This window comes from Pinus tabuliformis, chromosome 1_2 (assembly GCF_031772625.1).
Source record: "Pinus tabuliformis cultivar Carrire ecotype Pingquan chromosome 1_2, CPIR1, whole genome shotgun sequence".
Lineage (NCBI taxonomy): Eukaryota > Viridiplantae > Streptophyta > Pinopsida > Pinales > Pinaceae > Pinus > Pinus tabuliformis.
Window position 1 is genome coordinate 103,591,912 of NC_142298.1, and position 72,089 is coordinate 103,664,000.

At 35.1% G+C, this 72,089-nt stretch overlaps 1 protein-coding gene and 2 pseudogenes across 1 annotated transcript; all 3 read right to left on the reverse strand.

Moving 5' to 3' along the window:
• Positions 1-21,760: 21,760 nt before the first annotated feature.
• Positions 21,761-22,695, reverse strand: LOC149204704 (uncharacterized). Its single transcript, XM_089397188.1, has 3 exons — positions 22,498-22,695; positions 22,271-22,398; positions 21,761-21,992 (listed from the first exon to the last, which is right to left on the reverse strand). Exons 1-3 carry the CDS (start codon positions 22,693-22,695, stop codon positions 21,761-21,763), a joined length of 558 nt encoding a protein of 185 aa, XP_089253314.1.
• A 2,379-nt stretch (positions 22,696-25,074) lies between these two features.
• Positions 25,075-25,941, reverse strand: LOC149204705 (epoxide hydrolase 2-like; annotated as a pseudogene).
• Positions 25,942-27,558: 1,617 nt separating this feature from the next.
• LOC149204706 (glutathione S-transferase U15 pseudogene) lies at positions 27,559-28,351 on the reverse strand (annotated as a pseudogene).
• Positions 28,352-72,089: the final 43,738 nt, after the last annotated feature.

The following is a 72,089-nucleotide window of genomic DNA, read 5'->3' on the forward strand; positions in this document are numbered from 1 at the left end:
TGAACATCTTTTAACAAATATAACACTTCAATTGGAAGACTATATCCAGGAATACTGAAACTATGATCGAAGACACAAAAGAATGATCAAACAAAACACATGCCAACTTATAAGACAAAACACATCATAGACTCTTTAGATCATGATGTTGAAGGCAGATGGAAATCAGTGCAGAAGGCCACCCTAAATGGTCATGATCGAAGCCAAGAAGCAGAAAAACCCATTCATAGATACAATGATAACGTGCACACTAGGAGCTATGACAGTCCAATGATCTGACAGGTTCAAAGCATGGGAAAATAAACCCTAAGGAAGCCATAAATAACTTCACAATAAAATATAAAATATAAAAGCCTGCATGTCGCCTTCTTCATTACCAAGAATTGACCAGCATACATCGATAATCAACAAATTACAAGGACTCACCATGCAATGTAAAGTAGTCCACAACTAAAGGATCAGTGGAAACAAATTAGCTACCTGTATGCCTTTCATCAAGTTTCCTTCAATAGGCATCATTCCAGGCATAGATGTTCCAGGCCAAGTAGCTGCCACTGGTCCAAAATACCTGCTGAACAAATCCTTGTTTCAGCTCAGAAAATGATTGCTTATTACAAGCAACAACAAAACAACATGATCAACATAACAGGGTAGAGAGATTTTCATACCCAAGAGCAGATAAGGCTCCAGGCCACCCTGCTACAGCCATGGATATGGGTGAAGGTCCAACAACTCCATTGGTGGAGCAACTGACAAAACATGAAGCTGAAATGGCAAGAAATGGAACATCTGATGGAACCCGGCAGTTAGAAATATGATGATGTATATTAGTATGAAAACTTGAGCATGACAAATGGAAGAGGTTTTTTAGATGGAAAACAAGCAAGAAAAAAAATCCATAAATTGGATTTTCAGATTAATCTCTTGTCACTAAAAGCAAGTTCACTAACCAGGTTTCTCTTGTTTCTACATTCTTGAATCAGTCTTGGTGATTACCTCCTGCTTCTGTGGCAATAATTTGCTTGAATCATTATCGTTTCCTCATATACTGTCTACCTGACTTTCTTCCTTAATGTTTTCCACCTTTATATGTCTTTCAACAACACTTCCCTCTATGAGGTCTCCCTTACAAGAGCTCTTCTCCCCTTCTTTGTACTTTGAACTTTCTTCCCTTTTCTCCTGATCTCTTACTTTATCTACTGATATAGATTTGCCTTCAAATGCACTACTCACTCCCATCTGTTACAATCACAAAGCAAAATTTACACGAAATACTTTAGCAATGACATGCATTCTTACCTAAGTGGCTGCAATAAACTTTTATACACTAATATACTTCATCCTTGTTATAGGCAATTTATCCCATATTTCAAAAAACTACTACATAACATGGGATGCAGAAAGTGAAGCACTCTTACAGTTCCTTCTGCTGGCAATTCAGTAGTGGCTCTTTTTGCCGCAACAACGGTACTGTCAATCTCTAAAATGTTAGCTTCTTTCTCTGGAGGTACCTGAACAAAAACCCATCATATAGTTATTTAGACCACCTCCCTATCTATCGGGAAAATCAGAAATTAAAAGTTGATTGAATTGACAAAAAAACATACCATCAGGTCTATCTCCATTTTCTCTAAAGAAGTAGTCTTAGCATCCACAATTGAAGGAGAGCTATCCAAACAGAAATCCAACAAAGCAGCTTAAGGAACTGGAGGAAAAAAAAAAATCCTAACTATAGGAAATTGCATGCATGTGCATCTGTGTTCTGAAAGACTTACATCATTGGAGATGAAAATTTCCCTATTGAATTTTGAGATGCTACTTTCCTATCTATTTCTTTATGTTGAATTTTTTCTTTTTAGGTGATTTTATTTTATATGTAATCTTCAATCTTTTATTGAAAGTAAATATTTTGAAATTTATCATTGATGTCTTATTTTCTTACAATCAAATACTTTCATTTTTTGGAAAGCAAATATTTTAGAATTTCTCATTGTTGCTTTATTTTCTTACAATCAAATACTTTCATTTCCTTCTAAAGCTACTTTAGAATTCATCCTCGTTGGATGCTCTACTGTAGTGGACTATCATCCCCATTCAACTTTCAACTCCACTGATAATCTAAGAAAGTTTCATCTATCCTACTTTTAATATCTGTAGCCAGGTAATGGAGGATCTATCAAATTTCTTGCCAATTATCATGACTCCATCCTCAATGGATATTTCACTCTGTCCTACAACATTTTAACCCTTAATATCCCTAATATCCATACCCAGGCAATGGAGGATCCATCAAATTTCGGGCTAATTATCATGACTCCATGCCTAATGAATATTTCACTCTGTCCTACAACATTTTAAATGGATCCATCAGATTTCTTGCTAATTATCATTACTCCATGCCCAATGGATATTTCACTTTGTCTTACAACATTTTAATTCTTATCGTACATAATATCTAGCCATTATACTGATTAAATAGCGAGTTATTGAGGTGACACAGGGTGACTGAGTTATGAGAGATAACTCTCTCTAAGCTGGAAAGGTCCACTTCCAATCTAAAAACTAATTCAATGTTACCTTGGGATTTTCCTTTACACAGCCCGGTAAAATTCCCAGTGATAACATGTACTTTAAACCATTAATAATAAATTCTACTAATTACCACAATCAAAATGATGTACTTTAAACCATTAATGTCAATGTAAGTACAAATTCTATTAATTACCACCATTAAAATGACCTAATAACAAATAGTGGGAATATTGGGTGGAACCCACTTGTTATAATTCTATTAACTCCACCCATTTAAAAATTCAATCACCATTATTGATACTCATTGTTAGATTCACTGGAATGTAACTTATGGTTAAAAAATCTGCAAGTTACAACCTAATATGAATATTCACCATCAATCTCAACTCACTCTGACCCTTCAATATATCAAAAGTGTAAGTTGACTTTAAGTTCTATGTATGTTACGATATGGTATGAATATAGACCTTCAATCATGGATCATGAGAGCTGTCAGATCCAGTGAAAGTGTAACTTGCTTTTAAACTTTACTTAATTTCTGATGTCTTATGGAATTTGGATATTTCTTCACCTTTCACCATTGGATTATTAGATCAAGAGCTTTGGGTTAATGTGCTCACATCTTCTATTCCAATATGGAATAACAACCATCAGATTTATTTCAATTTTCACTATTTGATCCATTAGATTAGCAATTCATTGTTATGAAGTGTTTAGTATAACTTTCGATATGATATTATGGAAATTGATTGCAACTTTTTCATCGCTATTGGAACTATCAGATCGACTCGTTTGTCATAAAATGACCTCTATTTTACATTATAACGTATGATTTTAGTTATATACACAGTTCATTTCTAAGATTGTAAAAGATGGATTATTGGAAATAGTGAGCCAAAGCAATAAGTCATCTCTGAAGAGATTTCTCACCTTTGGATAAGGTTGTAGGCCACCCTACTAGAGCCATGGATATGGGTGAAGGTCCAACAGCTCCATTGGTGGAGCAACTGACAGCACATCAAGCTGAAACAGCGAGAGATGGAATATCTTATGCAACCCGGAAGTTAGAAATATGATGATGTATATTAGTATGAAAATGTGACCATGACTAATGGAAGAGATTTTTTAGATGGAAAACAAGCAAGAAGACAAAATCCATAAATTGAATTTTCAGATTAATCTCTTGTCACTAAAAGAGCAAGTTCACTAACCAGGTTTCTCTTGTTTCTGCATTCTTGAATGAGTCTTGGTGATTACCACCTGCTTCTGTGCCACTAATTTGCTTGAATCATTATCGTTTCTTGGTATACTGTTTACCTGACTTTCTTCCTTAATGTTTTCCACCTTTATATGTCTTTCAACAACACTTCCCTCTATGAGGTCTCCCATACAAGAGCTCTTCTCCCCTTCTTTGTACTCTGAACTATCTTCCCTTTTCTCTTGATCTCTTACTTTATCTACTGATATAGATTTGCCTTCAAATGCACTGCTGACTCCCATCTGTTACAATCACAAAGCAGAATTTACACGAAATACTTCACCAATGACATGCATTCTTACCTAAGTGTCTGAAATAAAATTTTATACACTAATATACTTCATCCTTGTTATAGGCAATTTATCCCATATTTCAAAAAACTACTACACAACGTTGGATGCAGAAAGTGAAGCACTCTTATAGTTCCTTCTGCTGGAAATTCAGTAGTGGCTCTGTCTACCACAACAACGGTACTGTCAATCTCTGAAATGTTAGCTTCTTTCTATGGAGGCACATGAACAAAAACCCATCATATAGTTATTTAGATCTCCTCCCTATATATCAGGAAAAACAGAAATTAAAAGTCGATTGAATTGACAAAAAAACTTACCATCAGGTCTATCTCCATTTTCTCTAAAGAAGTAGTCTTAGCATCCACGATTGGAGGAGAGCTATCTAGACGGAAATCCAACAAAGAAGCTTAAGGAACTGGAGAAAAAAAAAAAAAATCCTAACTATAGGAAATTGCATGCATGTGCATCTATAACCAACTCACAGGCCCTCCGCATAGTAAAAATATGGCCTAGCATTGACAAATGCTAGCTCCCATATATAGAAACAAAGCAAAACAACTAAAGAAATAACTAAAAACTTGCATAACAAAACCACCACACCATAATGCAAATCAACCAAAAGCAAGTAAGCCAAATTCACAAAATTAAGGAAGAAATATTAACAGGTGATAATAAGAGCACATCAACCACTTTAACTTGGGTACAATACCATGTTAGCAATGATTATCTAATCACACTAAATATCCATTAAAAGATTGAAAATATATTTATATAATGTTACATCATACGTAATCCATTAAGAAGTTGAAAAGATATTAGTGTAATAGATTAGTTAATACCTTTAACGTCATATTATTTTTATATTAATTTATTTACGAGTAAGGAAAATAAAAGTATAAAATTATTATTATAAACCTATATATATATATATATATATATATATATATATATATATATATATGATTTATATTAATTATCAATATAAATATAATTATTAGTTTTATGTTTTTTATTTTATTAGTTTTATTTTGATTAAGAAAAATGTTAAATATAACAACATTTTTTCATACTAGGATGTTTATATGGGAGTTAAGTATATTTCTCATCCTCAAATATAAAATATTCACATATTTAACTTTTACACATCTCACATTTAAAAAATCTAATACCTACAAATCTACTCCATACTAAATTAAATAATTAAATTAAATTATATATATTATAAAAATAACATTTAAATATTTTTTTTGGGGGTTATAATCAAATATATATTATATATTAAATAAAATCACATTAAAAATCCACATTCACATAAATTTTAAATTTTAAAAATCCATATTCACATATAATATAATATTGGGATGTTCCATATTAATAATGTAATTATTAATTAAATTTATTTTAATTAAATTAAGAATAATATAATTAGTTTTAAATTAGATTAAAATATTTATATTTTTGATACCTTTAAATTTAATAGACCAAAGATATTTAAAAGAAAATAATCCCTTTATAGTCTTTAAATTCAAAGTTAAGGTTCATTTAAGAAACATGTTTTTGATACAAACCACAAAATATCCAACCATTTTATTTATCTCATCGTCAACCAGCCAAACATCCTTGGCACTTACATGTTCAGGGTAGCGGGCCTATCTTCCTTGCAAATTCAATGCTATCACCTGAAATTTCTGCTAATCCATACCTGTAAGTGAACACGATGTCCAGCAAGTTTCTTGAGGGAAAGGGCACACCATTAAGAACATTGTCTTTGATATGAAATATGCGATTCAAATTCCCAAATAAGCGAATGACTTTTTGAGAATATCTATTTAGAAATGGAATAAACAAACTAAACAAAATATGAAGTAACTGATTACTTGAGTGGGAGGGAGAATTGTGGATAACGTTTAGCACAGAAATCCTCCATTTCTCGCAGAGTGAGAGGTGGAGAAGGACGTATATATTGACCTCTCGCAGAGGGATGCTCCATCAAGAATATGTGAGCATTACAAGCATCCTTAGTGTGGACTAATAAAATGGAACCCATGATATCATGAAGCTCCCTTAACCATTCAAAATGTTCAGCATTGCCTGAGAGATGTGAACATTAATATAAGAATAGAAAAAATGGGCATTTTTCTGTTAATGGCAGATCTCAAAATTATGCTCTTACCCATTAGATGCTGAGAATCAAAATGTTCAACATTGATACAGAGATGCGACTTTAATATAATACTAGATGAAATAAACATTTTTATATTGATTTTAGATTTCATGTATCTTATTGATATGAAACAAAACTATGCTTATACCCATGAGATACAGAGAATCCATAATCAACCTAAACTCAAAGAAATAAAACAATCCATAAGAGAAACACCAAGCCATGAAAATTTACAAAAATAAGATCAAATATCTAATGAACGCATACCATAAGTGTGATGAATGGCAACACTTGTTCAATGCTGGCCAGAAGTGTGGGTGAAAGAAAAGGTCTTGCAACTATAGTTGGAGCTATCGTCACTACTTCAATACCATGATCCTCTGACCCATATTGAAGAGCTGCTTGCTCTACTAATGTTTTTGCTACATAATACATCTTAAAATAAAGTGATTCGTTACTCCTTATTGTTTTGACAAGATAAAAATGTAAATTACATTTTTCTAAATATCAAGAGATTTGCATTTCAAAGTAATTTCAAAATAATGGTTGAGAAGCTCATTTTACAATCGAGTCAAAATAATGATTGTGTTGGGTAAGAGATTGTGTTAAGAAGCTCATTTTACAGTGGAATATGAAAATTATTTGGGATTTCATCACATTTTAAAACCAGTCTACATTTATCTAATTCTAAATCTATTATGAGCATACAACTTTACAACTCATAAATTTGATCCTTTGCACCCTAACCCTAATAAATCCAGATTGATTAGATTTATCTAATTCTAAATCTATTATGAGCATGCAACTTTACAACTCATAAATTTGATCTTCTGGACCCTAACCCTAATAAATCTAGATTGATTATATTTGAAGTTAAAATAAACTTACGGATCTTTTGATACAAATCTTTGAAGTGAGTAGTAACAGCGAACTTACCCAGAAAATAGGCTTTTCACGTCTCGTGATATCGATTGGGGTCCAGCAAGATTCATCGAGGCAGTGCCTGAATTCGCCATCATCATTAAGTGGCAAGGCTGCAGTTATGGATGATGTGTAAATTACACGCCTCACAGACTTTGCCTAATTGCAAGTCCTCAAAATATCAAGAGTACCATTCACCTCAGCTTCGATAACATTCGTCTGTGTCTGAAGAAAAAGTACATTAAAAGGGAAAATTTATATCCCAAAAAGGGGTCAAAATCGAGTAATAAATTCGTTGTTTCCGGAAGTTGTGCATTCGGGTGGTTGTTAAAAAATACTTGTGCTTCAATGGCGAAATCCATTGTAGTTACCAAATGAAAAATGTACTCACAACCCTCAAAGGCAGCATGGAAGCTTCCCTCTTGGCCGGGCTCGGCTTTGAAGAGTTTGAGACTCTCTTTTGCTCCCGGCAGGCACACAATATGGCGAGTTTTGCTATCATTTCCTACAGCATGTGAAAGATGGTTGATGGTTCGTATGGACCGTCGCGCCTAGCATTGCTCAATTCAAATCAACGGTTAATGATTACCCGATCGTCTAACAACCAAATCGAATGGCACATATTTTGACACGACAACAGTTTGGAGAGTTCATTTCAGAGGGAAACACCTTACGGCGTAAATATGTAAATAAATAAATATGCTAGGCAATAAATATGTAAAGTAAAACTGAAAATAGAGCCGCGTGACGAGACACATCAAAAGGATGGATGGGAGGCTAAATTTTTATAAACAATTCATACTCCAATTTTTATTCTGTGTAAATATAGAAACAGTGTGAAACAATTATCCACAATTATTTTCTCTAAATATCTGAATGGCAAAGGAAAAAAATATCACCTAGAAATTCCAAACTTATTATAGATTGATTAATGGAACATTCGAAATAAGAAACTACACCTTGTTATCAATATATCAAAATATGATTTCAAATCTCATGCATTTCTCTCCTATCAGTTTTCATCACATTCATAGAATCAAAGGATCCATGAATTGTGTAAGAACAAATCTAAATGCCATAGTTTAACTAGCTAAGGAATTGTCTGGATTGTTATGGAAATTTAGGTTATATTTAGAAAATATGTGGTAAAGATTTTTGTAAATCCAAGTTATAGTTGTTAAATTTCAAAATTTTAAGTGTCCGAGATGTTTTTGATGGTGCTGAATCTATTTCTACTATCAAAAATAAAATTCAAAAACTGCATCTACAAGATTTTTTGAAATTATTTTGCCCAGATTCTGACCACTTTTGGCCATCCAAACAATTCCTCTGCATCCAATTCAAATGGACAAAGGCACAACAAGGCTATTTAAACAAAAGGATCAACAATTCTCGTAACAATGTAATAAAATCAGTTTTTCTTCAAAGAATGTAATAAAGTCAGTTTTTCTTCAAAGCAATTTACACGTCTCTACCATGTGGGTGTCCACTTGGCACAAGTGCCATATTAGTATGGGCACATACTTTAACTTTCAGCTTTCTTGGTATCGTGGTTACTTTAACTTTCAGTTTCTTTAGTATATTGTTTGTAAGACTTGAATGTAGATAGAAAAAATAATTACCATTATTTCCAAATATCTGAAATAAATCTAGTTAAAAAATAAATTAAACTTTTTTATTTGTAAACTTGGTAAGACTACCCATTGAGCTACCCAAAAAAACATGAAATAGATTAAACTTAGTCCATCATATACCATTATAATTTTTCAAAAACTATTTTATTAATTAAAAAATCAAATTAAAAACTTATTATTTCACCATATTTTAATTTATAAAAAAATTTACACTTATACCGGATCACAATATATCAAATTTAATATAAATCTTATGAGTAATTGCACTTACCTGTCTTGTTTTCTCCCCATTCATTTAAATATCTCTATATCTTAATTTTAAATTTTAAATAATTTATCAATTTCTTGTATTCTTACCTGTCTTGTTTTCTCCCCATTCATTTAAATATGTCCATATCTTAATTTTAAATTTAAAATAATTTATCAATTTCTTGTATTTTAAATTTATGATATCTCATTTCATCTTAAGTAAAGTGCGTCAAATTAGAGTTGAGAACCCGGACAAATCTATTCCTTGAGGCTATTTTGACGGTGACTCCGAGCAAGCTAACCAGAGTAGAGGGGGTTGTCCTATTTCTTACTAAGGGTTCTAGTTTCCACGTCGAGATGGGTTTTGGGAGGGGTACCAACTACTCAGTTGAACTTTGGTTATTTTTTTATAATGGATGTGACTGGATTTAAGTATATGGCAACTTTTTGCTAGATTCAAGTATATGGCAACTCTTTGCTTACTATCAATTGGGTCAATAACAGTCATCAATGTCAAAACGTTTTTGCCCATGCCTGTGCTTCAATATATTCTCAGAATAAAGAGATCTTTTACTCTTCTTTTTTTTTTTCTTCTTCCTTTCTTTCTGTTCTTTGCTTACTATCAATTGGGTCAATAACAGTCATCAATGTCAAAACTTTTTGCCCATGTGTGCTTCAATATATTCTGAGGATAAAGAGATTTTTTTTTGGCTCACATCTCTATAGGGAAAGGAACCAGACAAAGAATTCCCTTTCTAAATAGAGTTTGCTCATGGTCCCTTACTCATCAAAGAAGGTCTTACCAAATTTTCCACAGACCTTTCATGGACGAGACAGAACAGGTTCCCGCAGGTAAATGATAATAAACACCTCTGGATATGATCTACTTTTCACTTTCGCACAAATTTTGTCCGTCGGAAACTTTATGTTTTGCTGTTATTCCTTAACTGTTGCATGGTTTTTTGTCAGTTTATTTTTGTTACTTAGAGATCTAGAATCTCGCTAGTTTTAAAATCATGAATTTGTCATATTCAGGCATTTTAGAGACTTAATGATGCCAGATGTCTGCAGGTTTTTTCTGGGCTTTCAAGTCTCAAGAATACACCGTTGAAGTGTTTATAAACCGAATGTAACTTTGATCCTGAGGAATGAAATTAAGGCCTTTATTTTTCCTTTAACTACCAAGAAACAAACATCAAGGCAAATAGGGACCTTCCTTCTCTCCGTACGCAAGCTATATCGTAGACGTGAGAGGACCACGACTCCAGTGTATATGTTGCTGTGAAGCTGTCGACCTTAGGAGACAACGCTTTTGCCGACAGATAGATGCCCAACCTGCAATGTCTAATCGCAGCCCCGCAGTGGCAGATCTATGGGTACCATGCGCAGCAGATGCCCAACCTGCAATGTCTAATCGCAGCCCCGGAGTGGCAGATCTATGGGTACCATGCGCAGCAGTAAGCTCTCTGATCGCTTTCCTTGCGATCTCCTTATTTCATGTGCCCTTAAGAACAATGTGCTACTCTAATATCTTACTTAGTTTGGGAAGTCAAAGTCATACTTATTTTGGGAAGTCAAAGTCATACTTGCTGAGTTTAGAGATTATTTTACAGTTGAGTATAGGGATGTATAAGTTTGTCTGTCAATATCTTTTTAAAATAAAAATAAATATCAAAATTTTTATGTTTGAAATTTTTAATTATTTATTTATATATATATTATTTAACATCATTTAAATTAAAAATAACAGTGTATTTTACACTCGATAAAAGATTTACAAATTTAATCTTTAAAATAGATCTAGATCTATGCTGATTAACGAGATCTTACTTATTTGGTCATATTTGTTAACTAATTATTGAAACATTGCATTCCATCCCATTTAAAAAATTGTAAAGATAGTTATCATTATTATTTTAAATTTTGTATTGATTTTTTATTTACGTATTTTGCCGTATTCATACAATTTATTCACGGATATGCATATATCAATTCACGGGAGGATCTAGCCTGGTGGATTTAAAAAAAAAAATTAAATGAATGGACATGATTTCACGGAAGCGGATCTAGCCTTGGGGAATTTTTTTTTAATTAATATGTTTTTAAAATAATAAAATAATTCATAACCCTAAATACTTATGAAGCTAGATAGCCCACCGATTCTTGACTAATACAAATTCACCTGAAACATAACTCCAATATTCAAAGGAACAAATAACAATATTATTGCAATGACCCGCACGGCAGATTTATCGCCCACCAATTCATGCACGAATACGAATTCACCTGATACATTCTAACTCACTAAATTTAACACAACAGCTATTATCTAAATATTATTTTAGGCATTCTAACTCACTCAATTTAATATTACAACTATTATCTAAATATTATTACGTCGTAAGTTGTTAATCTATGAAATGAACTTAGCTTTTGTACACATGTCATCACTGTATCCATTAGATTATTTGTTAGACGATCAGATGATTTTCAATCGTTTGATTAAAAGTAGTTTTAATAATCAGTTAAAGTAGTTTCAGTAATCGGTTAGATGAGTTGTTTATTTTTATTGACTTACTCTAAAAAACGATCCTATGTTCACCTAAAAACAAAAATGTTACCCTGCTTCCTTCTTTTGGGATCTATCAATCACACTTACAATGCGTTGACTTTATACTTTAGATATTTCGAGATTGTTTCTGTAAATGTGTTAGAAAACCTGCACAGATGAATCTAGCTAGTAAAGGTTGAACACATAGCTTTGCAGAGCAAAAACACTAAAACAAAATTGAACACTTACAATGCGTTGACTTTATACTTTAGATATTTCGAGATTGTTTCTGTAAATGTGTTAGAAAACCTGCACAGATGAATCTAGCTAGTAAAGGTTGAACACATAGCTTTGCAGAGCAAAAACACTAAAACAAAATTGAAAGAACAAAAGAATGATTCATTAGAAAATAGGTTACAATGCTCATGATATAGCATCACTGGGTGAAGATCCCAAGGTAATGCACCATAGTGGTGATCAATGAGGAGACTCAACACCTACAACATGTTCTGGAGAGAACTAGCTAGTTGCGGAGTGAAAGAATGAGCAAATCAAGGAGTAAATCATGCAGAAGAACTAACCAATTGTAGAGTTAAAGAAGGAGCAAATTAGGGAGTAAATCATGTAGAAGATCTAACCAGTTGCAGAGTTAAAAAAGGAGCAAATCAAGGAGTAAATCATGCAGAAGGAATCTTGCATGTAGTCCCATGCTCTAACTAAGAGTCTGCATGTAGGTGTGTAGTAGTTCCAACACCCCCCCTGAACACCACTATGGGGAAAATAGAAAATGGGCCTTGGAAACTAAGGCCAAAGGTCACCCAAAATACAGTGCAACTTGTACTAAAATTGAGGAAAGAGGGAAAACCTCATGGGACCCCCCCCCCTCAAAATACAATGTAATCAAAAGAAAAGAGGAAGAGAAGACAGTTAGTAAGGCACTGTGTCCTTCACTCCAAGACGATCGCGTAGAGAGCGAAACTTCTGCTCAGTGAATGTCTTGGTGAAGATGTCTGTAGTCTGTTCTGCTGAAGGACAGAACTGCAAATCAATGACCCGATCATGTACTAAGTCTCTGATGTAGTGCATATGGATCTCTATGTGATTCGTCTGTTGCTGCTGTACTGGATCCCTGCAAAATTTGAGAGTGCTCTGGTTGTCACACCAGATGACAATGGGCTTGTGGAACTGGATGCCCAACTCAGTGAGGAAGTACTGTAGCCACATAGCCTGAATGGTGATGTTGACTACTCCTCTGTACTCGGCCTCAGCTGAAGAGAGAGAAATAGCAGCCTGCTTCTTGCTCGACCAACAGATAGGGCCAGATCCTAAACTGAGTGAATATCTGGAGGTGGACTTGTGATCAATGCTATCTCCCACCCAATCAGAATCTGTGAAGCTAAGGAGATTCAATGCAATGCCTGCTGCATAGTGAATCCCAAAGGTGATGTTGCCCTACACATATTGGAGGATGCGCTTGGTAGCATTCCAGTGTAGCTCATGTGGCTCCTGCATGTATCTGGAAACTACCCCTACCGCATATGACATATCTGGTCTGGAGTGGGTGAGGTACAATAAGCTCCCCACTAGCTGTCGGTAGAGAGTGTTGTCAACTAATGGAGTGTCACCTCCGTCCTCGAGGTGGACCCCAGACAGAAAAGGAGTCGGTGTTGGCTTGCAGTCAGTCATGCGAAATCTCTCGAGGAGATCCCGTGCATACTTAGTCTGGGAGAGTTTAATGCCTGTGGCATCCTGGCTGATCTCAACACCAAGAAAGAAGTGTAATGGACCCATGTCTGTCATCAAGAACCTATCATGCAAGGCCCTCTTCACTGTAGCAATGGTTGAAGCCGAGCTGCTGGTGATTAGGAGATCATCCACATACAAAACTAAGATAAGAAGAGAATCATGTGTCCTGAGCATGTAAACATTCGGACTAGACTTACATCTTTCAAAGTTTTGTGATAAGAGAAAAGAATCCATCTTCGCATACCAAGCTCTCGGGGCCTGCTTAATGCCGTAGAGAGATTTCTTCAGTCTGCAGACCAAAGATGAATCCTGAACGAAACCATGTGGGTGTTCCATGTAAATCTCCTTTGATAGGTCTCCATGAAGAAAGACATTCTTCACATCCATCTGATGTACTTCCGATCCCCGCGCAGCCGCAATGGCAAGTGTAAGGCGTATGGAATCCATCTTTGCTACTGGAGCAAAGGTCTTGTCATAATCGATGTCATGCACTTGTTGGAAGCCTTTAGCTACTAGCCTTGCTTTCCATCTGGTGATTTTCCCATTTGCAGCACTCTTGGTCCTGTAGACCCATTTGCATCGGACAAGTTTCCTTCCTGAAGAAGGGGGACTAGATCCCAGGTCTGGTTCTCAAGGAGGGAGTTATACTCCTCCTCCATGGCAGACTCCCAAGATGGATGCCCAGCAACCTCAGCATAAGACTGTGGATCAGAAGAATGAACCAAATGACAATGCCAGGATGGCGATGGTTCAGTGGCAGTGAGGGCAAGAGAAGGCTCAATAAACTCTGAGCTAGTCCTCTGCAGATCAGAATTATCCCCCACAAGACCATTTCTAGCATTTGGGTGGTCTTCTGCATATATCTCACTTAAGCTCCTTGTTCTCTGATTTATGATAGGGGAATATGATGCACTGCTGGAAGCCCGATCTGGGCTTGGATGTGGATCATCATAAGCATGCACTAGATTTGTATCTGAAGACGTTTTCTCTACATCTGCATGCTCCATCTTGGCATTTGCATACTCTGTATCTACATCTGAGTGTACTGAGTCATCATCTCGGACATGAGGTAGATACAAGGTGTCTGCATGTGGCAATTGAGGTGCATGCGAGAGAATTTCCTCAAATTTGACACTTCACTCAATGATGAGCTTGTCCGTAGAGGAAATCAGGAGTCAGTATCCCTTCACACCATCAGGGTATCCAACAAAGATGCACTCAATGCTCTGTGGATCAAGAGCTTTCCTATTTTTAGAGGGGATACTGGCCCATGCTCGGGAGTCGAAAACACGGAAGTGGGCGACCTCTGGTTTAGTGCCACTCCAAGCCTCAAAGGGGGTGTGACCCTTGACAGACCTATGAGGAGATCAGTTCTGGATGTAGTTACCACAATTAAGTGCTTTAGCCCATAGCTTATGAGGTAGTGACTTAGCATGCAACATGCAAGAAGCCATCTCTTTGAGAGATCGATTCTTTCTCTCCACAGCTCCATTCTACTGCGGAGTGTATGGAACAGTTTACTGCAACTGTATGCCAGACTGAAGGCAAAGGTTCCAAAGTGCTGTGTTAACATATTCCCCCCCATTGTCTGTACGGAGGGCTTTGATCTTTCTCTCTGACTATGTCTCAACTAGTGCTTTGAAATCTTCAAAGTGCGCAAAAACTTCAGATTTGGCCCTTAGAAGATACACCCAAGTATACCGTGAGAAATCATCAATAAACGTAAGCAGATACCTTGATTTTTTGATGGAAGGATGAGGAAAAGGCCCCATGAGATCACTATGGATTAGATCTAGAGGAGAGGATGCTCTGTGAGTCTTGCCGGTGTCAAACTTTTCTCTAGGATGTTTTCTAAGGACACACCCTTCACAAACTCCTTTGGAGAAACTGATATTTGGCAAGCCTTCCACCATCTCATGCTTGCTTAGCTGCTACATATACCTGTAATTTAAGTGACCAAACCTCTCGTGCCAAAGCCTACTACTATCATCAGCATGCATAAGCAAGAAGGAGGATTCAGATTCAATAAATTCAGAAAATGTATACAGTCTGGCTCAATTTTTTACCTCACCGGTTGCAATTTTGGAGCTGCTATGTAGGTCATATATGTTCACTGTATCTGGAGTGAATTCCACTCTCTTTCCGGTGCCGGAATGAGCGATCTGATAAACTGAAAGCAGATTTACCGAAATTTTTGGAACATGAAGCACATCTTCAAAGCTTCCGTGTAAAAGTTCCACTCTACCTTTTCCGGTGACCTCAATAGGTGAGTCATCTCCCATGAGGATGGGAGGTCCTTTGCAGTAGCCATATGATGTGATGCACTAGAATCTATAACCCTTCCATCAGGGGAAGAACTAATTGCAACTAAAGAATGAAAATTGTTACCTTTCCCGTGTGGCGGAACCTCAGTTTTCTTCTTGGAGCCTTGAGGGATGTGGTCCCCAAGGTTGTGCTTTTGAAGGATTTCCGCCATTTGGTCAATTTGTTTCTTCATGCAAGAGGATTCTAGATGGAATCCTCTTTGACAGTAGGTGCATCCGTTTCCTTTCTTCTCTTTCTCATTTCTCGAGCCAGAGGAATCATTGAAGGGCTTGGTGTACCCTTCCTTCTTTGGATGGGAATGCACTTTTCCCTTGTCTTTTTGCTGCTAATTTTTCTGATTTGAATCAGATCCGTGATTTTTATTGTGGCTGCCATCATTCACAGCAAGTGCATGCGCTTTTGGAGGTTTGATTTTCCCCATTCCAATGAGTTTATCTTGCTAAAAGGTAAGGGACTCCATGAAATATTTGAGAGAAGGCATAGTGTAGGATTTACCTGTTGCGAGCCTTACTGAATGAAATGTAGACACAAAGACGAAGTATTCCGGTTCGAGCTTTGACATAATCGAGAGAATTTGGCGACTCTCCTCCTTGGATTTGTCAATTCTACAACCCTTGAGTTGCAGCAATAGATCATTATATTTGGTGAAGAAGTCTTGAATTCTGTCATAGTTCTTTGGATCCAATGACAGCAGCTCCACTTCGAGTAGATGTCCTTTCATCTCATCCTGTTTCTCGTAGAGTTCTTCAACCTTTTTCCAAATCTCATTGGGAGTATTGCAGGCAGATAGATGAAATTGTAACTCTGGAGAGATGCACATGCATATGGATTCATGGGCCTCATCCATATAGTTGAGGTACTTGGATTTCTCTATGGCTAAAGTGGGTTCCACTTCTGCAGCCATGGTAATCCTGTACAACCCTTTTTGACAAAGGTATCGAGCCATTTGGTCCTTCCATTCGTGATAGTTGTAAGTGTTAAGATTGATGCTTTGGGAAACTCCATTTTTCTGTCGATCTTCGATCTCCAAGGTGTAATACCTACAAAATAAAGTACTCGTGCACCTTTTATCTAGCAACTTGTGGGCTCTGATACCATGTAAATGTGTTAGAAAACCTACACAAATGAATCTAGCTAGTAAAGGTTGAACACACAGCTTTGAAGAGCAAAAACACTAAAAGAAAATCGAAAGAACAAAAGAATGATTCATTAGAAAATATGTTACAATGCTCATGATATAGCATCACTGGGTGAAGATCCCAAGGTAATGCACCATAGTGGTGATCAATGAGAAGACTCAACACCTACAACAAGTTCTGGAGAGAACTAGCCAGCTGCGGAGTGAAAGAAGGAGAAAATCAAGGAGTAAATCATGCAAAAGAACTGACCAGTTACGGAGTTAAAGAAGGAGCAAATTAGGGAGTAAATCATGCAGAAGATCTAACCAGTTGCGGAGTTAAAGAAGGAGCAAATCAAGGAGTAAATCATGCAGAAGGAATCTTGCATGTAGTCCCATGCTCTAACTAAGAGTCCGCATGTAGGTGTGTAGTAGTTCCAACAGTTTCATCTCGTAGAAATCAGGAAGAATTTGTAAATTTACAAGTTGCTAACTAGCCATCAGCTTTGAAAATTTACAGGTTTTTGAGTAGCCATCCGCCTAATGTGAAGGAATTTGCAGTGGATTATTGAAATTAAACATGTGAAGAAGACAACACTCAGAAGCGAAGTTAAAATCCCTTCGTTCAAATTAAAAGTGAAAGGCATTTCATGGGGATCTTCGGAGGTACACTCAGAAGCGAAGTTAAAAGCCCTTTGTTCAAATTAAAAGTGAAAGGAATTTCATGAGGATCTTTAGAGGTATCGACTTTCGGCTCTCATTTTAATCTCCTTAGTACATTGCATTTGATTGAAATCTTGTTTTACCTGATAAGTGTGCTCTGCATTTGATTGAAATCATGTTTTACCTGATAAATGTGCTTTTACCGTTTTAGCGTGGGAAAGTTTATAGAGATAAACATGTTTTTACCTCACAAATATGGTAGCATTGAAAGCCAGCCAGTGCAGTTCATAAACCCCAGCTTGCGAACAAGAACTCTCTAGGCAGTGACAACAATAGCAAGCGGCGGTGGGAACAACAGCGAGAGGCCATAGTAACAACTACGATGTCGTAGCAACAACTACCATTTTTCTCTATAGTTATAGAGCTATTACCTAAAGCATAACCACAAGTCCTACAAACGGATGCATGTAACCTTGAAATACCCGTTAACTCTCGACAGATGCCCTTTTCCTTTTGCCTTGAACCTTGGGAAGTGTGGCCGAGGCTAGAACCATACCGTTTGAAAATAATGGTACAAGAAGGGAAAATTATCATTTCATTCCATTCCACATTTTTGTATAATCACAACTCGTTTATATCGGGAAAAATCTATCTACATGAGTTCGAATGGCAGAACAACACCGAAAATGTTATATGCAATTATGTATTTTCACATATTTTAGCTTGGCATATTAATTCTGAAATATTTGAAGATCATCTTGATATGTTTTTATGGTATACAAGGGGCTTTCAATGTCAATCCTTTGCAATATGAATTAATTCATAGTGTTGATGGCGTGATCCCAACCAACCGAGAGTTCCAATGCTGGGCATAAACAACAACCAAAACATCTTATTAATTTTCAATTTGGAGCTCTACTTTTTGGTCAAAATATTTAAACTATTATTTTTCAAAAAAAAATGGGCGTATTACAATAATAATTATTTTTAGTTTGACGTATAGAGATTAGAACCTTAAATTCATTGTTTGATAACACTATCATTCGAATTCAGCATGGACAAGGCCTTTCGATTATTCGTATTTATAAAGCTCTGATTTTTACAATATTGATATCAATCTTTCAGAAAGGTTTCTTCTAAATTTATGTCCTTCAGGATACACAAATCGATAAATTCTGAATAAGTTATAAATGATCACTTTCTGTTTTATATTTTAGTGCACATATACTTGCTACATTATTACAGGTTAAATAGTGCGAGAATTAAATTTGCACACACTACTAAACTTTCCTCGATTGGAGGAATGAAAATTAAACAATCTACGTCATATTGGGGATTCTGAATAAGTCAATGCGTTCAAACTCGTTGTTTAAATGATAAGAATTCATTGGTATGGTAAAGTTTTGGTTGTATGGGTAAAGCTCAAAATATTGTTTATCTTATAGATTTTATTATGAATTTGAGACTATAAAATACTATGGCATTATATTGAAATTAGTAGTGGTTAGGATGTCTTACTTGTTGAAAAATAGCATGTAATTTATAGTATGACTATCAGCAATTTAACACTACTGTGATCTAAAATAATAAAAAATTATTAAAAAAAGAAAAACCATAATTTATTAAAATTTACATATTTTAAATTTTTTTAATAAAGCATTAAAATTCTTGAACTACTTAGCACATCCAAAGATGCAGTAAGTGTCATTGACAGTTTTAGAAGAGAACTCTCCATTGGTGAAAATATAGAAGTGTTCATATTCCATTTACTAGCAATTTTAATTAGTAAATGTTTTTTTGGTTGGAATTTAACAATATAATTTTTGTGAAATTGTAATTTTTGATTATTTAAAATGTGTTTTCAAATGTATAAATAAATTTACCAACTTAAAATTTCTTTAAAACACTTAAATTTTGAAATTTCCACAACTTAAACTTACAAACAATTTTAAAAAATATATGAACAAACTTTAACCAAATCCAACAAAACCAAATTTCTTTAAAACACTTCAATTTTGAAATTTCCCTAACTTAAATTTACAATTTTAAAAAACATCTGAATAAACTTTAACCAAATCCAACAAAACCAAACACACCATATCCAAAATATAACATTTGGTTGACATAGAGCACATACTTTAATCAAATTTTGTTTTTTATAACATTTGTTTGACATAGAGCACATACTTTAATCAAATTTTGTTTTTTTAATTTTGAGGAGTATCTTTTAATAATTTCATATTTGTATTTTTAAATTCAAAAAAATTTATAATTAAAAGTATATGTATGCCAAGATATTTTACTATTTGTAAGAGTACATTTGGATTGTGTGAGATATTTATAGGAAGGTAAATCAACCATGGCCAACCATCTCTATTTTAGTGTTTATAATATTTATCGTAGGGTTTATATAACTTACAATATTTATTTTAGGATTTATCATAGGATTTTCTCATATGGAAATAAATCATGGTAATGTAAATCAACCATGGTAACCACCTCTATTTTAGTGTTTATAATAGTTATCATAGGGTTATATAACTTGGTTTACAATATTTATTTCAGGATTTATTATAGGATTTTCTCAATATGGAAATAAATCATAGTTGTTGTGAGAAAGAGAAAATTAGTTCATTCACTATATGACAATTGATGTAGATTTTGGGCATTATAAGGTTCTGATAGTAGTATTTGTTGGTGGGAAACCATCAAATGATCAACCACTACAGAAATTGTTTGTTGATGTGCATGATTGAAGGACTGATCAATGGAAGAGAGCCAAAAATATGTCTCCTCTCGCCAAGCTCGTTCCTGGACCTTTGGCTATGTTTTGCAGAGGTGAGTTCTTTTGGTTGGTGAGAACATCTATATGCTTATTTGAAGCCTGGTATCTTCAAGACTTTTCTAATATCAATGTTTTAATATTAATACTTTGTGCTTTACATGTTCTGCTTTGATTGATATCCACTCACAGGTGTTGATTCAGAAAGCCAAGGAGAAGTTTATTCACTTCCTGTGGAAACTGTTCTTGGACAAAATGGCTTCCTTCTGGAAAAAAATGATCTCTAGATTGGGCACAACAGACTTTAGCATCTCACTGTTGACATAATATTCCACTCTTGGAAATTTCAAAAAATAATCTTTGGTACCCATGATCACAAGGGAATGAGCTTGAAGGCTTCCTTCTGGAAAAAAATGATCTCTAGATTGGGCACAACAGACTTTAGCATCTCACTGTTGACATAATACTCCACTCCTGGAAATTTCAGAAAATAATCTTTGGTACCCATGATCACAAGGGAATGAGCTTGAATAGTGCGTTCATTGAAAAGGGTCAATCTCCCAGGATCCCTCTAAATTAAATGTTCAAAACGAAGATCAAACTTGAGTATCTGTAAGTTTATGATGGTTTATAATGAAATGAAAGCAAATGAAAAACCAAGGTTCTAATATCAACGTTCTAATATTAATACTCTGTGCCTTACATGTTCTGTTTTGATTGATATCCACTCACAGGTGCTGATTCAGAAAGCGAAGGAGAAGTTTATTCACTTCCTCTGGAAACTGTTCTTGGACAAAATGGCTTCCTTCTGGAAAAAAAATGATCTCTAGATTGGGCACAACAGACTTTAGCATCTCATTATTGACATAATAATCCCCTCCCGGAAATTTCAGAAAATAATCCTTGGTACCCATGATCACAATGGAAGGAACTTGAATAGTGCATTCATTGAAAAGGGTCAATCTCCCAGGATCCCTGTAAATTAAATTTTCAAAACGAAGATCAAACTTGAGTATCTATAAGTTTATGGTGATTTATAATGAAATGAAAGTAAATGGAAAACCAAGGTTCTAATAATGTTCTAATATTAGTACTATATGCCTTACATGTTCTTCTTTGATTGATATCCACTCACAAGCGCTGATTCAGAAAGCCAAGAAGAAGTTTATTCACTTCCTGTGGAAACTATTCCTGGACAAAATGGCTTCTTTCTGAAAAGAAATGATCTCTAGATTGGGCACAACAAACTTTAGCATCTCATTGTTGACATAACACTTCACTCCCAGAAATTTCAGAAAATAATCCTTGGTACCCATGATCACAAGGGAAGGAGCTTGAATAGTGCATCCATTGAAAAGAGTCAATCTCCGAGGATCCCTGTAAACTTGAGTATCTGTAAGTTTATGGTGATTTAAAATGAAATGAAAGAAAAGGGAAAACCAAGGTTCTAATATCAATGTTCTAATATTAATACTCTGTGCCTTACATGTTCTGCTTTGATTGATATCCACTCACAGGTGCTGATTTAGAAAGCCAAGAGAAGTTTATTCACTTCCTCCGGAAACTGTTCCTGGACAAAACGGCTTCCTTCTGGGAGAAAAATGGTCTCTACATTGGGCACAACAAACTTTAGCATCTCACTGTTGACATAATACTGCACTCCCGAAAATTTCAGAAAATAATCCTTGGTACCCATGATCAGAAGGCAAGGAGCTTGACTAGTGCGTTCATTGAAAAGGGTCAATCTCCCAGGATCCCTGTAAATTAAATGTTCAAAACGAAGATCAAATTTGAGTATCTGTAAGTTTATGGTGATTTATAATGAAATGAAAGCAAAGGGAAAACCAAGGTTCTAATATCAATGTTCTAATATTAATACTCTGTGCCTTACATGTTCTTCTTTGATTGATATCCACTCATAGGTGTTGATTCAAAAAGCCAAGGAGAAGTTTATTCACTTCCTGTGGAAACTATTCCTGGAAAAAATGGCTTCCTTCTGGAAAAAAAAATGGTCTCTAGATTGGGAACACCAGACATTAGCATCTCACTGTTGACATAATACTTCACTCCCAGAAATTTCAGAAAATAATACTTGGTACCCATGATCAGAAGGCGAGGAGCTTGACTAGTGCGTTCATTGAAAAGGGTCAATCTCCCAGAATCCTGGTAAATTAAATGTTCAAAACGAAGATCAAATTTGATTATCTGCAAGTTTATGGTGATTTATAATGAAATGAAAACAAAGGGAAAACTAATGTTTACCTTTTGCTGCAAAGGTATGAGACTTGCATAGGGAACACAACTAGATTTCTCATATAGGATTGAATACATCTGATGGTCATCCTCAGTTAACCATGGTGGCAATGTTTTGGAAGGATCATAGAGATCCATTACCTCCTTACCATCTTTTGCCACGGGCAGTTCACCACTAGAGAAAATAGTATATATATTCCTTACCATCGTTTTTACATCAAAATGCCCAAGATCTGCCAAGCCTCTCTTGGGTTCCGGTAATAATGAATCCAAAGGAGACTTTCAGAAAATTCCATGAGGGCTGCTATCATTATTTAAAGAAAAACCTGTATTATGATACAAATTTCCTTGTTCAATGCATATTTTAAGCACAGAGATGGGATAAAACATACCTGCCAATGTCTAAAACAAACTAAATACCTAGGATAGACAAAGTAAAACAGAATACCTGGTAGAAATTGTAGTAAACTCTTTGTTCATGGGCATAAATGAAAAATTATGTGCCATGCCCAGTGGGCCAGAATTTAGAAGAAAACTTCATAAAGATCTTGGAGTAGATAACCATATCCCATCTGTATATTGACAGCAGTTTCCACAGCTGTGCAGAGTAGTTCAGAGAAATAAGAAAAATATAATCTTCTTAATCTAAGAACTTATTGTAAATGCCATGATCAAAGGGCTTATAATACATACAAGCAGATCAGGTTTAAAATTGATAAGTTTGGTTTGAATAACTCCAATGCTGACATAAACAATGATAAGTTTGGTTTGATAAGTTGGTGTTGTTCCTTAAAAATTGTGTCCTCATGAGTATTTATTCTATCCATTTTTCTCTTCTTTTATCATCATTCTCTAACCCTGATGATGGATCCCATTTGGGATTTGAAACGTTGGTATAAAAATGTGCATACTGTGGATTCTCCGGTCAATGATTCGAAAAGTTGAACTGTTATCAGTCACAACCTTGATGCCTTTATCTGTATGTTGGATGTCCCTCACAACTTATCAAAAGATTTAATGACAACACATGATAATAGATCAGTAAGTAGAAATAAGTTTTTTTTGGATAGAAAGCACTAAATTTTTGGGAGACCCCAACCTAGTTGAGCTTGAGATATATATCCATTGTGTGAATCAAGGAACTCCTGAGCTATTTTATGAACTATGTGTTCGTATCCTCGACTGTCGGACACAGTATTCATCTTCCACAAATTCATCAAAATTGGGATTGGGTAACACACTATTTAAGCTCATCACTCATGGAGGTTCTACAGATCCACATCCAAATGCAATCAATTCCAGTGTACATTCTGTATTTTTTAAAATTCATGGTCGCGATGTAAAATAAATGTATATTGTTCTATATAAATAAACTAACACAACTACATGCGGTTGATATAGGCCGATTGGCTTGTATGGTAGGGATTTAATAGTTCATAGTTGGGTTGCTTGGATTGGACTTACTGCACTTTAAAAAAATAAAAATAATATGTGTGCACTTTATGCTCTGACAAATTGATTGTTAGACTTATTTGAAAGCGCAATGGATACATAAAAACAAAATTATTATCCTCCAAATGCTTTTGGTGGGTAGTAAACCTAACCAAATCTAGAGGTGCAGCCTACTTCAAGCATTCGGTGAAAACAATAACAAAGGTTAAAACAATTTTGAAAATCCAATAGATATGTCTCTGCATTTCTCTGTAAATTACACAAATGAAAGATATATCTGTAAATCTATGCTGATTGAATCAGGCATTGTGCAAATCATCATGATGAGAATTTGATATTTCGAAGTCGTAAAAGTAATAGTCGATGGCCATCTCCAAAGGCGTTACTGGCACACTGCATAACATGAAGTTGACCAGTTGACTATGGTTAGGGGCAACCTACTCTTGGTGATAAATATTATAGTTGAGATTGCTCCAGGTAGATTTGAAAGTCCTCAACTTGTATTTCTTTGGTTACCAATTCGGCTGTATAGTGCGTTCATTGAAAAGGGTCAATCTCCCAAGATCCCTGTAAATTAAATGTTCAAAATGAAGATCAACCTTGAGTATCTGTAAGTTTATGGTAATTTATAATGAAATGAAAGAAAAGGAAAAACCAAGGTTCTAATATCAATGTTCTAATATTAATACTATGTGCCTTACATGTTCTGCTTTGATTGATATCCACTCAGAGGTGTTGATCCAGAAAGCCAAGGAGAAGTTTTATTCAATTCCTCTCGAAACTGTTCTTGGGCAAAATGGCTTCCTTCTAGAAAAAAAAATGATCTCTAGATTGGGCACAACAGACTTTAGCATCTCACTGTTGACATACTACTCCACTCTCGGAAATTTCAGAAAATAATCCTTGGTACCCATGATCACAAGGAAAGGAGCTTAAATAGTGCGTTCATTGAAAAGGGTCAATCTCCGAGGATCCTAGTAAATTAAATGTTCAAAATGAAGATCAAACTTGAGTATCTGTAAGTTTATGGTGATTTATAATGAAATGAAAGCAAAGGGAAAACCAAGGTTCTAATATCAATGTTCTAATATTAATACTTTGTGCCTTACATATTCTTCTTTCATTGATATCCACTCACAGGTGCTGATTCAGAAAGCCAAGGAGAAGTTTATTCACTTCCTCTCAAAACTATTTCTGGACAAAATGGCTTCCTTCTGCAAAAAAATGATCTTTAGATTGGGCACAACAGACTTTAGCATCTCACTGTTGACATAATACTCCACTCCTAGAAATTTCAGAAAATAATCCTTGGTACCCATGATCACAAGGGAAGGAGCTTGAATAGTGCGTTCATTGAAAAGGGTCAATCTCCAAGGATCCCTGTAAATTAAATGTTCAAAACGAAGATCAAACTTGAGTCTCTGTAAGTTTATGGTGATTTATAATGAAATGAAAGAAAAGGGTAAGTTTATGGTGATTTATAATGAAATGAAAGCAAAGGGAAAACCAAGGTTTACCTTTTGCTGCAGAGGTATGGGACTTGCATAGGGAACACAAAACCATATTTCTCATACATGCTTGAATACATCTGAAGATCATCCTCAGTGAACCATGGTGGAAATGGTTTGGAAGGATCATAGAGATCCATTACCTCCTTACCATCTTCTGCCACGGGATGTTCACTACTAGAGAAAAGAGTATATATATTCCTTACCACTATTTTTACATCAAAACGCCCAAGATCTGCCAAGCCTCTCCCGGGTTCCTATAATAATGAATCCAAAGGAGACATTCAGAAAATTCCATGAGGGTTACTACCATTATTTAAAGAAGAACCTGGATTATGATACAAATTTCCTTGTTCAATGCATATTTTAAGCATAGAGAGGGGAGAAAACGTACCTGCCAATGTCTAAAATAGATGCCTTTAGGAGTTGAGTCGCATTTATCCAGTCCTCTGGGTTTCAAGTAAGGTATACCCAACATTACAATTCCTTTCACTCGATCTGGATGACACAGATCTAAATAATATGCAACAACTGCTCCAAAATCCTTCCTCACAACCAACACCTGCTTCATGAAATGTAGTTTGAACTTTGAAATATGTTGATTACGATATATAGATACTAAGTTTCCAACTACTGTTGTTTGCATAAGCATAGAGAAACCTTAATCAGGAATTTTTTGAGCACAGAGAACATGAAAGCATAACCAGCACATAACATATTAACATGAATCAAAGTTCATGAATCAAGACTTATTTTTTTAACAATTTTGATCATTTTATTTATAGATATTAGTCCTATTAGTCCTATTTTCAATCTAAAAAGGACATCCATTTTATTAATGAATAAGTGGAGTTATTCTTTCTTAATGTACTAGATGAGAAGAAGTTGTAAAAGAGTAGTTTGATATCCTAATTTTTTTGAACTTTTGAAATGGCTCAGGTGAAAACAGTTTATTGGCGAAAACATATGAAAAAACAAATTATTTCTTCTAAATTTTATATGGTTTCTAACTTATTGTCTATATTAATAGAAGCTCAAGGACGACTTTTTTCTTTGTTGAATCATACATCAAGCAAGAGATTGTGGGGGGCTGATCATGGCTATAAGGGTTTATGGACAAATATTACTTTGGTAAGTTGAAGTTCCCTGTTTGTGGCTTCATCTGCCTTTCAAAATTGGGTTCAAATTGTCCATTCCACCTAGTTTTATCCGCTTGGAGGCCTCTGCAAGCAATTTTCATCTTTTATCTTCCTTCCACATAGTACTAACTCATATGCAAAGGTGCTAGCTCAGCTGGTTATGTTATATCTACCATCATGTAGGTTTATTTTTAATCTACGGGATATTAGAGGGGCACTTCATTTTATATTTCCCATGCATTGTGGAGCCACCCATAGCTTGTTTCCTTTGTATATAGAAACTAAGTTGGTCAATCTGCCTAGATTCTTAATGACTCGGTATAAAAATAATCATATTTTCTTTCATTGTTACATATATGTAATATGACAGAATCCAGATTCTCTACACAATATCGAAGATTTAATGAATAAAGGCGTTTAACTTACTTACATTTTTCATGAGCCTCTGTATAAATTGATGTTTTAATTTTTGTTTTTTTTTTCACTTATGCAGACCTTAGTGTTTGTATTGAAATAAAAACTTAATAATCTGGAGTTGAATTGAAAAGAAATGGTGTTTTTCTAATTATTCTAAGTTTTAATTATTAAATGGTGGTGTCTAATTATTCTGATCTTTTACTATTATAAGTTTGGGAGTGTTTTTGGAAAAACAGTTGATATCCTCTGGTTAATTGATGCATCTCTTTAGCGTGTTTTTGGAATATCCTTTGGATAATTGATGTATTTCTTGAGCTCTGATGTTTGCATACGAAATCTCTAGCTTCATGTATCTCATTTGGTCTTTAATGTTTGCTTTATTAGCAATAGATTCATCATGTCAAAAAAATTGCCAACATCAACCGTATGAGGAAACACAAAAAACGTTAACCATCTTTGCATCTTATTTAGATTTTCCCATTCCCATGTCATGATTGTTCCTAAACTTATATCTTACAGAGTTTCCTTTGCAACACCTGGTGCAAATTCTAGTTTTAGCCATATGTAAGCCTCCTCCTTTCTAATTGCCAGCGGGAGACAAGTTCAAATAACTTGGCCGGATCAGGCAAAACTTCTTTCACTCCCTCCGCTTTAAAAAATTTGTGGGCCCATGTACTTAATAGAAACATTTTTTGTGTGTCTATTAAAACACTATTGGTAACCCTCTCCATCGTTCAGACTGTTACCAATAGCCTGCCCAATGCAATGTCAACCAACCCTATCTCATCTCCTCCAAAATACGCTTTTCCGGACAACGCTTCCTCCAACAAAACGAGGTTTGCCACCAATTCCTCCACCACTTTCTATTGATCCTCACCCCTGCCCATGAAAATTCCCCGAATACTTGGAGTGAACTGCAGCCACCAATAATTAATGTTAGACGCAGAAATGCGAAAAACTAATTGCATATCAAAAAATCCCAAATAGCAGATAACAAACAAATGGGTGGATTACCTTATCGTCTATGAAGGCAGCCCAGAAGCGGGCAATGGCTCGGTCATATGGATCTTTGGGCATAAAATTGCATGCGATATTTCCCCATGGCTCCTCAATGTATTGCACAATAATCATGGATTCACAAATAGGTTTCCCGTTGTGGATGAGCACCGGAATCGTCTTGTGAACAGGGTTTGATTGCAATAGCAGCTCGCTTTTATTTTGAAGATTCTCTTAAATGAATTCATAATAGACCCCTCTAAGAGCTAGTGCTATGCGAACCCGCACCACGAAGGGACTGTAAGTCCCACCTAACAGCTTTACTTGCCCATCTTCTCCACAACCCTCCATTGTTATGAAATGCTTTTTTTCAAATGTAATGCGCTTCTTTGGCATATGTATACCTATTTGTGGTATCTCTCGTGTCGTAGTCAGGCCAGACCAATTTGACTTTAACTCTTCTGACTTACGTAGTGACGTAGTTAGGCCAGACCAATTTGACCTAAAGTGTTCTGACGTATGTAGTGACGTAGTCATTCGAGACCCATTTGATAGGGCAGTTCCTATTTCAGACCCTATAGCATTATTAATGCTCCGTCCTTACACCCACCTGACAGGAGCTTGACATCACCGCGACCATTGATCATGCATCCATGCATCCATCTCTTATCTTCCCGTGAATACCCCTCACCTAGCTCCAGCGATGCTTGTTCCTACCTGCCTCCAGCACCGGTGTTCCTGCCCGCCTCCGGTTTGATGTCTTAATGAGGTTTACCAACCCACGCTTTGAGGCTCATAAAATCTACACCAACCATCCCCAATACACCAACCGAACTCAATACGTTATCGGATTCTGGACTAATCCCGGCAATTCAGACCCTGCAACCATCGAACAGGAGCACGACAGAGCAGCAGCGAACCGACGTTGGTGATCCCCTGCAGTGCTTCGAAATCGGTAACGCTCTACCCTTGCGCAATGCAAAGCCCTCTCATGCTAGACGTTCTGTAAATTAGAAGAGAAATCTGAAACCAACGGAAAAGAATAACAATATCCACATCTATATCTAATTTGAAACCAAATAGACATAACAGGGCTCTCGAATGTCTCTGCCGCTTCTCTTCCAGTGCTATTCGAACTTTTTCATTCTGTAATCGATAATAACACATGAATAAATCAAAATATACCAAAAAATTGCATCCTGATATGCTTCTGCTAATGAAATGGGTATCCCTGATCCAGGGGCCACGTAGTTTCTGTTGTTATCTCTCACAACAGGAGGACTCGCTCTCGCCCTACAGAACACAGAAAAACCACACAAGAGCTTTTTAGTTTTATTTAATCTCTTTACACCATGAATGAATGCTATAGGGTCTGAAATAGGAACTGCCGTAGCTGAACGGTATGGGAGAACATGATAGCCACAGTACTGTTACACTTCTGTACTTCAGAATTTGGTTTTGTCGGGTGTGAGATTGTGGAAGTTTTATGAGGGTGTCTGATAAATACTACTTACTACTTATAGAGCTTCGTTTTTGTGATCTCTTCAAAATTCGTAATTAGATTCACATGAGTATTTTGTCATTTGAATCGATTCAGAAATTGATTTTATACTATAATCATATTTTTGTTCTCAGATTTCTATATAATTGTCTTCTGGAAGGAGGGTTAAATTATTTGAACACAAGTGTATGTGATTATATTTTCCGTTTTCCCATTTCTTAATACGCTTTCTTCAATTCTTCAAAAATAAAAGTTGTTCACATTATGTGTCATGTTTATATTTTTATTTTGAAGGTAGATTTCATATTTATTTAGGGGTAAAAATGAGAATAATGGTTTTACTTCAATTTTATCCATGAAATCTTGGAAATATTTCAGTTTTATTTAATTATCTCAAAAAAAGAGATCATGTAATTTTAATTATCAGATGTTTTTTTTGTCTTCTTTAGGGTAATTATTCTCATGGAAATTTGGGACTTCTTAGAATCTTAATTTTCAAATTTGATAGTTCTTAACATTTCATGTTTCAGTGATATAATTTGCATAAATTAGGTATCTCAATTGTCTTTTAATAAAACACTGAATCTATTTATACACTAGAAAAATTATTTAGATAATTTAAATTCACAATTTTATTCTTCCATAAAGAGAAAAATATTAACTTTATATTAGAAAATAAAAACTAGTACATGTTATCCATATCTCTCCCATATTTGCGAAAATAAAAAGACATACTAAGCTTCCCATCCACATACACAATGTTCAGAGCTATTCCTGTAACCAGTCTAAAAAGGGCCACCGAATATAAAGAAACAAAACTTACAAATTTATTACCGTATCAAAAATCTTCTTCATAAGACGAAACTAAAAAAATAGAAAATGCAATATGGCATGGCCATTCAATAGAGGGTCCTCCTATCACCTCTAATTTTATCGATTTGAAGATCGATACACCATGTCCTTCTGCTAGATTAGAGAAAATTCCATGGCTTATATATATCACAGCAGGTAGTTTGTCTCTCACATCGATATAGGCCATGTTTTGCATTGTTTTCATTAGATTAACTCAGTTCCGATATGAACTGATTATACCCTTCTATTGATTCTTTTCTGGTGTTGGGATTATTTCCGGATCTCTGTGTAGTCATAATGGCATTAACACTGCCATGCTAGGTTGAGGTTGTTCCTAATTAAATTGTTGGCCATAGTTCTCTTAACTGGACATCCCCGATAGAATTCTACTTGGAGAGCCCAAGGATGCGAAAATTTTAAGAGTGTCACTAAATTGGGCGAGGGAGAAGTCATAAGGCTTATAAGCGAGGCTCGGCAACCGCAAGAGAATTTATGTGTTAAGTTTTTATCATCTACAGAAAAAGTTGAGTTGCAACAAATAGATATGTTTTCTGTCCACCCACTCAATTTCTTCTTAAGAAACATCGAAGTAGAGGAATAGAGGATATCACACACACCAATTACTCAACATACCTGGAGTACAGTGTGTGAGTCTCTATATGCCTTTTCAAGATACATATAATTTTTTCAATATGCATAAATATTATATCTAATTTGTAGTAATTTTTTTTACGTACAGTTATTGGTGTTCATATGGTCCACAGTCAATAAGGATAATTAGGAGTGCATCATCAGATCCAAAGACAGGATACGAGAGTTTGTTATGCCTTTATTGATTTCGAAGACTCAAGTTATGTTCAAAATGCCACAACAATATGTATAAATTTATGTTTTAATATTATTTGTTTATTATTTCTGTCTTTATGGGTATATATTTATGTTTTCAGTTTCTTATTTGTGTCTTTATGAGAATTTTGAGTGTTGTATCTAAGTCGTAAAGCTGTCATGTTAAGTGAAACACAAATTTAGTAAAAAAAAATTATAAACAATATCTTAACCATATATATCATCATCAACTAATCTAAATTATAAATTAACTATAATATCTAATCCCTCTTTTTTTATTTTCCAAGAGCCGCCCATCCTAGCGAAAGTATAATATTACTTCCAGTTTCTAAAAAGGAATGCTTGCTCGGTAAATCAGTTTAATGTGCAGGGTGTTTGAAAGAAAGTTGCAAATATGGTTGTAAGTGTTAATGTACATGGTTATAGTTGAGACCAAAGGTAAAGCGCCCCAACTTTCATCCCAACCCAACTAAATTATAATATAGGTGCAGTTGCTGAAAAGGAGTACTGTCCTAAAAAATGAGTCCTCAAAAATGAGTTTAATGACCATGGTATTGGAGGGAAGGTAGTAGATATGCCTATAAGGGTTAATGTAGTAGATATGCCTATAAGGGTATTGGAGGGAAGGTAGTAGATATGCTGTAAATATTTTGGCCTATATTTTATAAAAGTTGATAGTTATGGTAACCACAAAAAAATAGATATGAATATTGATTTTTATTTTAAAGTGTTTTTATGATGTTTTTAACAACACTATTGTTTACATATTCATTTATAAGGAAGTAAGAAAATGGAGGAAAATAGACATGAATGGGAGGTAACTATCAAAGGCACCAAGCAATTGTTCACTTGTCTTGTTGGTGCTTGTGCGGGGAACTTGAGTCGATCTAAGCTATCTGGCCTTAATCATCATCGGGCTCCCACCCACAATCTCCCACCAATTCCTCCATGCCAAAGAGGTCGAGTAAGAGACGCAAATGCTACATGGGTGGTCAAATCTACAAGTGCAATTAAAAGGCAAAATGCCAAAATACAATATGGTTTAGATGCAAGGCTATGTCGTGCACGACAACAAGCATATAAAAGATTTGTCAATGAAGAAATTCTTTCAGCTGTAAGTATTTATTAGTATTTATTTGTATATGCTTTTTTATTAATATTGTCAATGAAGAAATTCTTTCAGCTGTAAGTATTTATTAGTATTTATCTGTATATGTTTTTTATTAATATTAATTTATTGTTGTGGACTAAATTCATTGAAACTTGTTTTCACAGTCAGTTGTTACATTTGATCAGCTTAATGATACTTCAAAGCAAAGGATTTGTGAAAAAATTCAACGTTGGGATCATAGTCTACCTCGTAGATGTATGGAGACAATGAAGCACATAGACGTTGCTTTAAAAGAGAAAGTAAGGACTGAGGTTCCTGATGATGTGGGGGAAGAAGGATTAGACGGGCACAATCATATATATTAAACTTTGATGAAACTAATCAGGACAATGACAACACAGTTGAGTCCATTTTTTTGCATATATTGATATGCATAGCCTAATCAACCAAATTACCCAAGTTCAAGCCACTAACTATGACGACGCTCACCTAGATTTCAAGGTTTTCAAGGGGTTATTGGGCCAGTAAGTTTTTAATTCATATAACCTATTCCACTAAAAACATTAATATATAAATTGTTATGTTTTACCATAATGATGGGATGAGAAATGGATGTTTTGTATTATATATCGTTATCCTTGATTTGTTTTTATTATATGTGTGTGTGTGTTATTTCTTATTTATGGTGCAGGTGTTCCCTTTGGAACCATCACAACCAATGAAAACCCCTTGTCGAAATCTTAAGAAGAATGGAAATGAAATGGTTCAAATGCTAGAACCATCTTCACGTCCAATGTCACAATGCAAGGTAAGATTATATTTATTTATGCTCTTATAAATTTAGCATATTTTTACATTTAATTCTATTTGAGTCATACTTATATCTATGTATAATCTAATGTTCAGAGTAATGAATATACATCTCCTAAAACACCTTTGCACATGTATGATGGTGGACATGATACTCAGTGAAAATCACATTCTCCTCAACCATTGCGGCATTCACCTAGACTTCAAGATAAATTAAGAGAGGTAAGTTATATACTACATATCTTAGCTCATAATAACATTGACATATTTTTTTATGACTATTTAATGCATTTTCTTTTCATATTCGTTACATGTTCCCCATATTCTCATTATATATATATAGATTTTGATATTTATTGATAGCTAGTCAATGCATTGTCTTTTCATATTCGTTACATGGTCCACATATTTTCATTATATCTATGAGGATTTTGATATTTATTGATAATGTTTTAATTTCCCCAAAAAACAAAAAGATAAATGTTGATGCTATGGTTAAAAGGACCAAAATCACGCCAAAGGACTTGAAAGCACGTGGGTTCAAGTCACGCAAACAATACATAGAGCATATATGCTCAACTAGCATTGCTCTTACTAAACCCACGAGGTTTGCTACTTTGAAGGCTAAACATTCCAGCAAGTTGTGATTGGAGGAAGTTACAAGCTCAAATCTTAGAAATAAATGTTAAATTTCTGCAAATATACTCGGGAGAACAACCTTGTTATTGAATTTACATAATATATGTATTTACTTGATATAGCAAGATCAGCCTTGCAATTGGTGAAAGAAATATCCTCGCTGTCAAATCTTTGAAATCAACGTTGAATATTTGGAAATATACTCTGGTGAACAAGCTTGTCATTGAATTTTCTTAATATGTGGATTTGTTTGACCAACCTTTGTCATTGAATTTGCTTATTAGATAGATTTATTTGATATTTCAAGATCAAACATGCAATTGTTGAAAGGAAGATGTCAACTACTTTCTGTACTGTTGTGGGAGGCCATAAGATGTTGCAGGAGGTTGTTTACTGTGCCCCTCATATGTTTATAATGCTAATCTATTCAAATTTATATTGATAGAGAAACGGTTACAAGAAAAATATTTAATTAGAAGCATTATCAAATATAATTAGGAGCATTATCAAATTTACATGGGTATAGAACATAAATTGAAAAATAATAATTAAAAGTATTATTAAATATTAATTCAATAATTCAATTTTTTATTTTATTGTTGTAAAGTGAGGAATTATTAGTTGTCAAATTAATAGTGGGATAGTCATTACTTGCTGTTATTAGCAAAATACAAGGTGATTGTTTAAAAGAATATGGAAGCTAGCTAGAATTACTTGCGACTGATAACCTATTTCTTTATGTCCTAGAAAAACAAACTCTCAGCCAAACAGAAATAACTTAAAACATCCTCCTGATTTATATTAACTAATAGACTATTTATATATATTTAGAAAAAAATATAAACAATACATATATTTTACATATATTTTTTAGATTAAAAAATGCAAAATTATTTTAGAAATGAATTATTAACAAATTTATATTTAAAAAAATTATGAACAATAGAGTAACAACCTCGTGAGTTTCTAAATTATTTCATTCTTTTTCGGTTGATATAAAGTTTTAATCTTAATTTTCATATATAGGATAACATAATTTACATCCATTATTAATAGTCTAAAATCTAACGAGCATGGATTCCCTTTAACATTTGCTTCGACAAACAACAATAAATTTAAAAGTAAATAAATAAAAATTCACTATTAGCCTATATCCTCACATGCCATCTCTTAAAACTTTTGACAATAACGGTGTCTCATTGGCAAATATACCAAAGTAATTTTTACAAAAAAATATTTAAATAATCCTTACGACAACATAAATCATCCAATAATATAACTAAGTGATCATTAATTTAGTCAACCGAATCCCAGATCTGATTATTTGTAATCTTATGTGATTGTTCTCTTCTGAATTGCATTAGGACTGTAAAATAACTCTTCCCGACCTTGTAATGGGCAACAAATACATGTTCGTATTTAGGTATTTTCATCATCTTTGAAACATAAAATTAAATTATAGGTAAGTGTCCTTTCAATTTTTTTTCCCAATCTAATGACCACCTCTGTTGCTTTTCGTTCCCGTCCCACACGGACAAATACTAAAGTTTTTACAATGCTACCTTTTTCAATATTACACACTTCATTAGAACATTATACTCCAAGCTACTTGCATTTATTGTACCTCACGAAGATGTGATTGATGTAGAGAATCCAACTAAACTAGATTCCTAGCTAGTACTTATCACTGATCCTTGAACTGTTTGAGCTTGTTAAATTATCTTTAAATTATCTTTATTCTTAATTACAAAATTTAAATCATGTGGTTTAGTTAATGATGGACATAAAAATAAAAAGAATTTGCTCTCTATTTCCTTTATTAAGGTTTATCTTTTCTAGTCGCCCTTCATTCCGGGAGACACCATCTTATTTGTGTCAAATAAGATTATCATGGGTGTCATTATAATAATGTTATGTCATTTTTGATATTGTCAATCATTTCATGGGAACATTTTCTATGATGTAACACATCAATTGTGTTACTTTATTTCTAGGTATTTACGACTAGTTTTCATGGTTCATGATGTATGACTCTCACACTACCTTTACACACTCACTAAAGGTGATGTCATATATTGCTTCCACTTCTTAGAAACACCTTAGCTCTCCCCTATCTCCAATAATGACATTGTGTAATAGATATCTCTCCATATGTGCATGTATTTCTGCATTCTCTCTAGAAAAACCTCTTAATCATTTGATATCACATCATATCTCCTTGCTTTCTGTATTCTCCACCACATAGTGCAAATATATATAATCTAGTTATTATTCCAAGCCCATACTTAATGCTCTAAGAAGCAATAAGGAAGATATCATAAAATTAAAATGCTAGCAAAAACTTCTATTACATAAAAAAGATATCATGAAAGAGAAAATTTAAATATTAAATTTACAAATTTACATCTTAATTTTGTTTTTATGAAATATATAAATCTTTGGAACCCTAGTTATTAATAACCTAGAAACTTCTATTAATTATATATTTAATTAATAATATAATTAATTTAACATCTCCTAACTTCATATAAAAATTAAAATAATATTATCTAAATTAAAAAAAAAATTGTAAAAAATTATAACTAAAATTAATATTAATTTAGAAAATTCTAACAAATAATCATTAATAAACTTTTAGCCATTATTATATATATGATAATTCTTTTAAAAAAACATTAAACAAATGCGAATGGCTTTTACAATGTGGACTTAGATGAGTCCGGCCTAAACCAATGATAATGGGTCAAATGCTTTTGTGTGTGGAATACTAAATAAATAATAAAATAATGTTTTGTTTTTTTATTTATTTATAGGTTTTTAGAAAATTCGGGTTGTAAAAACATGTGATTAATGTTGAAGGCAAATTTGGTTCCATGTAATTATTATAAATAATTTACATTTAAAAGCAACAATGATTCTATATTATTGTTATAAATAATTTATATATGTGATTACTGTTTAGAGAAACATTCGTTCCGTTATTATGATAAATAACTTTCTATCCATTTAATCTGTAATTAATATTAAAAGCAGCACTCATTCCATATTGTTATAAATAATTTACATTGTGATTAATGTTTATAGCAACATTCATTCCATGTTATTATGATACATAACTTTTCATCCTAGATTCTATATTGAATTTACTTTCATAATTGAATGAAAATCCATACGATATTGTGAAATCATCTGAGGTTATGTAATTAATTTGAGAAGTTAGTTTGAGTTATTAAATATTGGTTAATATTTTTTAAGTTTTATTATAAATAATAAATTCAAAATAATACATTAATAATTGTTATAAGGTAGTTTAGTTCTGGTTATTTAGGTTATAAATTATAATTTCAGATAAATTGTATATAAAATTGTTGTGTCTAAATTAATTTAGATTATTTAATGAGTAATTTAATTAAATGTTTGATTTTTTTTAAATATTTTAAAAATAAATATTTATTTCTCAAAATTAAAAATTATAATTTGTATAGCCAATATTAAATTATTATAATTTGTATATGAGCAGTGATCATTGGCCTACAGAGATTGCTCTGAAATTTGAAGTGACTGGTCTGGAACGCACTGTTTGGGGTCGGCCTGCGAGAAGGGCTATGAAGAGGCGAAACCACCGGAGAGGAGGGGATAGTAACAGGAGGCACGACAAGATCCACAGAACTGCTAACCTTCGAACGACTTCGGCTACCTCGGCATCCCCCGGAGCGACTCCTCATACTCTGACGCACCATGCTGAGGCAGTGAGGGGAGCGCACAATGAGACCAGGGGCAATGCCCGGAGGGCTATAAAACAACACAAGGGACCTCTTCGTTCGCTCAAGACGAGCCTGAGAGTGCAGCCCAATTCGAAACTCAGGGGAAATTAAAAGCTTGCCACCAATTGCATAGACTAGCCTACCATCACGACCCTCAGCATAACAAGACCACAGACCCGTTGTAGGCCAGAACCTGGACCATGGAGGCTGAGAAAAAGTTGTGGAGAGGATAAAACAGAGCACCATGAATATAACAGCTGAAGCATCACCTTGGACGAAGCGAGCGATTAATGCAGACATTCCTCCAAATCTACCTCTCTTAAGGCTATCCAATTTGCGTCGGGTGAAATCCTGGGAAGCCACGCAGAGGTGCAGCTGGCAGTACCCAGCCTGTCCATCAGTGAATAAGCTCATTATGTTTCATTAATTTCACCCGCATCTGGGTGTTCTCCTTCCTCCTGTTGCATTTCCTTCTTCACTAGGTTGTTGTAATCCGTGAGTTGAGATTCAGATGCTAGGCTTGAAATTGATCCAACATGAAGATCCATCCTACAATCAACCCCCATATTAGCAAGTAAGTCCGAAATTTTTTTCCCTTCCCTTCGGATATGCTTTAAAGTGATCGCTCTGTTAGAGGATAGCCAGTATTCAATAAGTTCAAGCCTTTTTGCCATTCTGCAGCTGTTGCTCACTTCGCCAGAGGAGGATCCTTGCAGAATTTTTGTGACCATATTTATGATGATTTGGGAATCGCCCTAGATTATGAGTGGGAAGAAACCTTTATCTTGCGCAAGAATTAGTCCCTGCCAGAGACCTTCCAGTTCTACCGAGTTATTGGTATCCCATCCCTTTGAACCTAAGAAGGTTAAAAGAGGAGCCCCCTTGTGATCTCTGAAAATCCCTCCAAAGCTTGAATTTCCTGGGTTACCTTTCGAGGCGCCATCAAAATTTAGCTAGTACATATGCATAAGGGGAGGTAACCATTTCGCAGTTAAATGGTTCCTTAGAGGCTTTGTTCCTTTGATAAGCTGTTCTTTCTTGCGTTAGAAGTTCCAATTGGCCCACATGGATTGTTCTTGGGGGTTAGTTGGGAGATCCTCCTGATACCAGGTCTTGAGAGATATGGTTTCCTCAATATTTTGGCAGATTAATTTCCAGATATCTTCCAGCTGCATAGAGTGATCCTTAAATATTCTGTTGTTTCTCTCCTTCCATATGGCCCACATGAGAAAGCCCGGAATGAGCTTCCAAAGGAAATTTAAAATCTTGCTTTGATAAGGGTTATGATCCCAGTTGCGCACAGTGGCAATGGTGTCTCCATGAGTTCTTCCTTCCTTTTGGCAGCGGAAACTGACCTTTTCCCAGAGCTTGCGTGCAGTCTGACAGGACAGCATTAGATGCTTGATGGTTTCCTCCTCTTGTCTGCAATTAGGGCATATTGAGGGCCCATGAAAGTTCCTCTTTCTGAGATTATCCCACGTGAGAATCTTGTTATGACATAGGAGCCAGAGAAAGGTGGAGATTTTCGGCCATATGGAAGGGTCCCAGATTATGCTCCAGAGAGGATCTTTCACTGTATGTGCCTTGATAATGATATTATAGGCCTCTCTCGTAGAATAGGTACCTCTTTCTTCATATCCCCACCGAAGAATGTCCTTTTCATTAGAATGCTGAATTCTTCTTTTTGTTAATTCTGTGTCTAGAATTTGTTGGACTTGTGTCGAGCCCTGTCTTAAAATCTGATCCGCCTTGAGCCATTCTCGGTACTCTTGGGTTGGTGAATTTCTCCAGAAGTTTTTCACCTTATCATAAGATTGCATCTCCTGCTCCAGGGGTTGAGTAAGAGGGATTTGGTCCTTTAATTTGGGCATCTGCTGCCATGAATCTTCCCAAAATCTTTCAGTGTTTCCATTCTTCACTTCCCAAAAGCTGTGCTGCTGAATGAGATTCCTATGCTGCTTGGCCGAGTTCCATATAAGGGAACCCATGCTAACCTCTGATATTCTTATTAGTTCCTCCGCTGGGTAATTCCTTGCATACTTAGCCATCCACAGAGAGGCCCAAGGGGTGAGAGGCCCCATAAGCCATTTCCACCAGATTCTAGCTCCCATGATCTCATTGCTTTGACCAATACCACCCCCTTTCTTTGGTAGACAAGCAGTGTCCCAATTGACGAGAGCCCACTTTCGCTTGTGACCATTACTGCCCCAGAGAAAAGATCTTTGGAGAAGCTTGATTTTTTTGAGAACCCATTTGGGTGATGCAAGGATGGAGAAGAGGTATAGCGGCATAGCCTGAAGTACCGCTTTTATGAGGACAAGTCGACTCGCCATATTTAGAGATCTGTGAGTCCAAGACGATAGTCGCGCCTCCAAATTCTCTAAGAGGATTTTCCAAGAGGTGTACTTTAGGGCTGAGGCAGTCAGAGGAGCACCTAAATATTTGGATGGGAGGGTAGCAATGGAGAATCCTAGAATACAGGCTATAGCTGCCTAAGTTAAAGGAGTATGGAGAAAGAAGATCTGAGATTTGGATTTATTGATAGAGGCACCTGAGGCTTCCGAAAGGTCCGACAGAAGGGATTTGAGCAGTCGGGCTTCCTGGACTAAGGGATGCCCAAAAAGCATGTTGTCATCAACAAATTGCTGGTGTGTGAAGGCTGGAGAGTTATGAAAGGATAAGCCTTTCAGACAGAGGGATTGCTGAGCTGATTTAATACTTCGGCCTAATCCTTCTGCCATGATAACGAACAAGAAAGGGGATAGAGGATCTCCCTGCCTAATTCCCCGGGAAAGATGAAAAGGAGATGAGGGTATACCATTGACCAGAATAGAAAAGAAAGAGGAAGAGATGAGGCTCATGACCCATCTGACCCAGGGAGCAGCAAATCCAGAAGCAATTAGAACTTTTTTAATATACATCCAGCTTAGGCTATCAAAGGCCTTTGAGAGATCTAGTTTGAGGAGCATACCTGGCTTCTTGGAAATCTTCAGGGAATGAATTATTTCATGAGTTAAGATGATACCATCGGTGATCTGCCTACCTTCGACATATCCAGATTGCTCAGGCGAGATGATGAGAGGAAGTAGCAGTTTGAGCCTGGAGGCAATGATTTTGGAGACAATCTTATAGATTATGTTACATAGTGCGATAGGCCTGTACTTGTCAGGTGTGCTTGGCATGTCCACCTTGGGAACCAGGGCTATGAACATTGCATTCACCCCTAGAAAAAATTTAGTGTTTTTCTCTCCATCTTTAAGCCATCTGACTCTTGATTTTTTCCTCCATAACGTTTCTTCCTGCTTAGCCCTTTCTGTGAGTTGCACTTCAATAATTTTTTCCTGTTTGGATAGGTCCTCTAAGCAGCCTTCAGTAATAATCCTCTGCTGCAATTGCTTCATTTCCAGCTCGAGGGCTTCCTGAGCCTGGAAGATATTACCAAAAGAAGTGTGATTCCAGCGTTTGATCTTGCTTTTGAGGTGCTTAAGCTTTTGCTGGAATTGGAACATTTTTGAACCTGGAGGAGGGGAAAAATTGTTCCATTCTGAATTGATTAAGCCATGGAAATGCGAAAGACACATCCGAAAAGCCTCAAAGCAGAACGCTCTGCGGATCAGATTTCCAGGACGCGACCAATGGAGGGAGACGGGACAATGATCAGATCCTAAAAGAGGCAAAATGGAGGTTGCGAAGTCTCCACCAAGATGAATAGCATTGTCTGAGAGCAAGAACCTGTCCAAACGAGAAGCAATCTGCTTCTTACCTGCTCTCCTATTGTTTCAAGTAAATACACCATTATTGAAGGGTAGGTCGATGAGCCAGTTGTTCTGAAAGAATTCCTTTAGGGGTATCCCTTCCTGACTTCCTCTGCATCTTCCTCCCCCTTTTTCTTCCAGCCTAGTAATCATGTTAAAGTCTCCTCCAGAAATCCATAAAGGGTGCGACCTGTCATGGTTGATTGCAGAGAGAGTGTTAAGGATTCCGGATTTGAGCGATGCCTCCTGTGGAAAATATACATTGGTTGAGAGCCCGTGTATATTTGTTCTGATGATGTGAAAGGTTGCTTGTAGGAAATTCCTACTTGCGTGGATATTGTCTAGCTTGATTGCTCGGGAGTCCTAGACAATTTCCAGAGCTCCAAAAGTCCCATCAGCATCCACTGCAGCATTGAAGCTTCCTGGCCTTACTTTTGATGCAAATCTATCTAGTGCACTTGAGTTGCATTTGGTCTCTTGCAAGAAAAGGATTTGAGGTTTTTCCAGATACAGAAATTGTGCATATACGGAAATTGTGCATATACGGAAGACACGCGTATATCTTCCGTATATGCACAGTTTCTGTATATGTACAATTTCTGCATATTGAATTTACGCGTATACGATGCAGATACACGAAAAACGTGCATAATCAAGAGCTATGCACATACAGGAAAATTAGGGATATAGGGAAGACATGCACATGTCTTCCATATATGCCTAGTTTCCGTATATGCGTACATCTTCCGTATATGAACAGTTTTCGTATATGCACAATTTCTGTATATGGAATTTGTACACATCTTCGTTTATGTTACAGAAACTGCACATATACGGAAACTGTGAATATATGGAAGATGTGCGCATATACGGAAGATATGCGTGTGTCTTCCGTATATGTGCAGTTTCTGTATATGCGCAATTTCTGTATATGGAATTTGCGCATCTGCGATGCAAATACATGAACGACGTGCAAATACGGAAGATATGCACATACAAGAAAGTTAGGGATATACGGAAGACATGTGCATGTCTTCCATATATGCGCACATCTTCCGTATATGCACAGTTTCCGTATATGCGCAGTTTCTGTAACATAAACGAAGATACATGAATGACGTGCATATACGGAAGATATGCACATACAGGAAAGTTCATGTATCTGCATCGTATACGCGCAAATTCAATATACAGAAATTGTGCATATACAGAAACTGGGCATATACGGAAGATTTGAGCATATCTTCCGTATATGCCTAGTTTCTGTATATACACACATCTTCCGTATATGCACAGTTTTCGTATATGCGTAGTTTATGTATATGGAATTTGCGCATATACGATGTAGAAGCATAAACGAAGATGTGTACAAATTCCATGTACAGAAATTACGCATATACGGAAATGGTGCATATACGGAAGACACGTGCACATCTTCCATATATGCCCAGTTTCCGTATATGCGCACATCTTCCATATATGAACAGTTTCCGTATTGCGCAATTTATGTATATGGAATTTGCGCGTATACGATGCAGAATGACTTCCGTATATGCCCAGTTTCCGTATATGTGCACATCTTCCGTATATGCACAGTTTCCGTATATGCGCAATTTCTGTATATGGAATTTGTACACATTTTCGTTTATGCTTCTACATCGTATATGCGCAAATTCCATATACATAAATTGCGCATATACAGAAACTGTGCATATACGGAAGATGTTCGCATATATGGAAACTGGGCATATACATAAGATGTGCGCATATATGGAAACTGGGCATATACGAAAGACATGTGCATGTCTTCCGTATATCCTAACTTTCCTGTATGTGCATACATCTCGATTATGCACGTTGTTCGTGTATCTGCATCGTATACGCGCAAATTCAATATACAAAAATTGTGCATATACGGAAACTATTCATATACGGAAGATATGCGCGTGTCTTCCGTATATGCACAATTTCCGTATATGCCCAATTTCTGTATATGGAATTTGCGCATCTGCGATGCAGATACACAAATGACGTGCATATACGGAAGGTATGCACATACAGGAAAGTTAGGGATATACGGAAGACATGCACATGTCTTCTGTATATGCCCAGTTTCCGTATATGCGCACATCTTCTGTATATGCACAGTTTTCATATATGCGCAATTTCTGTATATGGAATCCGTACACATCTTTGTTTATATTACACAAACTACGCATATACGGAAATGCATATACAGAAGATATGCGCGTGTCTTCCGTATATGCACCTGTATATGCGCATATACAGCATAAACAAAGATGTGTAAAAATTCCATATACAGAAATTGTGCATATACGGAAATTGTGCATATACAGAAGATATGCGCGTGTCTTCCGTATATGCACCGTTTCCGTATATGCACAATTTCTGTATATGGAATTTTTACACATCTTTGTTTATGTTTCTACATCGTATATGCGCAAATTCCATATACATAAATTGCGCATATACGGAAACTGTGCATATACGGAAGATGTGCGCATATACGGAAGATATGCGCATGTCTTTTGTATATCCCTAACTTCCTTGTATGTGCATATCTTCCGTATATGCACGTCGTTCATGTATCTGCATCGCAGATGCGCAAATTCCATATACAAAAATTGCGCATATATGGAAACTGTGCATAAACGGAAGACATGCGCAAGTCTTTCGTATATGCCCAGTTTCTGTATATGCGCACATCTTCCATATATGCACAGTTTCCGTATATGCGCAGTTTCTATAACATAAACGAAGATATGCACAAATTTCATATACAGAAATTGCGCATATACGGAAACTGTGCATATACAGAAGATGTGCGCATATACGGAAACTAGGCATATACGGAAGACATGCGCATGTCTTCCGTATATCCCTAACTTTCCTGTATGTGTGTACCTTCCGTATATGAACGTTTTTTGTATATCTGCATCGCAAATGCGCAAATTCCATATACAGAAATTGGGCATATACAGAAATTGTGCATATACGGAAGACACACGCATATCTTCCGTATATGCAAAGTTTCCGTATATGCGTAATTTCTGTATATTGAATTTGCATGTATACGATGCAGATACATGAACGACGTGCATAATCGAGAGGTATGCACATACAGGAAAGTTAGGGATATACGGAAATCATGCGCATGTCTTCCGTATATGCCTAGTTTCCGTATATGTGTACATCTTCCGTATATGCACAGTTTCCGTATATGCGCAATTTCTGTATATGAAATTTGTACACATCTTCGTTTATGCTTCTGCATCGTATATACGCAAATTCCATCTACATAAATTGTCCATATACGGAAACTGTGCATATACGGAAGATGTGCGCATATACGGAAACTGCGCATATACGGAAACTGTGCATATATGGAAGATGTACGCATATACGATAACTGGGCATATACGGAAGACATGCGCATGTCTTCCGTATATCCATAACTTTCCTGTATGTGCATACCTATCGATTATGCACGTCGTTTGTGTATATGCATCGTATACGTGCAAATTCAATATACAGAAATTGCGCATATACGGAAACTGTTCATATACGGAAGATATGCGTGTGTCTTCCGTATATGCACAATTTCCGTATATGCCCAATTTCTGTATATAGAATTTTCGCATCTGCGATGAAGATACACGAACGACGTGCATATACGGAAGGTATGCACATACAGGAAAGTTAGGGATATACAGAAGACATGCGCATGTCTCCATATATGCCCAGTTTCCATATATGCGCACATCTTCCGTATATGCACAGTTTCCGTATATGTGCAATTTCTGTATATGGAATTTGTACACATCTTCGTTTATATTATAGAAACTGCGCATATACAGAAACTGTGCATATACGGAAGATATGCACGTGTCTTCCGTATATGCGTAATTTCTGTATATGGAATTTGTACACATCTTCGTTTATGCTTCTACATCGTATATGTGCAAATTCCATACACATAAATTGCGCATATACGGAAACTGTGCATATACGGAAGATATGCGCATGTCTTTCATATATCCCTAACTTTCCTGTATGTGCATATCTTCCGTATATGCACGTCGTTCATGTATCTGCATCGCAAATGCGCAAATTCCATATACAAAATTGCGCATATACGGAAACTGTGCATATACGGAAGACATGCGCATGTCTTCCGTATATGCCCAGTTTTTGTATATGCGCACTTCTTCCGTATATGCATAGTTTTCGTATATACGCAGTTTCTATAACATAAATGAAGATTTGTACAAATTCCATATACAGAAATTGCGCATATACGGAAACTGTGCATATACGGAAGATGTGCGCATATACGGAAACTGGGCATATACGGAAGACATGCACATGTCTTCCATATATCCCTAACTTTCCTGTATGTGCGTACCTTCCGTATACGCACGTCGTTCGTGTATTTGCATCACAGATGTGCAAATTCCATATACAGAAATTGGACATATACGGAAATTGTGCATATACGGAAGACGCGCATATCTTCCGTATATTATGCACAGTTTCCGTATATGTGCAATTTCTGTATATTGAATTTTCCCGTATACGATGCAGATACGCGAACGACGTGCATAATCGAGAGGTATGCACATACAGGAAAATTAGGGATATACGGAAGACATGCGCATGTCTTTCGTATATGCCCAGTTTCCGTATATGCGCACATCTTCCGTATATGCCCAGTTTCCATATATGTGCAATTTCTATATATGGAATTTGTACACATCTTCGTTTATGCTTATGCATCGTTTATGCGCAAATTCCATATACATAAATTGCGCATATACGGAAACTGTGCATATACGGAAGATGTGCGCATATACGGAAACTCGGCATATATGGAAGATTTGCGCATATACAGAAACTGGGCATATACAGAAGACATGCGCATGTCTTCCGTATATCCCTAACTTTCCTGTATGTGCATAACTCTTGATTATGCACGTCGTTTGTGTATCTGCATCGTATACGCGCAAATTCAATATACAAAAATTGTGTATATACGGAAACTGTTCATATACGAAAGATATGCGCGTGTTTTCTGTATATGCACAATTTCTGTATCTGCGCAATTTCTGTATATGGAATTTGCGCATCTGTGATGCAGATACACAAACGACGTGCATATACAGAAGGTATGAACATACAGGAAAGTTAGGGATATATGGAAGACATGCGCATGTCTTCTGTATATGCCCAGTTTCTGTATATGCGCACATCTTCTGTATATGCACAGTTTCCGTATATGCGCAATTTCTGTATATAGAATTTGTATACATCTTCGTTTATGCTTCTACATCGTATATGCGCAAATTCCATATACATAAATTGCGCGTATACGGAAATTGAGCATATACGGAAGATGTGCGCATATACGGAAACTGGGCATATACGGAAGATATGCGCATGTCTTCCGTATATCCCTAACTTTCTTGTATGTTTATATCTTCCGTATATGCACGTTTTTCATGTATCTGCATCGTAGATGTGCAAATTCCATATACAGAAATTGCGCATATACGGAAGACACGAGCATATCTTCCGTATATGCCCAGTGTCTGTATATGCGCACATCTTCCGTATATACACAGTTTCCGTATATGTGCAGTTTCTATAACATAAACGAAGATGTGTACAAATTCCATATACAGAGATTGCGCATATACGGAAACTATGCATATACGGAATATGTGCGCATATACGGAAACTGGGCATATACGGAAGACATGTGTATGTCTTCCGTATATCCCTAACTTTCCTGTATGTACGTACCTTCCGTATATGCACGTCGTTTGTGTATCTGCATCGCAGATGCGCAAAGTCCATATACAGAAATTGGGCATATACGGAAATTGTGCATATACGGAAGACGCGCATATCTTCCGTATATGCACAATTTCTGTATATGCGCAATTTCAGTATATTGAATTTGCGTGTATATGATGCCGATACATGAACGACGTGCATAATCGAGAGGTATGCACATACAGGAAAGTTAGGGATATACGGAAGACATGTGCATGTCTTCCGTATATGCCCAGTTTCCGTATATACGCACATCTTTCGTATATGTCCAGTTTCCATATATGCGCAATTTCTGTATATGGAATTTGTACACATCTTCGTTTATGTTACAGAAACTGTGCATATACGGAAACTGTGCATATACGGAAGATGTGCGCATATACGGAAATTGGGCATATACGGAAAATATGTGTTTCTTCCGTATATGCACAGTTTCCGTATATGCGTAATTTCTGTATATGGAATTTGCACGTCTGCGATGTAGATACATGAACGACGTGCATATACGGAAGATATGCACATATAGGAAAGTTAGGGATATACAGAAGACATGCGCATATCTTCCGCATATGCCCAATTTCCCTATATGCGCACATCTTCCGTATATGCATAGTTTCTGTATATGCGCAGTTTCTGTAACATAAACGAAGATACATGAACGATGTGCATATACGGAAGATATGCATATACAGGAAAATTAGGGATATACGGAAGACGTGCATATCTTCCGTATATGCCCAATTTCCGTATATGCGCACATCTTCCGTATATGCACAGTTTCCGTATATGCGCAGTTTTTGTAACATAAACGAAGATGTGTACAAATTCCATATACAGAAACTACGCATATACGGAAGATGTGCGCATATACGGAAATTGGGCATATACGGAAGACATGCGCATGTCTTCCGTATATTCCTAACTTTCATATATGTCCATACCTCTCGATTATGCATGTCATTCGTATATCTGCATTGCAGATGCGCAAATTCCATATACAGAAATTGCGCATATACGGAAACTGTGCATATATGCACAGTTTCTGTATATAGAATTTGCGCATCTGTGATGCAGATACACGAACGACATGCATAATCGAGAGGTATGCACATACAGAAAGTTAGGGATATACGGAAGACATGCGCACATGCGCATGTCTTCCGTATATGCCCAGTTTTCGTATATGTGCACATCTTCCGTATATGCACAGTTTCCGTATATGTACAATTTCTGTATATGGAATTTGTACACATCTTCGTTTATGTTACACAAACTGCGCATTTACGGAAACTGTGCATATACAGAAGATGTGTGCATATACGGAAATTGGGCATATACAGAAGATATGCGCGTGTCTTCCGTATATGTGTAATTTCTGTATATGCGCAAATCCCGTATACATAAATTGCGCATATACAGAAACTGGCATATACGGAAACTGTGCATATACGGAAGATATGCACGTGTCTTCCGTATATGCACCATTTCCGTATATGCGCAATTTTTGTATATGGAATTTGTACACATCTTCGTTTACGCTTCTACATCGTATATGCGCAAATTCCATATACATAAATTGCGCATATATGGAAACTGGGCATATACGGAAACTGTGCATATACGGAAAACACGCGCATATCTTCCGTATATGCACAGTTTCCGTATATGTGCACATCTTCCTTATATGCGCAGTTTCTGTATATGGTATTTGTACATATCTTCGTTTATGCTTCTGCATCGTATATGCGCAAATTCAATATACAGAAATTGCACATATATCGAAACTATGCATATACGGAAGATGTGTGCATATCTTCCGTATATCCCTAAATTTTCTGTATGTGCATATCTTTTGTATATGCACGTCATTCATGTATCTGCATTGTAGATGCGCAAATTCCATATACAGAAATTGCGCATATACAGAAACTGTGCATATACGAAAGATATGCACATACAGGAAAGTTAGGAATATACAGAAGACATGCGCATATCTTCCGTATATGCCCAATTTCTGTATATATAATTTGCACATCTACGATGCAGATACATGAACGACGTGCATATACGGAAGATATGCACATACAGGAAAGTTAGGGATATACGGAAGATATGCGCAATTTCCGTATATGCATGTCGTTTTTGTAATTTGAAATTATTTTAAAAATTTGCATTTTGAAAACCAATATCACTACTTTGAAAATCCAAATTTACACTTCAAAACAGCTACTTTAAAATTCACTATTTTTTAATTTAAATTGACAACTTTGAAATCAAAATTTATATTTTTGAAATAAAACATGACACTTAACGCTTTAGAAATCAAAATTCGCAGTTTGGAGATTTGAAATTAATGGAATTCACATTTTTTGATTCCAAATACATTTCACTTTACAACATTAACCATTTCAAAATTTAAATTTACAACTTTTAACTATAAACTTCCTTACTATTTCAATTGTAATTTTATTTTGGTAATCTTAATATTCTCTCTTCTCCAATCACACCCTTAACCCCATAAAACAAAAAAAAAATCAATAAACGTTAAAGAGGTTAAATAACAAGTACATGTTTATTAAATGGGTTGATTCTCACATGTAAACTCTATGGAATATGAACATAAACTATAAACTATAATTCATATGTAAAGAAATAAAGGAATATTCAAGGGTCAAGGATGTGAAAATATATTTAAGCTTTCATATTTTTTTCGATATATATTTTGTTTATACTTAAGAGTCGTTATTGTATGGTAGCTTATGATAAAAATATCTACGGTTACATATTTGTTAAGAGACTTGGTAAGAATATTTTTAAAGTGATATTGGATTGTAATGTGTGGTTATTGTTCTTTTATCTAATATCAAGTTTGAAATGCATATGTATTTTTAGACAGATTAATCTTGAGGTGCGAGGTATAAGTCTTAAGATTACATTTTAAACATCAAATAAGATATAAATATAAAAGTAACTTAACTTATAAACTTGATAATTTGTAAATAATAAAAGAAAAATCTGTTACAACTATTCATCAAAAGTAATGTAACATTGATAGAATATAACATCACATCCACATAAGGATTTAAAATTCAATGAAGATGTTGTCATCAACACAAGTATAAATTTATGTATTTTTATTCAAAATAGGTCCAACTATACATGTTTCTTTTTTACAAAATAGAACTTCATTTCCAACATAAATAATGGAATCTCATGCCCATAAATGACATAATGGAAAAACAACATCATGATCGATTTAAAGTATGGGTCTATAAGTCACCCTCGTCCCTCTTGGCACTCCCAGGTGGATTTCCAAATTGATATCTCTGCAAAAAATTACAATAATCAATTAGTTGTAAAAATTGAAAGGCATATAATCAATTTCATTAATTCATGATGATATTTTGATCAAATACTCATTCTCACCGTGAGGATTTGAGGCAATGGAGAAGATAGCCCTTCCTGGGTAGATGGCGAAGCACTTGGTGACGGATATAGGCATGGTTCAGGGGTGCTGGATAAAGGCATGGTGGATGTGAAATAAGGAAAAGGTAGTGGATGTGGGCGACAATACACCCCCACCAGTTGTACGATAGTGGGAATCACTGTAGGCCGGGGGATTAACCTAGGGGGGAATTGGAATGTTAAGGGTGGACGATTGAAAAAATGAGAATGGTGGATGACTGAAGGGTAGGGGTGAGCATTAGGAAGGTATTACAGAGGTGGTTATAGGCATGGAAGAATTTATGTAGGAAAAGGTTGGTGGGTGTGGGCGATGATACATCCTAATTGGTTCAACAATAGGGGGGAGCACCCTTGGGGAGGATATTGGGGTGTTAATGGCTGAAGCAGTGTTCCCAATGCTAGATCTTTTTTCAATAGCATGTTCATCAAATAAACGAATTCGACAATTTGGAATGTTGTGAGATGTGGATCCCTCAGCTGTAACAATAAAAATAGTTCATATATTCATGCAAATGTGTTGAACATGCTAATATATCACATTTAACATAAAACAATGCATAGCATGAAATTTCCATACCAATATTGGGTATAATAGAATCTTGCATTATCTCAGGCACGTGGTCCACATTTCTTTGTTTTTGAGAAGATGACAACAATTGTTCATCCATTCTTTTTTTCCTTGCATGAACTCGTCCAACCCTTTCAAATTGTAGATTATCTATCCCTGATTTTGACTTGCGACCACATCGCCTCTTTTTATTTACTGGACTCAAGAAACTATGTTTTCTCTTGGTAGTGATCTTGGATGGAGTTATAGTATTGAAAAACATTTTGTTGTATTCTTGACATGCTTTGTCTACCAAGTTTTTCAATGCATATGCCTGTTCCAAATTTGTAGGTATTATGGATCTCAATTTCTCAAGGGTTGATGAGTTAACATGTTTCATCTCATCATGTTCAGAGAATGCACTATCTTGTCGTACATTGGTCGATTCAACATTGTATGAGAAATTCTCAAAATTATCAATGCTTGTTTCATTATGATAATTCAGATTGGGAGGAGAACCAAAGCATGGCGAAGGCTCTGTTTGGAGTTCTGGGCCCAATATAGGTGTTTCATTCAAATCAAATAAAATTCTAGGCCTTTCTGTCCTGGGATCAGTGACACCACGTGCTACATTTTCGCCCAAAATAGTGTTACTCACTAACATCTCAACTTTCAATACATGTTTACAGATATTTTCATTCAGTGCCCAATTGCAATTGCAGAAGTGTAGATTAGAACCCTTATATATGACATTGTACCAAATGTCATGAGTATCCTTATTTTGGCTACGAACCCAATAGTCATTACTCTTTTCATCAGGCTCACAATCTTCATTTGGGATTTTCTTAGCTCTACACTTGGATGAATTCAACTGTTCCTGTATTTTTCTGGGTCGTACAAAACCAGCTTCTTTTAAACGGTGCATATGATTGTAATATAATACAACCTTTGTCAACAAAACATAGATTAACCAATCAACCCTTATGTGGCATGCATTGTTCTTCTCACATAGGTACCTTTCCTTGATATACCGATGGTAAGATTCAATGGCATTGTTTGTATCTTGATTTGAATGTGGAAAATTTCAGTATGCTTTTGCCCACATATCTGTAGAAAGAAATTTATTAGTTATATATTAATAAGTATACATATGACATGAAAAATAGAGTCATTAAAACCACCAATAAGAAGCTTACATATTTTGTTGTTGGCTAACCAGGTATTTCTAAAATATTCCAAAATCTTTTTTGTTCACTGAATTCTTCAAATAAGCTTTCAACTTTCTTTCTCACAAATTCATCATCTTTACGCATGTGCATGATTTCTCCTAAACCACGAAAAATGCTTATTTGGTTTTCCCTCCCTTGGACCTTGTTTCCAACATTTTTCAACCATGCACGACGAACATGCCACACACATAATAATACTTTGCACTTGATCGAAGACCTGCAATAACATAATTTTTAGTGAGATTATACATTAACAATATTTTTTATGCCTCTTGTAAAAATAATAAACACATCACCTCAATGCTTCAATTTCAGCAGTAGCATCATCTGTGATGAAGGCAAGAACATGCCAATCTGATCGCTCTTTGTTTCCAATTGCAAGTAAGGCCAACATCCATTTAGAAAGATCAGCTATAGTATTGCGTGATGATATCACCCAAGCTATTAGAACCCCATTGTGATGTTCGTCGAAAACCATTAAGGTGTAAAGTTGATACTGCATTACAAAAAATGTGCATAGTTATATTTATATAAGATACATGCATTAATATGAGGTTAAATAAATGAATCGGATTTAGGATAAATATGTACTCACCCCGTACTTATTTGTACTAAAGGTTGAATCCATTGAGATAATATTATTGTGAGAGTATTTCAGCATCATTGAACACATCCACTTTGTTTGTATGCCTATGATAAAAGGGATATTTTCAACAAGATCTTGTTTTTGGTAGAAGAAAAAACTCTCTGGGTTTTCCTTATACCAGCACTCTACACTCGTTGGATCACTTTTATATTTAGCATACTCTAGCCTTATGATATCATTGTAAATGTTACTTATATCTTTTTTTTTCATGTATGTATCTCGAGGTATCCCTGCGTATAACTCACCAGATCCATCCTTCACATCAGAGATGAACTTGTCCCATATCATTGTAACATTAAAACCTCTTTTAACGAAATGTTGGACACTAGATCGCATATCCCAACTTAAATGTGGTGCATAATTGAATCTCATGGGCCTACCGATTACATCTGTCCCATGACAAATAACATTGGATCTATAAATATGTCTACATGCAGTATATATTATTACAGCATCATCTGGTCTCATTTGAAGTCGTCGCACAAAGAAGTGACATTGGAAACCAACTTTAATACTTTCATGGTGATTGTGGTTTGTCTTTGGATCGATGATGCACTCCTAATTATCCTTGTTGACTGTGGACCATATGAAAACCAATAACTGTATGTAAAAAAAATTCTACAACTTAGATATAATATTTATGCATATTGAAAAAATTATACGTATATTGAAAAAGCATATAGAGATTCACACACTGTACTCCAGGTATGTTGAGTAATTGGTGTGCGTGATATCCTCTATTCCTCTACTTCGATATTTCTTAAGAAGAAATTGAGTGGGTGCACTTTCATTTGATTCCTCTCCACTTATGAAATCATCAAGTCGACAATATGGAATCACCGCAACTTGGTCCCCCCCAATCTCTGTCCATGTTAAGTCTTCTGCTGAAAATTGTATCATATCTTCCAAGTCTTCAACTTCCAACTCGTTAATCTTCCCCCACTTATTCATTCTTAAAAAACCTGTACAAATTGCATTGAAAATAATTTAGTTTGAGTAAATATTATGGTCTTGATCAATGCATAGCGTACTAAGCATGGAAGTCTCATTTTTAAGTAAATATTTTATACTTTTCACGTAAACCACTTTGGGATTAAGTAATATTCAGGGGATCTTAGATGACATTGTACGATAAGTAAGATATTAATAAGCTTAAATATCTCTGACAAGTTTATACTAACCATGTATGACATATGAATTCTTTCTGGAGGTGGGGCCACCATGTTCTTGTCAAGGGGCGACTTGTGATGGAAATATGTGTGGAAATGGATTTATCATGAGCTCTATTGGATGAGGTGATCTTAGAAGATTTTGATGAAGAATCGGTGCAAACAGTAGATTATGAGCACATTCCGTTGAGATGTCGCAGATGTCATGAACATGGACACCTTTTCAGAGATTGTCCACTCAGTAAAGTAGTAAGCAAGAGCAAAAATAACACAATGAAGGAAACATACAGATTTCAGAAAGTGGTGAATCGTGGAAAGGGCAGCAAAAGAGGACCAAAACAACATCAAGATGAAGGTCAAAAAATCAGTCAGAACAAATTCCAAGTGCTTGAGGAAGATGAAGAGATCTCAAAAGAAGGTCAAGCAATGAAAGGAAGTCCCGCGGACAAGGAATCTGAAGAAAACCGGGAAAAAACATAGGACATTGATTATCAGAAGGAAGCCATAATGAGTGATGCAGAACTGGAGATGGATCAGGAGATGACCCAAAATGAGATGGACCTGGAGGATCATGAACTATAAGAAATTCTTGATAAAGAAAACCTAGATCTGGAAGGGTTTTTGATACATGGAACCACAGGAGGAGTAGATTCGTTACCACAAGAAGAACTCAATAAAATACAACAGTTGTTTCTATGGAAATCACAGGCTGGCCACTAAAATACCTAGAGTCAGTCAGATGAACATCACTATTCGTTGGCGTGAGTGCAGCGGATACCATAGTTCTTTAATTAATGGAGAGCCTCTCTTCTTTTCTGGGATCCAAGTTCAGGCAAGAAAGTTGAGCAGGCATGGAAGGAATCCTTGTTTTACCGGCAACCAGAATCTTTACATTTTTGGGCCTCGTAGAGTAAAACCGCTTCCTTGGCGGTTTTTGGATGTTCGCATCGCTCTAAAGTGGGAAACGGTTTTAGCGATTTTGCAGCGATCCCATCCAACATCCTACACGTGGCAGAGAGAGGGTTTGGAAAACCACCCTCCATCGCACACTAACGTCTGGTCCACTTGTTAGGTGCGATATTATGTTGTTCCATTGGATTTATTTATGTGGATCAATGGTCAAGATTGTTCGTATCAAAGGGACTCTGCCGGGGACTGAATTGCGGGAGATCTCGCGGGCTACCGGGGGCTGGTGGCAATTTTGGGTTATTTTGAATTCGAGTCTGGATTCACTGTTATCTTCCGTGCATGTTGAGCCTTGAGGTTGGAATTGGTGCATTTTGGGAGATTCACATGTGCGAAGTTTATTCCACCATTCGGACTCGAAATCCGTTTAGTATGGTTTCTATTATTTCATCAGGTCCGTTTTTGGAATCTAAGAATATGCCTTTTTTGGCTCTGATTTGCGTCTCATCTATCAGAACTTTGCAAATGGACTGACCGGTTTAGGCTTTTGTTTGTATTTTGAAGGTCTCACAATTAAATTTGTGGGCCCGTGGCCCAGACTTGGTACCAAAGCCCTGAGTGGATAGTTGACTCTATGTCCCTCATGTCTCTTTGGGTAGTTGTATTATATGTAATTTGTTTCTTTGTTTCTAATGAATAAAAGGTACGAATCTTGCTTCAGCAAAAAAAAAGAATTTAAGTTAGTCGTCCCCATAATATCATTGCTCACCCTAGCTTACATGCTTAATATTAAACAATGAACCAACTTAACATAAGCTGATGCACCCCGCATCTTTGCTTTATTAGAAGCTTAAGTTAGAGGTTTATTTAGCCTAATAACACCCCTCTTTTTTAATTAAGTATATTATGGAGATTCCTTTACCAGATCTCAAGGTATGTGGTTATAGATGATAATGAGTCATTGAGAAAGGTAACTTTTAAGTGTAAAGGCATAGGTTGAGGCTTATCGAGTCTAATAATACCCCTCATTTTTTCGTTTTTTACATAAGTAGATTGGAGAGGTCTTCACCATGAGATGTCATGGTATTGAAAGTTGAGAGTGAATTTTTCAAAAACTAATATTAGGTTTAAGTTATTGTGAAACAATATATAAATTATTGTAGATATTCACCCGAAGTAATTTATTATAGCCTACATTGTCATTTTTGAATTTTTATTATTTAATTTATTTTTTGAATTTTAATTTTGTTTATTATTTTATTATTCAAATATTTGAAAATAATTTTAAAAAATAATAAGTAAATGGAAATATTAGTTATATGATTCAATAAAAGATGTAATTTATAAAATATGATATCAGAGAAATCTAATTAAAAAGCAGACTTATATTCTATTATATTTTATTTAATTATGAAACTTTACATACAAAAAAATGAGTATTTATTACAGAGTTTTTTTTGACATTGTATTCTAAATGGTTCTTATGTTATGCTCTTAAATCTAACTCTTAGATGCTCTACTCTACCACGAGACAATACAATGCTAGAATGATGTAACCCCCTCTTTCTAGTGACCTGGTGTTTAACATAGCTTGATAATGATTTCAGATTAGGGTTTTCACATGTCTCAACACTTCGTTAGTGTTAAATACATATAAATATTGAAACCCATAAAAGAAAAAAATGTAAGTGAATATAAAAATCATATAATTTAATACAAGATATAACTCAGGGGATATCATATAAAAGAAAACCTAATTAGAAGGTGAGGCTTATACTCTACTCTTTTTTATTTAATTATGGAAATACAAATACAAAGAAAGGGGTATTGACTATCGAGTTGCCTATGACATTGTTGTCTATATGGTTGTTGCAAATTATCTTTCTCCTTTGTTTTGATCTCAAATCCCACTCCTAGATGTTGTGCTCAACTATGTTTTAATACAATCCTAAAAAGATGGAACCCCTTCTCTTCCTAGTGACGTAGTATTTAACATAGCTTGGAAACTATTTAAGGTTTAGGGTTTTCACATTTTTCAAGCCACTATTAGTGTTACGGTTTTGGACCTTTTAGGATCTTTTTGAATGTCCACACGTGACTAACTCCACATATCTAAGTAATGGCATTGATGCAGCATCCACTTGGTACCACCGTATGAACAAGTTAGCTGAACTTGTGGGAGGCATAGCTTCTGCATATGAAATTTGATTGAGGTGATTTTCACATTGTTTGAAAGCTAGAATTGGTGTGTAAAGTGACATCAAGAGGCAGAGAGCTATGCTCACAAAGCTTTCACTCATTTCATATCCCAAAATAACTTTAGAGGGCTTTAAATTCTAAATCTCAAAATTAAGACATATCATAAAATATGTCACAAAAGATAATTCCTCCAATTTTTCTACCCAAAAAATATCAAAATAAATAACAAATTATCCAATAATTCATTTTAAATTAGTTAAAAAAAATGTTTCATTTCAATTTTTATTTGTAGAATTTATTTTAATGTATATTCAGGTGAAAGAAGAATTGGAATGTTTTGTGTAGCATTGTCTTGTTATTCTTAATATGAAAAAGTAAAGTATTTATGTATTCTTAAAATGGAATGTGGGTCACTTTTGTGGTGAGGAGAGGAATGTGTATAAAAAGAAATTACATATATAAAGAAAAATGAAAATAAAGTGTTACTTTCCCTTTAAGTTAATCTATGTGATCAATCAAACAAGGAAAATATTTTAGTTTCTTTTGCGTATGATAAAAGGTCCTATGAAGACCTATTCGTCCTTTCCACTCTATAAGTAACTGGGCCTTGCAGAGATATCTTTTGTGATGGGTACTGGGGCTACGTCCCGAAAGAACTGGTGACGCTTCCAGCAGCCAAAAAATGACGGGTACTGGGGCTACGTCCCGAAAGAACTGGTGACGCTTCCAGCAGCCAAACAATGACGAGTATTGGGGCTACATCCCGAAAGAACTGGTGACGCTTCCAGCAATGAAAAGAATCAACCAAGGTATTGAATGAGGCTTTAGTGCTTTCCACACCTCCACCTATAGGGAAAGATGCCCTAACATTTGGCCAATAGGATACCTTCGTCTCACGGAGGCAGTCGAGTCTTTAGCTTCTTGGTAATCGGTTATCAGTACCGAGCACTATATAGGTTGGGTAGCCCCATATAGGACTGCACGCATTGAGCCTAAGTCGAACCCCCTCTGAATCGGGTCTCTGTGCTACCTGGGTTGTCTTTTCTGTGGACTGATTGAAGGATTTGAAGCACCCTAAAAGACAACTTCTATGTTTCAAAATGTAACATGACCATGGCGGCTTATTGGATGCCTACCCCCAACAGTCCTAACCTAAACTATAAATTATTTTGTGGCCCATGTGGGGAAATTTAGTTTGTTCAAGTGATGCTTGCTTTTACGTGTCTTCCTTCACTTATGGTGTGAAAAATTAAGTTTAAATAAACTAAGTACAAAAGGTTTTTACACTTGATTCCCTTTGTTCAAAGTTTAGAGTAACTTAGTGTGTGTAGTGAAATGCGTGTGTAAGTGACAGAGTGAACATACAAAGTTTGTAGTCATGTGGATATTCGATGATCCTTTTCAAATTCGTCTACTTACACTAAATTATGTTTGTTCCTTACCTGAAAATAAAATAATGTGTGGTTGATGGGCCACTTACTTCCTTCCTATTACACTATGTGAATCTAAAAAGGGAGATGAAAAATTGAGTGCTTTGAGAAAGATTTCAAATGCAAGCCCAGGATCGTCTAAAAGACGCAAGGGAAGCAGGGGCTACTCTCTTTCTTTAATAACACCAGTTCCTAGTCCCAATGCTAATGAAGTAAAGATGCTTTGGTTAGTAAAAAATATGAGTGAATTATGGGCCACTTACTCCTTTGCTAATTAATCTATGTGACTTGGTAAAATAGCAAAACAAATTGAAAAAATGTGTGGATTTTGGCCACTTACTTTTCCCCTTAATTAAGCTATGTGTGAAATGTAAAATTTTTAAAGTAAAGGCTAAGTAATTGCCCTACTAATACTGATTATTAAAACAATCTGAACTATATGGAAAAAAATTGCAGAGGTGAAGGAATTTCACTAAAGGTTGCCAGTCACCCACGAAAGAAAAATTACAATGATTGTTTTTGTTCTCTGTAAACTGTGGGGTTAGGCTCTGCACAAGCGAGCGACCCATGTGTCAATCTGCAAGAAAATGATAAGTGTTAAGCCAAATTATAGATATTAGGAGTGAGAATGATTATAAGCAATATGCATTATCAATGTTCTAAATTTAAACTTATATGATTAAAGAACAACGTATTTTATAAATGATACTATACTATAAATAATTTGACTAAAATTTACAATCTCACTAAAACAAATTAGTATTGAAGAACTAAATTTATTTATACATTCAAAAATATAATTTACCCAATAAAAAATTGCATTATAAAATTTTTGAATATAATTTAATAAAAAACTTACAATCTTATAAAAAAATAAAAATCATTAAATTTTACCCAAAAAAATAAAATTAATTAATTATTATCTTCACCCACAAATATAACTATGTACATTAACCCTTATAGGCATATCTACTACCTTCCCTCTAATACCATTGTCATTAAACTCATTTTTGAGGACTCATTTCTTAGGACAGTACTCCTTTTCAGCGACTGCACCTATATTATAATTTAGTTGGGTTGGGATGAAAGTTGGGGCGCTTTACCTTTGGTATCAACTATAACCGTGTACATTAACACTTACAACCATAATTGCAACTTTCTTTCAAACACCCTGCACATTAAACAGATTTACCAAGCAAGCATTCCTTTTCAGAAACTGGAAGTAATATTATACTTTCGCTGGGATGGGCGGCTCTTGGAAAATAAAAAAGAGGGATTAGATATTATAGTTAAGTTATAATTTAGATTAGTTGATGATGAGATATATGGTTAAGATATTGTTTATATTTTTTTTTTACTAAATTTGTGTTTCACTTAACATGACAGCTTTACGACTTATATCAAACAGATATAAACACGCCCCCCAACACACACATATATATATGTATATATATATATATATATATATATATATATATATATATATATATAGAGAGAGAGAGAGAGAGAGAGAGAGAGAAAGAGAGATATAAACCAAGTGCTAAAAACAAGTGTGGCATTTACAACTAAAACAAACAAAAGAAAGATGTCTTATGTTTGTTCGAATTCCATTGCTAGTACGTTCGGTATCCTCATTTTAAAAGGTGCCATATAAAAGAAAAGGTATTTATTTAGAAGGATGACAAAATATTTTCCAATACCACTGTTGCGTTTATGAAGTGGCATCCACAAATATAGTTTCAATTACCAAACAATCAGATGAGCTACATCAGTATATTCGCTGAAAGAACAAAGTTAACAAAATAGGTGAATTCAGTAATATCCAAGCCTCTTTGTTACCTTCCCTATCTACAGTCCAGTAAGCTTAATCTATCTCAAACTGTGTTCGACAAACAATGCAATATAACTGTTTAATATTTTGATTTAATTTTAATAATCTAATTTATTATATAACTTGAGTTTTTAAAAGTATAAATAAATTTTGCACATCTAGAAATTTGCATTCATAAACTATAGCTATTAAATTCAAATTCATATTTGATTACTAAAAAATTAGACTATCTAAAACCCAATAACAAAAACAATTGAAAGTGTACATCTTATATATATTCAAATATATAAAAAATAAATAAAATTAACATCGTTTTAAATTAACGAACTATATTCACACAGTTTGAAAAACACAATTTGTCTTACTCCAAAGAAGACACGGTAGAGATGCCTAATTATAATGTTCCTATCATTGCCGAAAAACAAGGCATTTTTTATGAAGTTAAAATATAACATTCCCTCGAATTTTCATAGAAAATTGAGAATATTTCGATGATACATAATTTGAGAACTATTATTAAAGTGGCAATTTGTTAAACATAAACAAATTGCTATTTATTTGTTGATAAACAAATAAAACAAAATGTTTAAAATAAAATAAAAAATTGCAATTACTTCGTTTAAGGACAACTTGATCTACTTCGGATTCCATTTGAAGCTATAACTACAGCTAAAAAGATTGGCAATAACTTACCAACCAAATTAAATTTGGTAAACATAAACAAATTGCTATTTATTTGTCAATAAACAAATAAAACAAAATATTTAAAATCAAATAAAAAATAGCAAATACTTCATCTAAGGACAACTGGATCTACTTCGGATTCCATTTGAAGCTATAACTACAGCTAAAAAGATTGGCAATAGCATACCAACCAAATTCAATTTGGCTTAACAAGAGGGAAGGCAAGCATGTATTAGTTTAGTATTTCAAGTCACTGTGGGTTTAATAGGCGGAGGTATTGAAACTTGAATTTTATGAAGCATATTAAATTTAAAGTTTAGGTAGCCTTAGATAATTGTAGGAAGGCTTGATATTGAAGTTAACAGGTTTTTAATTAAGGTTAAAATTTCTCTGTATTTATCTCTAGAATAGAAATTTATTTAACCATAACCAAAACAGTGTCAAATTTTTTTGTAATAGTCTATCAGAAATAAATATCTCTGATTGAATTCCATAACATTATCATGATTTTGCATTATTTCTCAATCCTTGTAATTCCTATTATCTAACTTGATAATAGCTATCATGAAAATGCAGGAAATGCAATTTTTTTTACAATGTTTTCCATATAAAACTTATAGTTTTTTTGTTATAATTTTATTAATATAATTTATTTTTTTCTTACAATCTTTTTATATAATGAATTATATAAATATCATTAAACTCATCATAGAATTTAGGTAAATAATTAAAAAATTAAAAAAAGAAAAAACTCATAAAATTTAATAATTTTAATAATTACCTTTTTTAATTTTGGACAATCTTTTACAGTATTTAACGGAGGAATTGCACACTATAAATCCTTAGTATCATATCCATGTTGGGGAGGGAAAAAAAAATTGTTCAAATTTCTAGCACTATTCTATTGATTGCTCCTACTGATGGGGATGAACAAAAATGAGTCTAATCCTATATCCAATATAATTCTATGTATAGTATTCAAAATTGTCAATGTAAAAAGTGTATGTATGAATTTGGGGTAATACATTGAAAAATTGAAGGCACTGTTGTTTTTCTTGTAAACTTCACTTGATTTGTCTGTAGATCTTCCAGTGTACCATCCACCATAGTTGTAGACTTTTAGTGCCAATAGTAACCCAAAAATGTCTTTGCACAATCCACACTAGGGAAATAAGGTGGTTCAAAATATATCTGACGCAGGACATCACAAGCACCTAGATATGATGGACCCTTCATTTCAGTGCTACCCATGGTTGTTACTACAAGCTGCTGATATGAGAAGAAAAACCTTTTCACCGCGGCTTCTATTTCCTGAAAGGCCAACAGAACATGTATTGTTGCAACATGGTAAGCACCTGAAGTGTTATGTGAGCACAGTCCATGTGAATGAAACAAATGCATAAGTGCCTCCTGGAGCCTTGGTCCACCCTTTAGATCAGCCTCAACACTGATGACTTTGGGCACTAGATGCCTTAGTTCCTTGCATGCATTTGTAAGGTCTCTAAGGGGGGCAGACTGAAGGCAATATGCGCCTGCAAGCGTACTAGTGTTGCTAATTACCAACTGGTGTTTAAGGCAAAGGAAATCATCTGGGTCCATCACTAGAAGCAAATTCACAATTTCTGTGAGCATGTTCCACATCCTTTCAACCATCCAACAGTCTGTGGATGCGCCTACGAAATCCCCAGAGTCTATTCTTTCATATACTCTCTGCAACAATTCTTGGCCTACAAATACCAAGTCCTCAAAGATCTGGAGGACATTGCAAAGTTTGGCATCTTCTGGATTATGGAACTGTTTATGTTGTTTTAAAGAGTGCAAATATCTTGGCTTGCAGATTCTATCATATTCAAGAAGAGGCTTACCTGACATATTTGGTTCCCCCAGACCTAAAGTGAAGGGAGTCCTCTGCATATGGCCATCAATGGCAAGCCATATTCTAGAAACCATAGCTTCAGCGCTTTTCCATGTACCCAAACGAGGAAGTAAGCTCTCTTCACTTGTTCTGCTAACCACAGGTAAAGCACCAGGTCTCTACCATACCTCATGGAAAACGTTCCTAGCAAGAATACCACTACTTACTGACAACTGAAGAGTGGGAACCTGCTTGTCATTTTCACAAATCATTGAAATCAACTCAATCTGGGAACTAATTAAGGATTCAAGCTTCTCTTCCATTCCTCTTTGTCAATGTAAGTCCTTGTGTCACAGAGGACAGACGGAACAAAACGAAAAGTAATCTCCAATGACTGTAAGGCAACCTTTACCAACCCCTCTCTAGACCAACCAGGCCATTCCTTGAATTTCCACATGGCACTGAGCTCGGGGAGATGCACATACTGCTCGTAACCCGCACACTCCATGGGGGAGGGCTCTATGGACTCTTCAACAAAGGAAAAATAGGATGCCATTTATTTACAGGACATATTTTTTCCCTGCAAACATAACCAGGAGAGTAAAGACACTAATGCTCTCCATATACCATAATCTAAAAAGAACAACATAATAATAGAATAAACACTAAAATTTTGAAAACTGGAATAGAATAAAATGTTCTTAAATCTTCGATATATTTAAAAAGTTATATATAATATGTTACTGGACAAAAAACATATCTATTTGTTGCAACTCAACTTTTTTTGTAGATGATAAAAAGTTAACACATAAATTCTCTTGCAGTTGCGGAGCCTCGCTTATAAGCCTTATGGCTTCTCCCTTGCCCAATTTAGTGACACTCTTAAAATTTTCACATCCTTGGGCTCTCCAAGTAGAATTCTATCGGGGATGTCCAGTTAAGAGAACTATGGCTAACAATTTAATTAGGAACAACCTCAACCTAGCATGGCGGTGTTAATGCCATTATGACTACACAGAGATCCGGAAATAATCCCAACACCAGAAAAGAATCAATAGAAGGGTATAATCAGTTCATATCAGAACGAGTTAATCTAATGAAAACAATGCAAAACATGGCCTATATCGATGTGAGAGACAAACTACCTGTTGTGATATATGTAAGCCATGGAATTTTCTCTAATCTAGCAGAAGGACATGGTGCTTCGATAAAATTAGAGGTGATAGGAGGGCCCTCTATTGAATGGCCATGCCATATTGCATTTTCTATGTTTTTAGTCTCGTCTTATGAAGAAGATTTTTGATACGCTAATAAATTCTGTAAGTTTTTTTTCTTTATATTCAGAGACCCTTTTTAGACTGGTTATAGGAATAGCTCTGAACATTGTGTATGTGGATGGGAAGCTTAGTATGTCTTTTTATTTTCGCAAATATGGGAGAGATATGGATAACATGTACTAGTTTTTATTTTCTAATATAAAGCTAATATTTTTCTCTTTATGGAAGAATAAAATTGTGAATTTAAATTATCTAAATAATTTTTCTAGTGTATAAATAGATTCAGTGTTTTATTAAAAGACAATTGAGATACCTAATTTATGCAAATTATATCACTGAAACATGAAATGTTAAGAACTATCAAATTTGAAAATTAAGATTCTAAGAAGTCCCAAATTTCCATGAGAATAATTACCCTAAAGAAGACAAAAAAACATCTGATAACTAAAATTACATGAACTTTTTTTTTGAGATAATTAAATAAAACTGAAATATTTCCAAGATTTCATGGACAAAATTGAAGTAAAACCATTATTCTCATTTTTACCCCTAAATAAATATGAAATCTACCTTCAAAATAAAAATATAAACATGACACATAATGTGAACAACTTTTATTTTTGTAGAATCGAAGAAAGAGTATTAAGAAATGGGAAAACAGAAAATATAATCACATACACTTGTGTTCAAAGAATTTAACCCTCCTTTCAGAAGACAATTATATAGAAATCTGAGAACAAAACTCTGATTATAGTATAAAATCAATTTCTGAATCGATCCAAATGACAAAATACTCATGTGAATCTAATTACGAATTTCGAAGAGATCAAAAAAACGAAGCTCTATAAGTAGTAAGTAGTATTTATCAGACACCCTCATAAAACTTCCACAATCTCACACCCCACAAAACCAAATTTTGAAGTACAGAAGTGTAACAGTACTGTCACGTTCTCCCATACCGTTCAGCTACGAAAGTTCCTATTTCAGACCCTATAGCATTCATTCATGGTGTAAAGAGATTAAATAAAACTAAAGAGCTCTTGTGTGGTTTTTCTCTGTTCTGTAAGGCGAGAGCGAGTCCTCCTGTTGTGAGAGATAACAACAGAAACTACGTGGCCCCTGGATCAGGGATACCCATTTCATTAGCAGAAGTGTATCAGGATGCAATTTTTTGGTATATTTTGATTTATTCATGTGTTATTTTCGATTACAGAATGAAAAAGTTCGAATAGCACTGGAAGAGAAGCGACAGAGACATTCGACCCTGTTATGTCTATTTGATTTCAAATTAGATATAGATGTAGAGCATTACCGGTTTCGAAGCGCTGCAGGGGATCACCAACGTCGGTTCGCCGCTGCTCTGTCGTGCTCCTGTTCAATGGTTGCACGTTCTGAATTGTTGGGATTAGTCCAGAATCCGATAATGTATTGAGTCCGGTTGGTGTATTGGGGATGGTTGGTGCAGAGTTTATGAGCCTCGAAGCGTGGGTTGGTAAACCTCATTAAGACATTAAACTGGAGGCGGGCAAGAACACCGGTGCTTGTAAGGACAGAGCATTAATAATGCCATAGGGTCTGAAATAGGAACTGCCATTTGATAGGGCAAACATTAAATCCAATGCTATTGGGTATTCAATGCCCTCTAAGAGACAATATTTAATGCACTATAAGATCTTGACGGGACAGCCCTAGTCGTTATCCTGCATACATACATGGACATATGTAATATTCCTATGACACAATAGCCATAACAATTTCGAGCCACCTCCACCTCCGCCTTGGTCGCCACTGCCGCCACCAGTCCATAGGAACGTTGGCATATACGATACAGGATATACAACGTACGCATTTAATTGGCATATTAGTTTGAATTTGAAAGCCTGCTCTCAAAATTTCAATTTCTATAACTGTGACCACCTGGAGGGTGCAGCAAAAGGCTACCCATCCCGCTCTCTGGAGGGTACAACGAAATGCGGTCTGGTGGTGTCAGTGGCGATCATGGCCAAGGTGATGCCAAGGTCTCAAATAATGGCACGAACACGCTGAGGCGCAACAAGATATACAACAACTATTCTACCAAGGGGGAGAGCAACTTCTTCTGTGATGGTAGTTACGAGCCCTACCTATGGATACGCAATTCCTCTCATGCTGCTAAATATTTCATCTCACCCACGGCAGCCAAACAGCGATACATTAGTCCCGATGACCTTTTTGAATGCCTGGAGATGAAGATTTATCTAGATGGAGATAACGGTAGTTTCTCTGTACTCAAGATGCCAAGAAGTCGCTGAGGTTTTCTTTAAGTTTAACTATTGACGTAAAAATATATATCTACATACGCAGTGTAATATATTTTCATCGAAGTTTTTCTTTGTTTAAATTTGTTGAGTTTGTTTCTTCTCAGCAACTTTGCACAGTTACTTCCTCCAGAGATCACACATTTTCATTTATTATGTCTTCTGTCTTATGCGTCTGTAGGTTTACATTTACAGGTAATGGCACGTACAATGTACTACTAGTTATTTTATATACCATTTATTTTCTGCTCTGCCAGAGAGGTTTACAATGGCACAGTCTCGGTTATGCTAGATAAGTTTACATTGCATAGTCTTCGTTTCAGAGGAAAAATTTAGTCATTTCTTTGGCAAAACCGCTGAGCACACTGGAGCTTTCTGCATATTCTTTTAAAAAAAAGAGAGAGAAAATACTGAGAGCCAGAAACAACTGCTATAGATCTTTGAAAGAAACTTGAGAAATGTGAAATTGTTTTGCTTTTTTAAAAATGATGTCTTCTAAAACTTTTACAGGTTCATGGGTTCATAAGATGTCTAAGTTGGACCATTTCTAATTTCGCAAATGATTTTTAAAGTTTGAGTACTCGTGTTTTAATATATTCTGGAAATAGAATTCTTATATATCTATATATGTTTTGATCGTAATGGTTGTGAGGAGCTTATTTTTTATTTAATTTTTTTAATGGTTATTTTAAATTTCAAATGTAATTTTTTTTTAATTGCAATGTAATTTTAAAATTATATAAAAATAGATTTAATATTATAAAATATTTTATTATAATAATTTTTCTCAATTTTATATTTTGAAATAATTTTTATTAGATGTATTGGATTTTTTTGGTTGGAATCTGGGTAAATAATTTTTTTTTTTTTTTTTTTTGTGAAATTTTGATTATTTGTTATTTAAAATTTATTTTTGACTATATAAATTTAGCATTTTAACAACTTTAGTACATTTTGATTGGAAAGAGTTCACAGTATTATGATTCCATTAAATCTTTACTAAATTTTAAACTTCTTTCACTTAAAAAAATATACTCAAAAAACTTTTAAAACATATCATAAATTCAAACCAATTTAATTAACTTTAAAATATTAATTTTAAAATTTTAGTAATTTTTAATCCATTTAAATGTATGAACAACCAGTAAGAGAAATTTTCAAAATGAATTTTAAAGAGGATATTTGATTTAAAAAATATACATAGCCAATCTATGATTGAAAATTTAAAAAACCAAGTCAGGAGGAGTCAAAAGATAAATCAAATACACAAAATTCTATTAAAAGCAGGTCCCAAGTAAATAGCAAATCGAAAAACATATGATCAAGCATATATTAAAAAAACTCAAGTGATCAAGCATATATTAAAAAAATCAAGTGATCAAGCATATATAAAAAAAATACAAGTAGATTCTTCATCAAAACATTAAAATTCCACACTCATATTTCAAGAGCTTCCGATATTCCTATTCCTAAACAGATACTATGGTTCAGATGGATTCTACAACATAGAACCATCACAAATAAATTACTAGAACATGGATTCCATGTTCCACATTTGAATATCCTTTAAACCGTCACAGAAATCTACTAGTTGGATTCTGTGGAGATTTGCTAATCAATATTTTATTTATTTTCTCTACTCTCAGTTTTTTTTAAAAATAGGTAGGCATCATTTTTCTCTCTAGACTATATATCTTGATAATGTATTTTTAACTTTTACATAAAATATGTCATCCTACTTCTAGTCACTCACCCAAATTAGAATTAATTTATTTTCTATCTAATCTTTCTAGAAAAAAACAATCTTCAAAAAAAATAATGTGCAAAGAAAACTACATAGTTGTGGCTAAATCATGAAAAAAACACAAAGTGGCTAAACAATATTTATGCTCTCAGAACCATGGCGAGATCCGTTGAAAAAAGCAGAGAAATATATCTTCATGGGTGACTTGTTGCGTATTTCTACACAGAATGTGCTATATAATTATGTTCCCTATAGATATGAGAAAACGACAAATTGAATTTTTTTAACATTGATCTTATCCAATGCATCTAGTTTGTGAGCATTGGTAGCCCAAATGTTGATTTCTTCATTACCCAATCTATAATCACTTTGAAATCTTTGAAAATGTCCATAGAAGCAATTCAAAGTCACCTTGCACAAAATAAAACCACCAAAAAAAACTAAAAACTTTACTCTAATATAGAAGCAATTCCAAGTCACCTTGCACAAAATAAAACCACCCAAAAAACTAAAAACTCTACTCGATTATTTTTGTTGTGACACCATTCTTCCAAGATATAAAAATCTCTAGCCTTCAAAACAACATAAACTTCGCTACCACATTCTGCCCCATCAAAAAAACCTACTAATTTTTTTTTCCACATATCCTCCAACTAGTAAACCCTTGTAGAAAATTTCTTGGTTTTCCTTCCAATCTACATATAAAAACTTGTTATCTTCAAGGAAGTGTATCTTACATCTACCGCTATCACTTCCAAAATATATGCATTTATGCTTCTCCAAATACCCATAGAATGTAAAAAGTGGAGTCCTATAATCTCATTTATAAATTTTACAAATTACACCATTAAAATAAATAAATAAATAAAAACTCTCTTTCTAAATTATAAAAAATACAAAAATACAACCATTATTTTTAATAATACCTTTACTACCACTATGATTCATAAATGAAATATAGTGTACTTTCACCCATTGATGTCACGCTAAGCCCATTTTGGTGACACAGGTACAATTTTAATTAGTTATTCATTTTATAAACATATGGACCAATTAAAGTATAGTGCTTCATCGTTGCTTTAGTGGGGAGAGTTCGACGTTGTGACCGGCTACGTGCGCTCAAATCCCATCAGCCACACTATTACTGCTAATTTTTCATTTTTTTAGTATTTTTTTAAATTCAATTATTTTTCAAATTTTGAAAAAAGAATAGGCGAGTTTGAGAAGAGTTGCATCAAGAAAAAAAAACTAGGGGAGGGACATCAATTGTTGCATGTTTTTTTTTGCCATGACATCAAACAATCATCTCAGTATTGAATGGATTGTACGACACGTGTCTAACACATCATCTCACTTGTCGTGGTAGTTGGGGAATTAACACTCGCCTCATTTCTCGTGTTTTTCCTCCTCTTTTAGGGTTTAGCGTTTACTGCATTTGGAAGGTTGTGTTATTTTTCTTGGGGTCTGTGTGTGGGCATTCTTCTACCCCATTTTCGTTCGATCGATGCCTTGATGTTGGTCAACATACACTCGGTGATTGCGCTCGACTAGTTTCATTGTTGAGAGAAGTGGTTTGTGTGCTGAGAGAAGCATTTTGTGGGGGATTCAGGGGTTTGAATGTTGTGATTCAGGGGTTCATTTTTTATGCCTCGTTGCTCCATGGTTTTGGTGCACCAGTGCTTGGTATAGTCATTCGTTGTCGACCAAGCCCCAAATTTCCATCAGCTCAACAATGGACATGGTGGACATGGGATTTTCGCACTCCAGTGGGTTTTTTCGAGGTTAAGTTCTCTTGCTTGTGAATTTTCTTGCATTTTCACTGGTTTATTTGCAATTATTTTTAACACCTTTCTTATTTTTGCGATAAGTGAGCATGGTTGGGTTCATAGCTGAGGTGTTGTGAAGGGTTGAGGTCTTCAACACTTATGCAACATGGTTTCTGTAGCTTAGTGGCTTCGTCTATGACTATCTGGTAGGATTACATTCCTACCAATTACTAACTCTATGTTTTTAAACACATTCAAACCATGGGAAGTTTGTGCTCTTTGGTGTTTTTATGTTTATGGTTCACTATAAATTTTGCATAGGGTTCACTGTAAATTTTGCTCGGGGTTCATTATAAATATTTCCCTGTTTTTATGCTTAGGGTTCACTATAATTTTTGCTTGGGGTTCACTATAAATTTTGCAGGGTTTTTTTGAATGGGGTTCACTGAATTTTTGCTTGGGGTTCAATGTAATTTTTCTGGGGTTTTATGCTTGAGGTTCACTATAATTTTTGCGGGGTTTTTTTGCTTGTGGGTCATTGTAAATTTGAGGAACCCTCATCTTTTGAGCCTGATTACAAAAAATAATGAGTCATTTTGATCCTGAAAACCTTCTTTGTAGACATTCCATGGCCCTAACTGCGCCTTGGGTAGAAAATAAAGATATAAAAGAACTATCTACTTTGGGGGTTTATATATTTCTCAAGGTTGTTCATTTGATCTTTTAAAAGTTGTCAAATCCCCCACCCGAAGGTAGTAATTGGGCCCTAATCCATTGCATATTCTATGGTTACTTCCATCTCACTAGGAAGATTTTGGGGTTCACCTTCGTCTGTCATCTTGCGTTGCTTATAGTTCAGCGAGGGTAGTCTTTTTCGCCATATTTTTCGTTTTCTTCTATTTTCTCTACATATATAAATATTCATTGCAATATGGCTAGCTATGCCTCGATAAGGACCTCTGCCCCAACCTTCTTATTTGAGGTATTAGACTTTCTGAAGATCCATGCTGCAATATCTTGGTGTGTTGTGCAGAGTGAGTCATTTGAAAGAACTCAATGAGACAAATGAGTAGATATATAACATGGGTAACTCGCAGGCCTCCCAACTGAATATCTATTACCCATTCTAGAATTTATGACTTGATCTTTCAACAATTTTGAGCCACTCCCTGGGGTACCTTGGACATTGAAAATTCCACTATAATTTGGTCCAATTTGTTTTCAATTTTTGTGAACGATGTCTATTTTTGTTATCTATGGTTCTTTGGTGAACTCTGCCCTGGAAGGAATACTTAAGTTGGACATTGATCTCTCAGTTATTGATGATCTGATATATGCTACTTGTAACGTCCTTTGTTTTAAGTAATGAAAGTAGGTAATTTTTTCTTCTTGCAAACAAAAGAGTGAAGTATAGCCGCTTTGCTCAATTTTCATTTACATAATTCTCATTTTGATTCGGTCTAAGCCATAATCATCAAATTTGTTAAGAAAAAGCCTCACAATTGTTTGGCAACTTCATAGTTTCTATCTCCTTGTTGAAGGATTGTATTTGAAAAATCATCCTTAGAGAGGGGCCTTGATATTAAACCTCCTTACAATTAACTTATGCCTGAAAATATAGAAAGTTATACAGATAAGGTTTAGCTCAAATTATGTTGTAGTTTTCTCAACAATTTAATCTACACTTGACACTCATATTTAATCCACTTGTTTGTCTCGATTTTTAATGATGATATACATTTCAATTGACTAATAAGTATTGACATGAGTTGTCAATTTAAAAATACCTAGGGATAAACAAATTTTCTTAATTTGTAATACTGAGGAAGTTGAGGATGAGTTCCATTTTGCGTTTGAGACTTTTCAACATGCCTAGATGCTTCTAGGATTCTTTCTTGTCATCCATTATG

What these genes read in the sequence shown, in the direction of transcription:
- LOC149204704 (XM_089397188.1), bottom strand. Translation starts at nt 22,695, where the DNA reads ATGGTAAGGAATATATATACTATTTTCTCTAGTGGTGAACTGCCCGTG. An exon ending in TCATACCTTTGCAGCAAAAG is followed by an intron (nt 22,399 to 22,497) that starts GTAAACATTAGT and finishes TTAATTTACCAG; the next exon opens with GATTCTGGGAGATTGACCCT. An exon ending in GTCAACAGTGAGATGCTAAT is followed by an intron (nt 21,993 to 22,270) that starts GTCTGGTGTTCC and finishes TTTAATTTACAG; the next exon opens with GGATCCTGGGAGATTGACCC.